Genomic DNA, 72,089 nt, shown 5'->3' on the forward strand with positions numbered 1-72,089 from the left:
GATTCACTTTCTCCCACAGGGATAGGGGTGGCAGGGAGGGGATTCAACTGTAAACAAAGGAATTCCACTGAAAATATGGGATTCATGGTCCTGGTCTTCAGAAAAGCCAAACTGACTGGATTGATGTCTAGCTGCACTCTGTAACTCTCCTGCCCACTGTACTAGAACTCTCCTGCCAGCCTCGCTGGAGCTCTCCTGCTGGTCACTCACACAGCCAAAGCTCCCTCAGCTGTTCTCAGGTTAGTCCCTGGGCCTTACCCTACCATGCCTGCGCTGGCTCTCTACTTTCTGCCCCCAGCTCACCCATGTTCCCCTGAGACAGACCATGCTGGTAGATGTTCTCCTAGGGAGAATTCCTGTATTTTGTGGATGCAAATTCTGTTAAGAGGCTTGATTCATTTTAGTTCTGAGGGAAAGCCAGGAAAGCTTAATACAGTGCCTGGCTCCTCTCCGCCATGGTCAAAGACCATGACTTCTATTTGGGAGAGTAATAGAGGAATGCCAGTATCTGTTTTTTTGTCTTTTTCCCACTATGTAACATCAGGAGCTTCTTCGTATTCCCTTCTAGTTTGATACTGATTTTGATCATTTTTCTTTTTTAAGATGTAGTGAATATATTAATAAATATTCCAGATATGTTTTTAAACTTTGCATTTTTCAAATTTCATGCTAAAAAATCTTTTGCCTCTATTCTTTTTTTTAAGTTTTGAATACCAAATTCTAACCCTCCCTTATCCTTTTACCCCTTTCTGAAATAAGCAATTTGATATAAAAACATCTTCAAATTAGTCACTTTGTGTAAGAAGATTCAAACAAAAAAATGTGAAAAAAAATGTGAAAAAGTAGTATGCTTAATTCTGTATTCAGACAAAATTAGTTCTTTCTCTGGAAAAGGATATCGTGATTTATCATGAGAATTTTAGGATATTGTAGAAAACATCCTGAGAACAATTAAGTAATTCACTGTTCTTTATCATACAATAGTGTTGTTACTATGTACAATTTTCTCCTGATTCTGCTAGCTTCATTCTTAATTAGTTTTGAATTAGTCTTTCCAAGTTTTTCTGAAATCATCTTTCTTGCCATTTCTTTTTTATTTTTTTATTTTTTAAGAAAGATTTTATTTGTTTTGAGTTTTACAGTTTTTCACCTAATTTTGCTTCCCTCCCCTCACCCCCCAAAGAAGGCACTCTGTTAGTCTTTACATTGTTTCCATGGTATACATTTATCTAAGTTGAATGTGATGAGAGAGAATCATATCCTTAAGGAAGAGAAATAGTATGAGTATAAGAGATAGCAAATTACATAATGAGACAATGTGTTTTTTTTAAACTAATGGCAATAGTCTTTGGTCTTTGTTCAAAAAACCACAATTCTATCTCTGGATACGGATGGTATTCTCCGTCACAGATATCCCAAAATTATGAGATGAGCAAGTCCGTTAAGGTTGATCATCACCCCCATGTTGCTGTTAGGGTGTTCAATGTTTTCTGGTTCTGCTCATCTCATTCGGCATCAGTTCAAGCAAATCCTTCCATGCTTCCCTGAATTCCCATCCCTCTTGGTTTCTAATAGAACAATAGTGTTCCATCACATACATATGCCACAGTTTGTTAAACCATTCCCCAACTGAAGGACATTGACTTAATTTCCAAATCTTTGAGACCACAAAAAGGACTGCTATCAATATTTTTTTACAAGTGATGTTTTAAATCCTTTTTCATAATCTCTTCAGGGCATAGACCTAGTAATGGTATTGCTGGACCAAAGGGTATGTGCATTTTTTTGCCCTTTGGGCAAAATTCCAAATTGCTCTCCAGAAAGTTTGGATGAGTTCACAGCTCCACCAACAATGTATTAGTATACCAGATTTCCTACATCCCTTCCAACATTGATCATTATCTTTTCTGGTCATATTGGCCAGTCTTAGAGGTGTGAGGTAGTACCTCAGAGATGTTTTACTTTGCATTTCTGTAATAAGCAATGATTTAGAGCAATTTTTCATATGACTATGGATAGCTTTGATTTCCTCATCACTAAATTGACTTTGTATATACTCTGACCATTTGTCAATTGGGGAATGGCTTGGTTGTTTTTGAAAATTTGACTCAGTTCTCTATATATTTTAGAAATGAGTCCTTTGTCAGAATCATTAGTTGTAAAGATTGTTTCCCAATTTACTACATTTCTTTTGATCTTGGTTACATGGGTTTTGTCTGTTCAAAAGCTTTTTAATTTAATATAATCAAAATTATCTAGTTTGTTTTTAATAATGTTATCCACCTGCTTCCCTTTTCATAGATCTGACAGGTAAACTACTCCTTGATCTTTGAGTTTGCTTTTTATGTCTAAATCCTGTATCTATATTGATCTTATCTTGGGATAGGGTGTGTGAGGTGTTGGTCTAATCTGAGTTTCTTCCATACTAACTTAGAATTTTCCCAATAGTTTTTATCAAAGAGAGAGTTTTTAATTCCAACAGCTGGACTCTTTTGGTTTATCAAACAGCAGATTACTTTAATCATTTCCCACTATTGCAGCTAGTATATTCCATTGATCCACCACTCCATTTTGTTAGCCAGTACCAGACACTTTTGATGACTGTTGCTCTATAGTATATTTTAGATCTGTTAAGGCTCCTTTTTACACTTTTATTCATTGAATCCTTAGAAATTCTTGACTTTTTATTCCTCCATATGAATTTACTTACAATTTTCTTCTAACTCATTAAAGTAATTTTTTGGAATTTTGGTTGTTAGGGCACTAAACAAGTAGTTTGGTTTTGGTAGAATTGTCATTTTTATTATATTAGCTCAACCTATCCGTGAGCAGTTGATGTTTTCCCAGTTATTTAAATCTGATTTTATTTGTGTGAGAAGTGTTTTATAATTGTTTTCATAAAGTTTTTGAGTCTGCCTTTGCAGGTAGACTCCCAGGTATTTTATATTGTCTGAAGTTACTTTGAATGGAATTTCTCACTCTCTCTCTAACTCTTCCTTCTGTATCTTGCTAGTCATATATAGAAATATTGAGGATTTATGAGGGTTTATTTTATATCCTGTGACTTTGCTAAAGTTGCTAATTATTTCTAGTAGTTTTTTAGATGATTTTTTGGTATTCTCTAAGTATACCATCATGTCATCAGCAAAGAGTAAGAATTTTGTCTCTTCCCAATTCTAATTCCTTCAATTTCTTTTTCTTCTCTCAGTGTTGAAGCCAACATTTCTAATAACAATATTAAAAAGTAGTGGTGATAATGGACATCCTTGTTTCACCCCTGATCTTATTGAGAATGCCTCTAGCTTATCCCAATTGCACATAATATTTGTTGATGATTTCAGATAGATACTGCTTATAATTCTAAGAAATAATCCATTTATTCCTATGCTCTCCAGTGTTTTAGTAGGAATGGATGCTGTATTTTGTCAAATGCTTTTTCAGCAACTATTGAGATAATCATATGATTTCTGATAGGTTTGTTATTAATAAAATTAATTATACTAACAGTTTTAATAATATTGAACCAACCCTGCATTCCTGGGATAAATCCTATTTGGTGATAATATATTATCCTGGTGATCACTTCTTGCAATCATTTTCCTAAGATTTTATTTAAGATTTTCGCATCTATATTTATCAGGGAGCAGTCTATAATTTTCTTTCTCTGTTTTAACTCTTCCTGGTTTATGTATCAGCACCATATTGGTGCCATAGAAAGAAATGGGTAGAGTACCATCTTCACCTATTTTTCCAAAGAGTTCATATAGAATTGGAACCAATTGTTCCTTAAATGTTTCATAGAATTCACTACATCTGGCCCTGGAGATTTTTTCTTAGGAAGTTCAATGATGGCCTGTTGCATTTTGTTTTCTGAGATAGGGTTATTTAGGTATTTAATTTCCTCTTCATTTAACCTGGGCAACTTATATTTTTGAAAATATTAATCCATTTCACTTAGATTATCAATTTTATTAACATACAATTGGGCAAAGTAGTTCTGAATTATTACTTTAATTTCCTCCTCATTGGTGGTGAGTTCACCTTTTTCATTTATGATATTAGCAATTTGATTTTCTTTCTTTTTTAATCAAATTGAATCAAATTAATTTTATTGATTTTTTTCATAAAACAAATACTTGGTTTTATTTATTAGATCAATAGTTTTCTTGGCTTTGATTTTATTAATTTCTCCTTTAATTTTTAGAAATTCTAATTTGGTATTTAATTGGGGGGGTTTCATTTGTTCTTTCTCTATTTTTGTTGCATATTTAGTTCATTGATTTCCTCTTTCTCTAATTTATTCATGTAAGCAATTAAAGATATAATATATCCCCTGACAGTGATCTTGAAGGAATTCCATAGGTTATGGTATGTTATTTCATTATTGCCATTATCCAGAATGAAATAATTAATTCTTCCTATAATTTGTTGTTTGATCCACTCATTCTTTAAAATGAGGTTATTTAGTTTCCAATTAGTTTTGGGTCTATATTTCTCTGGCCCAATATTGCATATGATTTTTATTGCATTATGATCTGAGAAAGATGTATTCAATATTTCTGCCTTTCTGCAATTGATCATTAGGTTTTTACACCTTAGTACATGGTCAACTTTTGTGTAAGTTCCATGTACTACAGAAAAAAAAAGTATATTCCTCTCTATCCCATAAAGCTATCATATCTAGGTTTTCTAACAATCTATTTACCTCCTTAACTTCCTTTTTGTTTATTTTATATAAAGTTAGATTTATCTAAATCTAAGAGTGGGAGGTTGAGGTTTCCCACTAGTAGAGTTTTGCTGTCTATGTCTTTCCTGTAGCTCTTCCAACTTCTCTAAGAATTTGAATACTATAACATTGGGTGCATGCATATTTAGTATTGAAATTACTTTATTGTCTATGGTACCTTTTAGGAGTATATAGTTTCCTTCCTTATCTCTTTTATCACTATTTTTGCAGCTGCTTTGTCTGAGATTAGGATTGCTACCCCTTCTTCTTTCACTTCAGCTGAAGCAAAATATTTTCTGCTCCAGCCTTTTACCTTTACTCTGTGTGTATCTCTCTGCTTCAAATGGATTTCTTGTAAGCAGCATATTGTAGGATTCTGGTTTTTAATCCACTCTGCTATTCACTCATGTTTTATGGGAGAGTTCATCCCATTCACATTCAAAATTATATTTATTAACTCTTTATTGCCCTCCATTCTATCTTCCCTCTGTTTGTATTTTTCCCCTTATTTCATTTTACCCATATTCCCTAGTATTTTATTTCTGAATACCGCCACCTTCAGTGGGTTTGCCCTTCTATATCAGCCCCCCTCCCCTTTCTTTCCCCTTTCCCTTTTCACCTTCTTCCTTAGTTCCCCTTTTTCTCCCCCTCCCCTTTTCCACTTTTAATACTTGAAAGGTAAGACAAGTTTCTTAACTTAACTGAGTGTGTGTAAAGTAAGTTTAAGCCAAGTCTGATGATAGGAAGATTCAAGTGCTTCTCACCTCCTCCCTTCTCCTATATTGCAATAGGTCTTTTGTCCTTCTTAAGGTAATGAGATTTAGTCCATTCAATCTCCTCCATCCTTCCATCTCCTTACTGTCCCCCCCTTTTAAGGAGGTATTGCATTTAAATCATTCTATCTGAGTCACAGAAAAGTCATGCGTGTCCATCACTTCTAGCTCAGTATATTCTCTCTAAGGGAGTTACAATTCTCAAGAGTTGAGAAACTTTCTCCCAGGTGAGGATATAGCCAGTTTCATCTTATTGGAGAGTAGTTTTGTTTTCTTACCCTTTTATGGTTTTTTTTTTTACCTTTCCATGTGTCTCTTGAGATTCCTGTTTGGTGTCCAAATTTTCTATTTAGCCCTAGTCTTTCCATCAGGAAATGTTGGAAGCCTTCCACTTTGTAAAATGTCCATCTTTTCCCCTGGAAGAGAATGCTCAGCTGATTTGCTGGATAGTGGATTCATGGCTACATTCCAAGCTCCCTTGCTCTTTGGAATATCTCAATCCAGGTCCTTTGATCCCTTAATGTTGATGCAGCCAGGCCCTTACTGTGGCTCCTTGGTATTTAAATTGTTTCTTTCTAGCTTCTTGCAGGATTTTTTTTTTATCTGATAGTTCTGGAATTTGGCTACTACATTCACTGGTGTTTTCATTTTAAGATATCTTTTTGGGCTCGATATATTCTTTCAATCTGGTTCCATGATGTCAGGGAAGTTTTCTATCACTAAGTCCTGTAATGTTAAGTCCAGGCTTTTTTTCTCTTCAATGTTTTCAGGAAGACCAATAATTCTCAGGTTGTCCCTCCTCGATCTATTCTCAAGGTCGGTAGTTTTCCTGATGAAGTGTTCACATATTGTTTAACAGAATCTTGTTGTCTCATGAAGTCATTAGTTTTCATATTCCATTCTTTTTTTTGGAGAAGAATTTTCTTACCTTTGGAAACTCCTTTTCCAGTAGGTCAATTCTATTTTTGATGGATTTTTTCCATTTGCCCAAGTGTAGTTTTGAGAGAATTCTTTTCTTTTTCTTTTTTGCTATCTCTAATATTTTATTTTCTCCTCAAGAATATGATTTTTCTCTCAACACATTCAATTTTATTTATTTATTTATTTATTTATTTATTTAGCTATTCTTATTTTGTACAAATAATGTTTTTATACATTAATAAAATATTCTTGTTTAAGATAATACCCCCCCAAAAAAAGTATAGACCCGCATGCGCAATAAAGTAAAGGGGAGAGAATTAAAATTAAAACTTAAAAAAATTTTAAAAATAGTAATAATTTTAGGTATGGCCAGGTGGCACAGTGGACAGAGAACTAGCCTTGGAGCCAGGAGCACCTGAGCACAAATCTGGCTCCATACACCCAACAATCACCCAACTGTGTGACACCATGCAAGCCACCCCAACCCCATTGCCCTGCAAAAACCAAAAAAAAAAAAGATCCAAAATAAAATAAAAAAGTAATAATAATAGTAGGGGTGGCCAGGTGGCAGACAGAGCACTGGTCCTTGAGGCAGGAGCACCCAGGTCCAAATCTGGCCTCAGATACCCAACAATCACCCAGCTATGCAACCTCAGGCAAGCCACCCAGTCCCATTTGCCCTGCAACCCCACCCCAAAATGAATAACAATAATAAAAAATGTGCTTCAGTCTGTGTTCCAATACCACCAGCTCTGTTGCAGGTGGATCACATTTTTTATGATAAGTCTATCACAAAAGTTACTTCCATATTTCTCCCACCGTTGCCATTGTTAATCGCAACTACCTCCATTCATACTTCTCCACTACCATATATTATATTTTTTCTCTCTCCTTTCACTCTGTCTCTGCTGTAGGGTAGCTGAGTGGTGCAGCAGAAAGATCCCTGGCCCTGGGGCCAAGAGGTCCTAAGCCCATATACCACCCCTTAGGCCTAGCATCCACCTGGTCCTTTGGTCCTGGACAGGCCATCCAATCCCAGCCCCTTGCAAGAAGTAAAAAAAAAAATAAAATGTGTTATATCTGACCACTCTAGCCCCATGGTCCATCCTCTCCTCCATCACTCACATTCCCCCCTCCCCCATCCTCCTTCTCTCCTTCTTACTCCAGATTTCTATACCCCATTGAGTATATATGCTGTTTCCTCTCCTAGCCACCTCTGATAAAAGTGAAGATTCCCTCATTCCCCCTTGCCTTTCCCCCATCCATATCATTGCAATAGCTCATTGTAATAAAGAAAAATCTTATTATATGAAATATCTTAACCTATTCCTCCTCTCCTTTTTCTTTCTCCCATTACATTTTCCTTTTCTCTATTGACTCCATTTTTACACCACATTATATCTTCAAGCTCAGCTCTCTCCTTTGCTTCATCTATAAAAGCTCCTCCTACCTGCTCTATTAAATGAGAAGGTTCATAGGAGTATTATCAGTATCATTTTTCTACGTACAGGAATACATGTAGTTCATCATCATTAATTCTCTCATATTTTCCCCTTATCCTTCACTCTCTATGCTTCACCTGAGTCCTGTATTTGAAGGTCAAACCTTCTGTTCACCTCTGTCTATTCCAGCAGGAACATTTGAAATTTCCCTGGTTCATTGAAAGTCCATCTTTTTCCCTGGAAGAGGACATTCAGTTTTGTTGGGTAGTTGATTCTCAGCTGCATTCTAAGCTCTTTTGCTTTCTGGAATATTATATTCCAAGTCCTATGAGCTTTTAATGTAGTTGCTGCTAAGTCCTGTGTGATCCTGACTGCAGCTCCATGATATTTGAATTATGTCCTTCTGGCTGTAATATTTTTACTTTGACTTGGGAGTTCTGGAACTTGGCTATAATATTCCTGGGGGTTGTTTATTTTTGGATCTCTTTCTCAGGGAGATCAGTGGATTCTCTCCATTTCTATTTTGCCCTCTGCTTCTAAGATATCAGAGCAATTTTCCTGTAGTAATAATTTGAAAATTATGTCAAGGCTCTTTTCCTGATCATGACTTTAAGGTATTCCAATAATTTTTAAATTATCTTTCCTAAATCTGTTTTCCATATCAGTTGTTTTTTAAATGAGATGTTTCACATTTTCTTCTCATTTTTCATTCTTTTGGGTTTTAAAGTATTGTGTCCTGATTTCTTGTAAAATCAGCAATACCCTGAGTTCTATTCTTTGTCTGATGGATTTGTTTTCCTCAGAGAGCTTTGTTATCTCCTTTTCCATCTGGATAATTCTCCTTTTTTAAAGCATTCTTCTCTTCAATAACTTTTTGAACTGCTTTGTCCATTTGACCTATTCTGGTTTTTAACATGTGATTTTCTTCAGCTTTTTTTTTTTGGATCTTCTTGACTAAGCTGCTCACTTCATTTTCATGTTTTTCCTGCATATCTCTCATTTCTTTTCCCAATTTTTCTTCTATCCCCCTCACTTGATTTTCAAAGTCTTTTTTGAGCTCTGTCATAGCCTGAGCCCAGTTTCTGTTTTTCTTGGAGTCTTTAGATGCAGGAGCTTGTACTTCCTCATCTTCAGATTGAGTACTTTGATCCTTCTTGGGATCACAGGCAAAGTATTTCTCAATGGTTTTCCTCTTTTTTCTCTACTTATTCATTTTCCCAGCCTGAACCTGGTTTTGGGATGCTTCCTGAGCTTCTGAGTGTATGAGGTTCTGTCTTCCCTCCTGGTCTGTGAATGACCACAAGTGCACCCCTCTGCAATGGGGCAGAGGTTGGGGGGCCCTGCTGTTCTATAGGGGGCCTAGACTGTGATCAGGATCTGAATGTGGTCAGAACCCCAGAGTCCTATTCCAGGGACAGAGGACAGAGCTCTGTAGTCTCTCTCCACTCCCCTCCCTAGGCTCAGTGTGCTCATGCCCTAGGGACTCCTGCTTACTGGTTACTGCTTCCTGTTCCTGGATTTGGGTTGCAGTGGCCACCTGCTCACTGTGTGCCCTGAGGGCTGGCCTTCATATGCTCTCTGTGGCAGAGGTCCCCCCACTGTTCCCCAAAATTGTGCCTGATGCTCCCTGGGGTGCAAGTCAGGAAACTCCCCCACTTCTCTGAGCTGCGGCTCCCAGCACCCTGGGGCTGCCTCCGGGAGGCTGAATTTCCTTCACTCTGGCAGGCCACTCCTCTGGTGGGCCACCCCTCCGATCCTGCCAAGCCTTTCTGCTCTTTTCCATGTTACCTTGGGTTGGAGAACTGCCTCACTGAATCCCTCTGTGGGTTTTGTCTCTCAAAAATGTAGTTAGAGTCCTTAGCTTACAAGTTTTAAGAGAGAGCACCTAAGAGACAATCCTCTCTTGTCACTGTCTTGGCTCCACCCTCGAGAGAATTATCTTTCTCTTTGAATTTGCCCAATTGAGGATCTGAAAGAATTATTCTCATTTTGTATTTGTCCAATTGTATTTTCCAAAGATTTGTTTTCTTGTTATAAGGTGTTAATCTTCCTTTGGATTTCTTTTGCCAAACTTTGCAAATTATTTTTAAACTCCTTCCTGATTTCTTCAAGGAAGTCTTTCTCGGGGATACCAATTCATATTCTCCTCAGAAGTGCTATATCTCTCTCTATTAGAATCTACTTCTTCTTAGTATTTCTCTATGGGCCCTTTTCCCACTGGCTTTCTTCATTTTCCTAGGATCTTGTGTTGGGTGAGGAGCTGGCTCTCAGAGGTTTGATTTTGAAAACCCTAGAGGCTTTGTTCACTGGGATTAGTAATTCTAAGTGGGCTGGTCAGTAGTTGATGCTGGTTGTTTTCTCTGGAGTGTTTGCAGCCTTCTCCCTAATCCAGCAGAGAGTGAGGAGGGAGTGAGTAGGGGTAGTGGGGTCTGAGTTGACCTTGAACAATGGGCTGGGCCCAGGAGGAAGGAGTTAATCTCCCTTCCAGCTGAATGAACACTTTTTCCCACACCTGAGCCTGAGTGTGTGTGTGTGGGGGGGTGTTTACCCTTTGTTCTAGGAAGAATGCTCCCCAAAAAGTTAGAGTTCAGTTCCCAAGTGTGCTTTGCAACTATCTGTGCTGGAATTCACCCGCCTGTTAACTGGGATGCACCAGAGCTCCTCTCCTCCCAGCCAAAGATTATGTGGCTAAAGTTCGTCCTTGGACCACCACTCACAAAAGTCTCTGTGACTAAGGACAGTCCTCTGGCTTCCCCCTACCACTGTCCCTGTGCTCACCCTCTGTTCTCTATTCCCGGTTCACCAGAGTCCCCTGAGATAGAACTTGTTGGTAGGTGTTCTCCTAGTTTCTTTTTCTGGGTATTGTTGATCTAATTTCTATAAGAGGTTTCTTTCATGTTATTTTTGAGGGGGACCAGGAGCACTTAGCACAGTGCCTGTATTCTATCTACCATCTTGGTCCAAAGTCCACTTGCCATTTCTTTTTTTTTTAGGTTTTTGCAAGGCAAATGGGGTTATGTGGCTTTCCCAAGACCACACAGCTAGGTAATTATTAAGTGTTTAAGGCCAGATTTGAACCCAGGTACTCCTGACTCCAGGGCTGGCGCTCTATCTACTGCACCACCTAGCCACCCCTTGCCACTTCGTAAGCATAATAGTATTCCAATCCAATCACATAGCAGAATTTGTTTAGTCAGATCCAAGGAAATGGAAGCAGACCCACAGAACCACCCATCAGAGAGTTGCCCAGAAGTCCTTGAGCAATTGGTCCACGGAAGGTAAAGGAGTGGAGGGAGACTGCCAAGATCTGTCCTCTGTCTCTGGGACAGGACTCTGTTGCTTTGACCATATTCAGACCCTCATCACAGCCCAGGCACCCATACTGTCATAGAGCAGCCCCATGGCAGGGGGGTGTGCTGGTAGTCATTCAACAGATCAGGAGAATAGTCAGAGCCTCCCATAAGAACTTGAAGGACCTGAGGTCCTTGTGGGGGTGTCCCAATAATACTCAAAAGCTCAGGAAGCACCCCAAACCAGGCATAGGCTGGAGAAATGAGTAAACAGAAAAAAAACAAAAGGAACTTGACCATAGACAATTATTTTGGTCCCATGAAGGATCAATACACACATTCTGAAGATGAGAAAATCCAAGCTTCTGCATCTAAAGACTCCAAGAAATATAGAAATTGGGCTCAGGCTATGACAGAGCTCAAAAAATCAAGTAAGGGAAGTAGAAGAAAAATTGGGAGAAAAAATGAGAGATGCAGAAAAAAACATGAAAACAAAGTCAGTACTTAGTCAAGAAGATCCAAAAAAATACTGAAGAAAATAGCATATTAAAAACCAATTTGGGTCAAATGGATTAAACAGTTAAAAAATTACTGAGGGGAAGAATGCTCTCTGAGGAAAACAAACCCCTTCAAATGTAAAATAGAGCTAAAGGAAGCTGATGACTTTTTGAGAAATCAAGACATAATAATTCAACATCAAAAGAATGAAAAACTAGAAGTGTGAAATAGCTCATTAAAAAAACAACTGACCTGGACAACAGATCCAGAAGAGACAATTTAAAAATTATTGTGCTTCCTGAAAGTCATGATCAGGAAAAGAGCCATGGACTTCATTTCTAAAGAATTTCTACAGGAAAATTGCCCTGATATCCTAGAAGCAGAGAGTAAAATAGAAATTGAGAGAATCCACCGATCTTCCCTGAAAAGAGATCCCAAAAATCACAACCCTCAAGTTCCAGAACTGACAAGTCAAAGAGAAAAAATTACAAGCAGCCAGAAGGACAAAATTCAAACATCATGAAGCTATACAGGACTTGGCAGTATCTACATTAAGGGCTCCTAGGGCTTGGAATATAATATTCTGGGAGGCAAAAGAGCTTGGAATGCAACCAAGAATCAAATACCCAGCAAAACTGTATATCCTCTTCTAGGGGAAAAGATGGACTTTCAATGAACCAGGGGAATTTCAAATGTTCCTGTTAAAATGGCCAAAGCTGGACAGAAAGTTTGATCTTCAAGTACAGGACTCAGATGAAGCATAGAGAGTGGAGGAGAAGGGTAAAATATGATGTACTTAATGATGATGAACTGCCTGTATGGGAAAGATGATACTGATCATGCTCATATAAATCTTCTCAATTAATAGAGCAGTTAGATGGAGCTTATATAGACAAGGCACAAGACGGAGATGAATTTAAAGTTATATTGTAAAAATGGAGTCAATGGGTAAAAAAAGAGAAATGTACTGGGAAAAAGGAGAGTTAAAATAGACTAAGATATTTCATTTAATAAAGTAAGAAATAGCTTTTGTAATGGTATGGAAGAGGGGAAGGTGAGGGGGGACTAAAAGAGCCTTCATTCTTATCAGAAATGGCCCAGAAAGGAAACAACATAATAGGGTAAAGAAATCTGGAAGAAAAAGGAGAGAAAGGGGACAGGAGGCGAGGGGCATATGGGTGATAGAGGAGAGGGTAGATCATAGGAAAGAATAGTCAGATATAACACATTTTCTTTTTTGCTTTTTACAAGATGCTGGAATTGAGTGGCCTGTCCAGACCATGGGCTGGGTGGTTGCTGGGTCTCTGGGGTGGGACATAGGCTTGGGACCTCTTGGCCCCAGGGCTGGTGTTCTGTCCAATGCACCACTCAGCTGCCCTACAGCATATTTTTGAAGAGGGACAGAGTGAAAGGAGAGAAAATAATAGCTGGCAGTGGGGAGGAATGGATGGAGGGAATTAAAATCAGCAACAGCAACTGGAAAATCATGGAAGTAACTTCTATGATGGACTTATGATAAAGAAGGTGATCCACCTGAGACAGAGCTGATAGTATCAGAACACAGACTGAAGCACATTTTTTCCCCTTTCCTTCACTTTATTTCTCACAAGGTTGTATATTTTTGTGAGGGAAGGTGGTATTATATTTATTCTTACAACAAGAATATTTTAGTAATGTGTAAATAAATTATAGAAAATTAAACAAAAAAGAAAAATAACACCCACATTACTGTCCAGTCATTTCTAAAACTATATAATCTATTTCATTTTTGTGATAAAATTCACTTCTTATCACATTCAGGAAATCTCCATTTCTCAAAAAATGTATGTGTGTTATATCAGTAGGTGTAATATTTTTCTGTATAGTCTACAAATCTTTGCCTTAACTTATTCCTTACCCTTGAACTATTTTTTCCAAATATTTTTCATAATTGTTCTTCATACTTGCTTCTGAATTGAATTCACTGAATATGATTTAAATTAGAATCCAATTTAATTTCTTTAGAATTTCTTTTGCTTTCCAATAGATGTTAACATGTAAACTTTCATCAGTTTCATGCAAATGCTAATCTTGAGCTCCTCAGTATGAGATGACCCAATGTCCCATAAAATGATGTTTCTTTGTTTTGCATCTAGGATAAAACCAAATCATTTGTCTCCTGAAAGACAAACTGTGGACCATCCTTCCATTGATTTAGTTGCAATTTCATTTTTTTATGGTTTCATTAATAGCTTGGATGGTGAGATCATAATTATTCAGTTATTCCATTATATATCTATTCACTCACTGGACAAGAATTGCACATATTATCATAAAAATTTATCTTGTATATCAACTAAAAATGAATTTTTAGTATCCTCTGTTTGCATTTTTTCCATGATGTCTTCATTAGTAAAATGGAAAAGATGGTAAATGTTTAACTACCAACTCTCCAAGAAAAAAATAAAAACAGGACACACTTTTAAGTTTAATCTATATTATTAATATTTTCTCCACTTTTTTTTTAGTTTTTGCAAGGCAATAGGGTTAAGTGGCTTGCCCAAGGCCACACAGCTAGGTAATTATTAAGTGTCTGAGGCTGGATTTGCACTCAGGTACTCCTGACTCCAGGGCCGGTGCTCCATCCACTGCACCACCTAGCCACTCCCTCTCCTTCACTTTTTAAAGTCTAGGCAATCAACAAAATAAAAAATCAAATTCAGATTTGTAGCATTGCCTGATTTCTGAGGTGCAAATGTTCACAATCGAAACCTAATAACAAGCTTTACCAAGTCCAGTACACTTCTGGTGCACAAGACTAAGAAACATTTTATATTTTGGTTTTATAGGCTGCTGTGATCAAAGAAGTCATCAAGTGATCAACCCTTTGGTGATAAACCTCTCTCTGCTATGCTAGAATGGTGCAAAGAAAACAGTCACATCTGTTGCCAAAACTTGTGTTCAAAACTTTCACTTGCAAAGCCTTGGAGACCTCAATCATCTCCATGACATGAGGAGACATCAGAGCAGGAATGGAAAGAAAAAAGCACAGTACTGCTTTAAAAAAAAAAAGAACCATGTTGATTAATAATATTTATAGACAAAAGTTAAACATATCAAACCAAGGTTCCATTTAGGGTGATTTATTTGAGAGAGTAAGCTTTAAATGAGGAAAGCATTTGATTTATAATTTTGATTCTTTTGCAGTGGTGATCAAGGCTAGAAAAGACATTTTTTCATACAAGTTGGACCTTGTCAACATAATTTTCAGGTTTCCCACAGTCATAATTCTTGATGACTTTTTAGAGATTTACTCTATTGAACATGTAATCCAAATTAAAGTAATTTGAAGCTATATATGCCAATGATTTAAAAACATAAATCTATGCTTTAAAAAATTACCTCAAAATATAATGGAAAAATATTGAGTCTGTAGTCATATGATTTTGAGTCAAGGTTTTTTATTCAATACATTAGTAATGTGATTTAGAACAATTTACATAAACATCAACTATTTTCATCTGCAAAATGGAAGTAATCTTAATGCTTAATATAGGGACAGTGTGAAGAACAAATGAGATGTAATATATTGAAAACAGATGGATATGAAAGTATCTTGCATGATGATGATGATGTTTGTCCTTTGTTCTTGAAGAAAACCATGATGTCAAGAAGATGATGTTATGACAAGCACGTGTATTAGATTTGAGTGATGAGTGCTGTGTTAAGTAACTAGTCCTACTTTCTCCTCCACAGCCATCTGGGTTCAGTGATCAGATATGGATCAGGACAACTGAAGATGGTCCTGAATGTGATGCAGTCTGGGTTAAATGACTTGCCCAAGGTCACACAGCTAGTAGTCATCAAGTATCTGAGGTTGGATTCGATTAGCATTACTAACAATAGTATTATGAACATGGAGGCATAGGGATAGAATATGTAATTTTATTGACAGTAAATTTTCTACAATTTACAGTCTTAGTTTACTAGAGCACCAGGAAATTTGACTGACTTGCCCAAGGTCACATGGCATGTCAGTGATGTTTGTGCTTTGTTCTGAAAGAAGACCATGACACCAGAGAGGTGATACTATGACAACCAAGTGAGTTGGATTTAAGTGAAGGGGTGCTATGCAAAGTCACCAGTCTCACTTTCTCCTCTGGAGCCATCTGGGTCCAGTGGCCAGATAGGGAACAGGATGATTGAAGATGGCCCAGAATGTAGTGGGAGACTAGTTTTTTTTTTGCTTGTTTGTTTTAGTTTTTGCAAGGCAATGGGGGTTAAGTGGCTTGCCCAAGGCCACATGGCTAGGTAATTATTAAGTGTCTGAGGCTGGATTTGAACTCAGATACTCCTGACTCCAAGGACAGTGCTCTATCCACTGCACCACCTAGCCACCCCAGAGACTAGTTTTTTAAAGCCAGATCTTGCCCGGGTCACAATTTGATTGGGGCAATGTCCATACAGTCATTAGGGTTAAGTAAAAAAGAGTTGAGGCGAAGAGGCCAAGAATGATCACTTTAAAAAAAGAAGAAAACAAAAAAATTGTTGGAAGGGAAAACCCTCAGGATATCTCAGTGAATAAGGTAGAAAGAAAAAAGCATGGAGCCTTTTAACATTGTTCAAAGAAAAAAGAATTAATCAGAGAGGGGAAGAACCTCAAGGTTTCTGACCAAAAATTACTGTTTGAATTCACTCTGGATCAATCAGGCCCAAATGATGACTAACTGGCCTTAGCCTGAGACCTCTTGTTGGTCAATCAAGAAGAGGCAGAGTGATTTGGGGCCTGTTAATCCCAAGAAATCCTTTTTAGGCCTTTGAAAAAAGTATGAGAAAAAAAGGAGAGGAAAGAAGGGAAAGAAGGGAAGGAAGGGAAAGAGAGGAAAGAAAGAAAGAAAGAAAGAAAGAAAGGAAGGAAGGAAGGAAGGAAGGAAGGAAGGAAGGAAGGAAGGAAGGAAGGAAGGAAGGAAGGAAGGAAGGAAGGAAGAAGGAAGGGAGAAAGCAAAAGAGGAAAAGAGAGAAAGAAACAAGAGAGAAAGAAAGAGGGAAAGAAGAGGGAAATAAAGAAAAAGAACAAAAGAGAGAGAAAGGGAAAGAAGGAAAGGAAGGGGGAGGGAGAGAGAGAGAGAAGAAAGGAAGGAAGAAAAAAAAGGAAAGAAATCTATGTAGACCAACTTTCCAGTGTTCCTCTTACTTACAGAGTTGTGGTTTGTCCTTAATTCTTATTTTTTGTTTGTTTTTTACAAGGCAATGGGGTTAAATGACTTGCCTAAGGTCACACTGCTAAGTAAGCATTGAGTGTCTGAGGTGGATTTGAACTCAGGTCCTCCAGACTCTAGGATTGGTGCTCTATCCACTGTGCCACCTAGCTGCCTCTTGTCCTTCAATTTTGAAGAAGACCATGAGTGAAAATTTCTGCATCATGCTAATACCAATTACTGTTTCTCCTTCTCCTCCTCCTCATCATCATTTTATATGGTCTTATTATTGTTGTTGTTAATCCTTCATTCTCAAAAAAAACCAAAGACATCTTGAGGGTGATATCTTAACTTGAGTGATGGGATTTCAGTGAGGCAGAGCTTAGAAGTCCAGTGGCAAGACAAAGTATTGTAAAGAAATAAGGGCCAGAGGATAGAGCACTGGTACTGGAGTCAGGAGGATCTGAGTTCAAATATGGCCTCAGACACTTAATAATTAATCTAGCCTGTGTGACCTTAGGCAAGTCACTTAACCTCATTGCCTTGCAAAAAAGAAGAAAAAAAAAGAAAAGAAATAAAGACCATTTACCCAGTATAGTAGATGAAACTTGGGGCCTAAAGTCAGGTAGACCTGAGTTCAATATCCAGCCACTAGGCAATCTCCTTAACTGCTGCCTGTCTCAATTTTCTTATCTATAAAATGGCGATATTAACAGTAGTCATCTTCCAGAGATGAGGATCAAATAAGATAATAATTATAAAACATTTAGCATAGTAAATACCATATGAAAGTTAGCTTTTTCATCATCATCATTTATTCTTTTAAAAAATCATACATATTTTAAAGGTACTATTAGTAAAGTCTTGAAGGAGGTAAAAGAGTTGCCATAGTGTGTATCAGAAATTAATGGAGTAATGAAGCAAAGGCTTGTGTCCTTTCAGTGATTATTCTTACCCACTCTTCTTTTTCTACTCCAAGTTTTCAAAAAAATTACCTGGCAAATTTATTACATATAATTGCACAGTCTTTTACTCTGGTCCATTAGTATCACTCCTGATTTGTAGTCTGGCTCTGGTTCAGTATCACCTGACATTAGGTTTATTTCATCTGCAGATCAACCTATCCTCACTTTAGCCAGAAATTCAAATAGTAGCTTTGAATTGCTTTTTGCTATGAAGAAAAGACAGCTAATCACAGACATTGACAAAAAATGCTCCATTTTTACAAATGTATTTTTACTATAAAATTTAGACCATGAACTCCCTTGAATGAGGATCACCTTCCCAATCAGCTTCTTACCATTTCTTTACCAAATGAATGTATCTGATTTAAAGTATATGTTCCTTCTTTAGTTTTACTGAAGAGACCAAGATCCCAGATGGTTTCCCAAACCCCACAGTTGATGCAGTGTCCCCTACTCATACATAGTCCACTTCTTCAAAGAAGGGAATGAAATGCCTTTGCTCATTCTTTCTTTTGAGTATAAGCTTGGTCATTTTGATCACACAGAATTCAGTTTTGTTACAGTTATAATTATTGTGTATTCTATTTTCCTGGTTGGTGTTACTTTATCTTGCATTGGTTCATGTAAGTCTTCCCATGCATGCTTCTCCTCCACCTCCTGATTCTCCCCCTCATTCTTTTTTTTTTTTTTTTGGTAAGGCAATGGGGGTTGTGACTTGCCCAAGGTCACACAGCTCTCCCCCTCATTCTTTACAGCACAGTAATATTTCATTACATTCATGTACCACAATTTCCTCATTTTCCCATCAACCTATTTCATTTCTATTTCTTTGCTATTGCAACAAAAGTACTATGAATATATCATGTTTGTGGGAGTTCTTAAAAACAAGTATCTCTCAGGTATTTACCCTAAGCCATATGCTGTGTGCTAAGCATTGGAAAGACAAATGCAAGCAAAGTTGTCCCCACCCTGCATAGAGCGACATTCTAATGAGAGAAGACAAAACAAAAGAGAATGTTTAAGAAGAAAGGGAGATGATGAAATTACACGGCTCAGGAATATGACAGAGAAGTCTATAGTGAGAAATGTCTAGTGAGAAATGAAGACGTGGCTAACCCAAGCAACTTCTTTAAAAATGGATGTAAACTCTATGACTTGAATTGATCTTCTAGTATTGACAAGATCCCTGATGAAATTTGATTCCTCCTTAGCCCTTTTCTTTTATGGACTTTCTCTTAATGTTCACAAAGTCCATCTATCATAAATTTACCCTTTTTTTTATCTGAATAAGGATATGTAATTCTAAGGTTAGGATTTTGTCATTTTCATTCATACTTCTATCCCTAAATATTTTTTCAAGACCCATGAATGATAATAACTAATTTTTAAAAAGCCACTATGGAGGCTAAAAACTAGTCACAGTATTTTTTATACAAACCTTGGATCAGTATTCATGATGATATATTATTTTAATATATCACATTTTAATATATCATTATCATCATGAATACTGATAAAGCAAATGGAATGACCATTTGCTCAGCAATAAGGCTGAGCAATGTTAATAAGGAATATTTATGTTCAAAGCAAAGCAGTGTAATGCATAAAAGTGCCTAGTTCTGTTCTTGGTCCTACCTCTGAATAACCTTGGGCAAATTACCTCACATTCCAGTTAAAGGAAGCAGGTATAATCCCATGTGTCCAATACTTTATGCATTCTCATTTATCCTCATAGCTCTTCTGGGAATGAAATGTGAGCTATTCAAGGACAGGTGTTATTAACATACAAGGTAATATTATTCCTCTATATCTACTTAGTGACCATAAAGTAATGAGGCTGATTACCTTGAACACCAAAACACTGAATAATCTTCATCTGTCTTTTCTGATGCTTAAGGAAGATCACTTCTCAAACTCAATATTCATTTCACTAGCCACACTGAAAGCATTCCATTTTCCTGGCCCATTCATTTAAAAAGATGTAGCCACCGTTTTCATATTTTTCTTCGACCTGCAGATTCACTTCATTATCTGTTGTAACACTCACTTTAGCAGCTATATGGTTCTTCCCCACTAATTCTTAAGTTACAGAATCACAGACTTTTGAGTTAGAAGTGAACTCTTCATGGGTTCATTATGTGAAAATCATAGATATTGTGTGACAAAAATCACAAGTTAAATTCAGGTCTACTGAATCCAAATTCGGGGCTTTTGCCTGATCCATGGATTTTACCCTCATTTATTCCTTTATTCTATGTTCCTCATTATGGACACTTCTTAAGTACTAGATTTGAGCTTCTTCTATCCTGTTCCATATTATTGACACCCTATCCTCATTTGCTGCACTTCATTTTTTTTTTGTTTTTCCAAGGCAATGGGGTTAAGTGGCTTGCCCAAGGCCACACAGCTAGGTAATTATTAAGTGTCTGAGGCCGGATTTGCACTCAGGTGCTCCTAACTCCAGGGCCAGTGCTCTATCCACTGCACCACCTAGCTGCCCTGCTGCACTTCATTCTTAGAAATAGCAATTCATAAAGAAAGTAACATCAGATGGAAGCAGCATAGTGTGATGGAAACCCCTCTGGATTCCACACAGTCTTCATTCCTAAGGCTATTATCCTGTCTCTGGTTCTGTGATCCCCTTTCACTTTGGGAATTCAGTCTTTCTCCTAGAGTGATAAACTGTCCAAGGAAGTACAACCCCTTCAAGATTCTCTCCAGGCAAGAGGTATTCCCCTGGAGTAACTCAACCACATGTTACTTTTCATCAGATAATATACATTCCATGATAATAAAACAGTCTAAACTTATGGTCAAAACAAGATTGTAAACTCCATCCTACAAACATAACTCCATCCTACAAATAGCTCCAAAAGTAGACTAGTCTTGGGTGCATAAAAATGAGATTAATACCTTGGAGATCTTTAAAATGTGTAACTCAAACTTGTAAATAGATGAATGTTAAAAACTACCTTTGCATGTGATTGGAAAAATAAAATTTCAATGAAAAATTATATATAATTTAGAGAATCTGATAGTCTACCAGATAATTTTGAAGGAAACTAATGACTCCTCAAAGAATTGAAGTTTAAAAATTAAGAGGATGTAAAAAAAAAACATGTGCCTTATATTTGACTTATGATCAATGGGAAAAGAAATTATTTAAATAGGTATAGAAATTGAGACCTTCTTTCCCTCATATATAATCCTCCTTCAGAAACAAATGTTAAAAAGACCTAGATAGGTATTTCAATGTGTTCCCAATGTTAGCAAACTCTCTTTAATAAAGTGGTAGGAACTAAGTCAATTAGGTACCACCCATATCAAAGTATCAATAGTAGTATTTTAGACTTAATCTAACCAATATTTTACTATCATTTAAAATGCATTTAAATTAAACAACAATATTTCTTATAAGCTGTAGGGAGTTATTTTAAAGACAAGTATCTGTTAAAGTACTTTAAAATGATCTGAAAACATGTATCCTATAATAGTCCCAATTTTTTTTAATGGTTTATTGATTTGCTGGTAAATCATCAAAATTCAATGATGCACAATTCTTTTTTTTAACTGTTAATTTTCCCCAATAGTGAAATTTTTATTTTCTATAATGTAACGGGATAATTTGAGGAAAAGTTGTTAGAATACAGTGACTTCCTTCAGTTAGTTGTCTTTGTTTCCTTTTTTTCTCCTTAATCTTTAGGAACACCATAGATAAATTTAAACAGTTCTCTCTCTTTTATGAGTCTCTTGGAAAGCCCTATTCTTTCTAGCATCTATTGTAAGTCCACCTCCCTCATGTTTCTTTCCAGACTAAACAGATACTGAATCAATTCTTTCTTTAACCAGAATTTCCTGATATTGCCTCTATTTTAATCTAAAAAGGCAAGAAACCATATTTATGTAATTTTCTTAGGGGAGTATCCAGCACAGATTAATAAAATTCAAAAGAGGTTATTTCATTATAATAGGTCATTCAGAGTAGTTTGACATAACTGAAGTTCTATTATAGTTCTAATTAACTGGCAAAGTAGTTAAGAGTTCTGGACTTGAAGTCAGGAATGAGGTTCAAATCCTGTCACCAACAGGTCTTATTCTGGGCATATCATGCAATCTTGCTATCCTATCTATAAAATGTGGGACTATACTGGATGAGTTCTTTTTTTTTTTCAAAGGCAAATGGGATTAAGTGGCTTGCCCAAGGCCATACAGCTAGGTAATTATTAAGTGTCTGAGATTGGATTTGAACTCAGGTACTCCTGACTCCAGGGGGTGCTCCATCCACTGCACCACCTAGCTGCCCTTGGATGATTTCTTTAGGCTTCTCAGTTCTAAGTTAAAAAAATGAAGCAAGAAAAAGCTAAATAATTCTCTAAAATTAAGCTAGACGTGGAAATATGTTAAACATTACTATACATATACAACTTTTACCAGACTGTTCACCACCATGGGGAGAGGATGAAAGGGAGGGTGGTAGAAAAATGTGGAACTCAAACTTGTAAATGGATCTTGAAAACTATCTTTGCATGTAATTGGAAAAATAAAATAAAATTTCAATTAAAAATTATATATAATTAAATTAGAGTAATAAACTAAACACAAAATACTGAAAAATTTAATTTATTTAAATATAAGAAAGAGATTTATCATATCCTTAGTAGAAATTTCTTTTTAATGTTCTGAATGGCAAGCACACCATGAAATCTTCAGTCTGAATGAGCACTCATTCACATGGTAAATTTCTACCTTTGACTGCTGGTCTAAACAACTCAAAAGCATCTTCCAGAGCCTAGGAGTCTAATGTAATGAAGGAAAACTTCAGAAAGTGAAGAATTTAGGAGGCTGCTCAAACACCTTCCTTCAGAATTAATCCTCAGAAGAATGATAATCATCTTCATCCCTCACTTCTCTGTATCTGATTGGCATATCACCTTCAGGATTATAGCTCTGCATTTTAATATTCAATCTTTCAGCCAGTTTTTGTGCAGCAAGCTTCGCTTGAATTTCCTTTAAAAGAAAAAAAAAAACAGCAAAATCAAACTTTTGTATTTTTTCCTCAATGTTTTTATTTCTTAAAAATGTTCTACTAAGCATCTTCATAGCCTATTTCACAAAAAACATCCCTATACTTTATCATTTAACTAATTTCGTAAGTCAGGATATATCTCAGAGTGTCCCAACCAAGGCAAAATTCCTTTCCAAGTCAATTCACATTTACTAAGCAATTTCTATATTGTAGGCAGTATACTAGGCATTGCAGAAACAAAAGATAACCATGAAGATAGTTCCAGTTCTACTGGATAGAAAACACTATCAACAGATGGCATCCGGCTCCTGCTATCTGAACAATTCTGAGTGGCCTCACCATCTCCTAAAGTAGCCCTTGGTATCATGAAGCTGTGCTGACTGGATCCACCAAGACAGGCATGCCCTCTCACCTCAAGTGGGCACTTGTAGTTGTCTTTCCACCTACAAGATGAGTAGAAATGATGCCATCGAGAACACTGCAATCTCCAGAGAGCTACAATCATACTACCCTGAATTCTATACATACTATTGATCTCAATTAGTAATCAACAATATATGGAAAAGAAAATCTCGGCAAGGGTCAAATAACTGGATTTGGGACTTAAGAGAGTAATAAATATTGATGGACTTTTAAAGAAATATGCTCGTCAGCAACTTTTGTTATTAAAACACCAATAACACTCTAAGTGCTGTATTGATTCTCCTACAGAGAGAAGTTCCTACATGAAAACTAAGCCCTAAGAGTGCCAAATGCCACAATGAAAACAAATAGACCAGCATAGACAAGACTTTGTATAAAGGTGCCTGTTCAGAAAGTCTCTCTCCAGGGAAGGGGCCAGCCTATCAGTAGAAATGTTGCTTCCTGCAAATGATTACATGACCAACTGTGACATGGTGGCCACATTCATTTCTGCTTTCACATTCATGCTTTCCCCTGTCCCTTGGACCTAACACCAAGCTCCCAAACTGTTAGCTAACAATACTGTAATGAGTAGCTAAAATTTCATAATAAATTCACATTTGAGGGAGTTCATTTAATTTCTTCAAACATTTTTTTATTTATTTAGGGCAATGGGTTGACTTGTCCCAGGCCCCAGGATAGACCCCAGGGTCTATCCACTGTACCACCCAGCTGCCCCTCATTTAATTTCTTTAAAAAATTTCAAAAGCAGGGGAGGCTAGGTGGCGCAGTAGACAGGGCACTGGCCCTGGAGTCAGGAGTACCCGAGTTCAAATCCGGCCTCAGACACTTAATAATTACCTTAGCTGTGTGGCCTTGGGCAAACCACTTAACCTCCACTGCCTTGCAAAAAAAAAAAACAAAACTCAAAAGCAGAACTCTCAACATCACAGATAAAAATTAGTAAACCAAAGCTAGTTACTGAAGAGATCCAATACAAACTAGACAATTTAGAGAATATGTTTTTTGGCTCCATAAGTACAAGAAGGACTTTGACAGAAATACCATTTTAAATATTTGAAGAAAAATGGTTTGTTTGTTTTTTTTAGGTTTTTGCAAGGCAAATGGGATTAAGTGGCTTGCCCAAGGCCACACAGCTAGATAATTATTAAGTGTCTGAGGCCGGATTTGAACTCGGGTACTCCTGAATCCAGGGCCAGTGCTTTATCCACCATGCCACCTAGCCACCCCTGAAAAAGTTGTTTTTCTTTTAAATACACAGATATGAAAATACCATTGCAAAGAGACAAGTAATAATACAAACAACTATTGGACCAGCTGATGTTATTGGTTATTGGTGACATACCTGCTATACATGATATGCTCTAGCACCTAACTGGAAATGTACTGCTACAAGGATGTACTATGCTGGAAGTTAGAAAGGGTTTGTTTGCCTGCCAGCTTAAATTATTTGCGACACTTTGTTGTGACCCATTGTTCTTTGAAACTTCAAACATTTTTGTCATTGTACTTCTTTCCCATTTTTCAAGCTTATACATGAAATACTGTGCTGAAGCATTTTATGTGCTGTTAACAGACTAAATAAAAAATGGCAGATTATAGTCAAAAATCTTCATACAGATTTCAGGATTCTAATTTTAATCCTTAATTATGCATTTAAATTAGTAAATAAAAACATTCCTAATACCTCATAATTCTGTTTTTGTTGCTTCTGAATTGCTAAAGATTCTTCCATAGATAGTAACAGTGTAGGCATGTGGTGAAGTGGTGGCAGCCGAGCTGCTGTGATGTCATCCAAATGCTTCTTATCCCTACGCCTCCTTTCTTCCGCTGAAATGGGAGACTCTCTTCTCTGAGGGGAATGACTAGGTGAGTCATGAGATTCTAAAGGTAGCCTAAGGAGGAAAAAAAATAACAATATTAGAAGTGGACAAGTTTATAAGATCTATTGAGTCTATGTTTTAGAAGAATCTTAGTTTAATCATTAACAATGAACTTAACCAAAAATTAGAATATTCTCCTGAAAGTGGAAAATTGTCTAAAAATGTCTATAGAAAAATGAATGAATTACATATTACAGTAACATGCATAATTTCCCCTCCTTCCATCTGACTTTGCAGAAATTTTGCAAGCATTTTATTCATGTTTGAAAGCCTTATCTAAGTGAAATGGAATTTAGAATTAACATTTTTTGCTTTCTTTATTAATTTCTCCTATTACTAAAGAATAGGGTGGGGGGGTTATTGAGGAATTTGGAGAAAAAGATCTAATTAAACAAGGCAACCAGGTCATATATGAGCTTGTCAGAGAAACAGAGAGGAAGAGAAAGATTCTTCTAGTAAATCAAGTCAAAATTTCCTTTGAAGTTTAAAGCTTTGAGATTTAAGCACTTCTAACCTAAAAAGAAACAAACAAACAAACAAAGAAAAAGGCAGAGGCTACAGCCCCTTCTCAACAGAATGGGATAAATGGGGAAGGCCATGTCTGTTATCTTACTCCCTACTCGGGGATATGAGAGAGAGATCAAGAATAGGCTAACCCTAACCAAATTGATGACGAGGTTTCATTTGAAATTTAGCATTTTCTATTGACATCAAGCAATTCTACTGCTTCCTCAGATTCCTTCAATTTGAATATGCCTCAAGACTCCACTCTAGGCCCTCTGCTCTACTTGCTTGGCTCTCTTCCTCAATGACTTTATTTACTCTCATGGCTTTAATAAAAGCTTTTTTCATTTCATTTTCCATACATCTCCCTTTGCCAATGAAATTCTCTAGTCCTGTGTCTCTTCAAATTTTAATCCTACATCTTCAACTTTCTGATAGCTCCAACTAGCTGTCCTGTCACCTCACCTCAACCTATCAACAACCAAATTCATTGGATTTTCTCCAAAGCTGCTTCTCCTCTTTTGGACTTCCTTGTGACTAGGACAAGCATTCCTTCAGGCATTGAGATGGTCCTATTAACATGAGCAGGAATATAAGATTTTAGATTCAAACAGAAGAAAACTCAGGGTTCACCTAATCCATCCCCTTCATTTATAGTCACATTTAGAAGAAAAAGAAGAGGTTGGGAAGAAAGATAATGAATTTGGTTTTAGACAAATTCTGTTTGTTTTAGTTGGGCCTTCTACTTTCTGAAACTGACTCCTTCCATATCCTTATCTAGATTTGATAGTTCCTTCCATCTTAACCAAAATGGTCATTGTAGTATTCATTGTTTCTGAACATGACACAACATATTCTTACCTCCAAGGTTTACTTAGGCATGACTTTCTTTTGAATGAGCTCCTTTCTTTGCTTTCTACTCATCTAAATTCTTCAAGATGCAGAATTAACCAGTCTTTTTTGAAACCCTCTTTAGCCATCACTAGCCCTTCAGAATAGCTACTTGTGAATTTTATACTTACCATTCCCTTACCTTGCAGTATTTATGTAAAAGTCTTGTCTCTGTCAACTGATCCATAAACTCTTTAGAAGTACTACATCTTAAAAGGGGAGGTAGGTGGCAAAGTGGATAGAGTAGCAGAGCCTGTACTCAGGAAGACTCATCTTCGTGAGAGAAAATTTGACCTCAGAAACTTAGCCATGTGACCCTGGGCAAGACACTTAACCCTATTTGTCTCAGTTTCCTTATTTATAAAATTGAACTTGCAAAGAAAAAGACAAACCATTCTGGTATTTTTGCCAAGAAAATTCCAAATGTGATAACAAAGAGTCAGAAATGAATGAAATGACTGAACATGAGCTATATCTTATTCTTTTTTTCCCTACAGCTTGAGATAGTGCCCCAGAGACAACAAGCACTCTGATTGCAAACAATGATGTTGGACTATGACCTTTCAAGAGTTACATAGGTCCTAATGTCCTTTTTTTTTTGTCTTCAGCTTTTTTCCCACCTCACCTAACTAGTTGTATAATCATGGTCAAGTTTCTGAGTCTCTCTCCCATCCATAATATGAGAATAAAACATGAACTCCCTATTTCACAGGGTATTGTGAAGATCATAAGCATTAATTATATAATTAAACTTTGGATGTTTTTTGTCCTTACTATAATTTGTATACATGTCTTACCTCCTCACTAAACTATAAGAATTGCATTTTTCAAAATGTTAATATTCCAAGTACACAGTATTATATATTTTATTAAGTATTGCATGCTGAATTTTGCAAGCCTAAGTGGTCCCCTCAAACCTAAAAAAAGGTAAATTTAATAAATATTTAATGGAATTAAATTATACCTAGTTCATATGACAAACCAATAAGAGCTAACAAAAATAATTCATAAACACTTTAGTATTATAAATGTAAACTATTATTATTCCACATACAAATCATTTGAATCTCAAAAGAATGATTCTACTGGCAAGAATGCCAATGTGGCAATCTTTGGGGGGAAGATATAGTGGGATGAGTCAATTCTTTATATCCTGCCTAGCAAAAAGCTGTCTATAAAGAAGGTAGGAGAAACAAATATGACCCTCAATTTAATTCCATCTCATCTTGGCAACTACGTTAAAATCAGTACAGCATAGAAAGCAATTTCCCCTTCCAGGAAATTAAATGGCTATTTTATTCACAGCTGACCATTAGATAAAGTGGCTAAGAAGCTATATTAACACACTTTTTCCTAAAAGTTCTCCGAATCTCTAGATTACCTCAGTTTTCCCAACACATTAGATGAAAGTTACTGGGACCAGAAACATACAGACCCAGTTAACATGACTAACATTTATAAAATTCCAAAGCTTTACAAAAGCTTCTACAGTTCCAAAGCTTCCAAGTTTAAGTAATTGTTTACAACACATGCTAAGATTTGGGGGACAATCTTTATATTTTAAAATCTAAGCCACCTTTCTGTGTATGTGTGTGTGTGTGTGTGTGTGTGTGTGTGTATCTTCAAAGATTTTTTTAAAAACTTTTAAAATAAGTACAAAGTTTGAAAACAAAGATCCTAATTCTCAGTTCAGAAAAAAATTAGTATCTTTTTCTTTTATGTTTTTGCAAGGCAAATTGGGTTAAGTGGCTTGCCCAAGGCCACACAGCTAGATAATTATTAAGGTGTCTGAGGCCAGATTTGAACTAAGGTACTCCTGACTCCAGGGCTGGTGCTCTATCCACTGTGACACCTAGCCACCCCAAAAATTAGTATTTCAAAAGGAAGTATTGGAGATATTTCAAGACAACTGTTTATGCTACCTACATAACCAAATGAATTCATTTGTTAATTAACAGGCTATGTATAACCAAAGTAGTATTTTCTAGTATTTCTAACACATACCTTTGAACTACCTTTAAATGGGGCTTTGAATGATTTCCCTTCTCTTCTCTCCAATTCTCCTACTTTTGATGCCTCTGGAAGCTTATGATCTTGCATGTCACTTGCAAGGAGTACTGTTTGTCTTCAGTGTCTTTGGAAATACTATCAACTGAGGTATCCAGTTCCATTAAAGATCGTGTCTTAGGTGCTCTCTCATAAAACTCATAAGCTAAGGACTCTTAACTAAATTTTCGAGAGACAGAACCCACAGAGGGACCCAGTGAGGCAGTTCTCTTACTCAAGGTAACCTGGAAAAGAGCAGAAAGGCTCTGCTCCCAGGGGTTGGAGGGGCGGCCCGACATAGAAAAAGAACTTCAGCCTCCCAGAGACAGCCCCAGGGTGCTGGGAGCCCCAGCTCACAGCAGCAGGGGAGTTCCCTGACCTACTCCCTGGGGAACACTGGGCACAAATTGGGGGAACAGTAGGGGAACGTCTGCCAGGATGAGCACATGAAGCCCAGCCCTCAGGGCACGCAGAGAGCAGCTTGGCCACTGCATTCCAGATCCAGGAACCAGAAGCAGGTGAAGCCCGTAAGCAGGAGCCCCCAGGGCATGAGCCCATTGAGCTGAGGGACGGGAGTGAAGAGAAACTGCAGGCTCAGTCCTCTGCCCCTGGAAGAGGACTGTGGGGCTCTGACCACATTCAGATCCTGATCACAGTCTAGCCCCCCCCAATAGAACAGCAGGGCCCCCCCACCTCAGCCCCGTAGCAGAGGGAGGTGCTTATGGTCATTCACAGAGGAGGGAAGACAGCCTCACACACTGAGACCCTTGTGGGAGTGTCCCAAAAGCTCAGGAAGCACCCCCCCAAAACAGGCTTAGGCTGGGAAAATGAGCAAGCAGAGAAAAAAGAGGAACACCATTGAGAAATATTTTGCATATGAGCCCAAGAAGGATCAAACTACTCAGTCTGAAGATGAGGAAGCACAAGCTCCTGCATCTAAAGACTCCAAGAAAAACAGAAATTAGACTCAGGCTATGATAGAGCTCAAAAAAGACTTTGAAAATCAAGTGAGGAAGTTAGAAGAAAAACTGGAAAAAGAAATGGGAGAGATGCAGGAAAAACATGAAAATGAAGTCAGCAGTCTAGTCAAGGAAATCTGCTTGGGTCAAATGGATAAAACAGTTCAAAAAGTTATTGAGGAGAAGAATGCTTTAAAAAGCAAAATTGGCCAGATGGAAAAAGATAAGAAAACTCTCTGAGAACAAATCCTTCAGACAAAGAATAGAACTCAAAGAGACTGATGAAATTATCAGAAATCAGGAATCAATACTTCAAAACCAAAAAAATGAAAAATTAGAAGACAATGTGAAATATGTCATTGAAAAAACAACTGGCATGGAAAACAGACTTAGGAGAAATGATTTAAAAATTATTGGAATACCTGAAAGTCATGATCAGGAAAAGAGCCTTGACATCATTTTCAAAGAATTACTACAGGAAGATTGCCCTGATATTCTAGAAGCAGAGGGCAAAATACAAATAGAGAGAATCCACCGATCCCCCCAAGAAAGAGATCCCAAAAAACCAACCCCTAGGAATGTTACAGCCAAGTTCCAGAACTCCCAAGTCAAAGACAAAATATTACAAGCAGCCAGAAGGACTCAGTTCAATTATCGTGGAGCTGCAGTCAGGATCACACAGGACTTAGCAGCAACTACATTGGAAGCTTATAGGGCTTGGAATATAATATACCAGAAGGCAAAAGAGCTTAGAATGCAGCCAAGAATCAACTACCCAGCAAGGCTGAATGTCCTCTTCCAGTGAAAAAGATGGACTTTCAATGAACTAGGGGAATTTCAAATGTTCCTGCTGGAATGGCCAGAGCTGAACAGAAGGTTTGATCTTCAGATACAGGATTCAGGTGAAGCATGGAGATTGGAGGAGAGGGGGAAAATATGAGGGACTTAATGAGGATGAACTGCATGTATTCCTGCATAGGAAAATGATACTTGATAATACTCATATGAACCTTCTCATTTAATAGAGCAGGTAGAAGGAGCTTTTATAGATGAAGCACAGGAGAAAACTGAATTTGAAGATATATTGTGGTATAAAAATGGATTCAATAGATAAAAGGAAAATGTAATGGTAGAAAGAAAAAGGAGAGGGGGAATAGGCTAAAATATTTTATATAATAAGATTTTTCTTTATTACAATGAGCTGTTGCAATGATATGGAAGGAGGGAAGGTGAGGGGGAATGAGGGAATTTTTGCCTTCATCAGAGGTGGCTAGGAGAGGAAACAGCATATATACTCATATGTAGTAAGGAGGAGAGAAGGGGGATGGGGGAAGGGGGGGGAATGTGAGTGATGGAGGAGAGGATGGACCATGGGGGGACAGTGGTCAGATATAACACATTTTCTTTTTTAACTTCTTGCAAGGGGTTGAGATTGGATGGCCTGTCCAGGACCATAGGGTCAGGTGAATCCTGGGTAAGGGGTGGTATGTGGGTTCGGGGCCTCTTGGCCCCAGGGCTGGGGATCTGTCTGCTGCACCACTCAACTACCCTACAGCAGAGACAGAATGAAAGGAGAGATAAAATGGTAGTAGAGAAGTATGGAGGGAGTTGCGATCAGCAATGGTAACAGTGGAAAAATATGGAAGTAACTTTTGTGATGGACTTATCATAAAGAATGTGAGCCACTTGCAACAGAGATGGTGGTATTGGAACACAGACTGAAGCACATTTATTATTATTATCATTATTATTATTATTATTATTATTATTATTATTATTATTATTTTCTGGGGGGTGTTGCAGGGCAAATGGGACTAGATGACCTGCCTGGGGCCACACAGCTGGGTGATTGTTGGGTGTCTGAGGCCAGATTTGGATCTGGGTGCTCCTGGCTCAAGGGCCAGTGATCTGTCTGCAACCCAGCCACCCCTACTATTATTATTACTATTTTATTTTATTCTGGGTCTTTTTTGGGAGGGGGGATTGCAGGGCATGGGGTTGGGATGGCTTGCATGGGGCCACACAGCTGGGTGATTGTTGGGTGTCTGAGGCTGGATTTCGGCTTGGGTGCTCCGTCCACTGTGCCACCTGGCCATACCTACTATTCTTATTCTTCTTATTATTATTATTAATTTTAATTTTTTCTCTCCCCTTTACTTTATCGCTTATACAGGTCTATATTTGTAGTGCATAAAAAATATTATTTGTACAAAATCAGAATAAATATAAATAGATAAAAAGGAAAAAAGGAATAAAATAAGATTCTCTGTCTTTCAAATGTGCATTAAGATGGAGAAGGTCAGGAAATAGGCTTTTTTTAATGATCTTGTAAGAATCTAGGATCAAAGAGTTAAAGGTGAGATGGAACATAGAAATCTTCTAGAGCAGGGGCTATTAAATTTATTATGTCAGGACATTTTCGGCAGTTTACTAATGCTTATGGATCCTATTTCCAAATAATATTTTTTAAAATTAAAAAATGAATACTAAATTTCAACTCACATTAATAAAATTACATATGATTTCCCCCATGAAAAATTATGGACCCTCTCAAACCTATGCATAGATACCTTGGGTGATCTGTGTATCCAGGTTTAAGAATTCCTTGATCTAGTCCAACACCTTCAACTTTTTTTTTTTTTAATTTGGAGATAAATGTTGCTGAGGAAGAGTGAGCAACAAAGGAGCTTGAGTGTCTTGACACAAAGGTAGCAATCTTGGAATCTGAACTCATGTCCTTTGAAACCAAATCCAGTGCTCTTTCCATTGCACTGTACCATCTCCCTGACATTTGTTATAAAACATCACAATGACTGCAATATTACTTTTTCATGTAAAGAAGTCTGATCTAGCCAATAAGTTTCTAAAGGAAAAGGGCTCCCCCCTTGACTTCTATGTATCCCTTCCTAAATCACCTAAAACAGCATTTTGTACACTTGAAGGTATTCAAAATTCATTGGTTAATAATGCAAAAAGTTGGGGGAAATGACTGTCTATATGCCAAAAAACAAGTCTGGAAAAGTGCTCAGACTAGTAAAATTCTTTTTTTATAAAAATTACACATGTCAAAATATAAATATGTAGGAAGTATTTTATTTCCCACTAGGGGGATACAGAGATGAATAAACAAAAATCTATCTTCAAGGAGTTTCCACTCTAGTAAGGGAGCCACGACAAGGGCACAAATCACAAAAATAAATGAAAATATAAGTACACAGGAGTTTAATAAAATGTTATGAAATAATTTTTCTGGACTATAAAGAGTGGGAGATGCAGGGGATAACTTTGTGGAAAAGCTGAAATATTTAGATAGGAAGCATTCAACAGAAAGAGAAGGAAGGAATGCATCCTAGGATAAGGAATTTAAAGAACAAAGGCTTTATAAAGCAAGGAAATAATAAATTTGAGGAATAGGGAATACCAGAGTTTAGCAGGAACAGAGCATACATTAAAATAATTAGCATGAGTAAAGACTGGAAAAGGAAGCTTGGGAGATGGAGCCAAGGTGGTGGAGAAAGACCAGTAAGCTGTCTGAGCTCTTCCCAGTTTCAAGCCTCTAAACAGATTCTGGAGCAACAGAACCTACAAAAAGGTGAATGAAACAATTTTCCAGCTTAAGATAACTTACAAAGACTTCAGGAAAGATCTGTCTCACTGAGATAAACGGAGAGTGCAGGCGAAAGTAGATGGTGTCCAGACAACAAGCAAGAGGCTCTTAGCCACAGCACAGATGAACATCCAAGACCCCTCAGTCCTGGCTCAGTGGACCAAAAGCACAGCAGGTCAGCTGTGAGGCTTCCAGTGCCAGCATAGAAGACAAACTTCTAGCCTAGAACACCCAGCACAATACAAAGAGGTCAGGTCACCCCAGCAAAGTAGGGGCAAGCCACCAGCACACAATGCCCCAGCATCATGACCCCCAGTGGAAGCAACTTGGGACAGTGCTCCTACACCCTAGACACAGAGATCAACTTTAAAAGTCATAAAATAGGCTAAAAATAAGTAAAAAAAAATTAAAGATCCCTGATCATAGCAAGCTATTATGGTAAAAACAAAGATCAAAACAAACTCAGGAAAGGACAACAAAGTCAAAATACCTACAGGCAAAACCTCAAAAGGGAAGATGAACTGGTCTCAATAATAAAAAAAACCTTCTTGGAAGAACTCAAAAAAATCAAATAAGAAGTAGAAGAAAAACTGGGAAAAGAAATGAGAATTATGTAAGACAGAGTCAACAATGGAAACAGAAGGACAAAAATTGACTGAAAAAAACAATTCCTTAAAGATACAATTGATTGAAAAGGAGGTTCAAAAATTAACTGAAGAAAATAATTCCTTAAAATTTAGAATTGGGCAAATGGAAGTTAATGACTGAGTCAGCAAGAATCAAACAAAATCAAAAGAATGAAAAATAAAACATAAAATACTCATTGGGAAAAACTTCACCTGAAAACAGATCCACAAAAGATAATTTAAGAATTACTGGACTATCTGAAAACCATGATCAAACAAAGAGCCTGAAAAGTATCTTTCAAGAAATTATCAAGGAAAACTATCCCGAAATATCCTAGAACAAAAGGGTATAAAATAGTCATCACCAGACTCCATTGCTCATCTCCTTAAAGAGATCCCAAAATTAAAAGGAATATTGAAGTCAAATTCCAAAATGATCAGGTCAAGAAGAAAAACCTACAAGTAGTCAGGAGACAATTCAAATACCCAGAAAGCAGTTGGAATTACAGAGGACTTAGCAACTTCAACACTAAAGAATTAGAGGTCTTGGTATATGATATTCTGAAAGGCAAAGAAGCTTGGATTACAACCAAGAATCTACTACCTAATGGGATCAGGGGGAAAGATGAATATTCAATGAAATAGGGAAGTTTTAAACTTGCCTAATGAAAAGAACAGAGTTGAACAAAAAAATCTGATCTTCAAATACATGATGCAAAAGAAGAAATAAAAAGAAATTTTAAAAAAGCCATTAGTGAATAAGATTGGACAGTTTACATCTCTACACAGGAAGATGTTATTTGTCCAACTACATCTCTATCTGTGCAGTTTGCAGGAGCAGACAGAGAAAGTGGGTGTAGGAATAAGTTAATTTTGATGTGATATAAAAAAAATTAAGGATGGAAAAAAGGACTATATTGGAAAAAGAAAAAATAAGGTAAATTACATCATACAAAGATGCAAAAGACCTATTACAATGGGGGAAGGGGGGAGCAATGTTTAAATCTTACTCTTATTGGATTTGGCTCAAAGATGGAATAACAAACACTAAATTGGGAATAAAAATTTATCTTGTTCTAAGAAGAGGCAAAAGGAAAGGAGAAAGGAGAATGATAGAAGGTAAGGCAGATTGAGAGAGGTAGTGATCACAAGCAAAACACTGGTGAGAAGGAACTGGGTGAAAGGAAAGAGAAAAGTATAAAATGGAAGGAAAATAAGATGAAGGTAAATATAGTTAGTAGTAATAACTATGAACACTCCCCCAAAATGGAGGTAGACAGTGAATTAAAAATCAGAATTCTACATTATGTTGTTTAAAAGAAACACATCTGAAACAGTTACACAGAATAAAGGTAGGGGTAATAGTCCTGATCTCAAGACAAAGCAAAAACAAGAATAGATCTAATTAAAAGACATAAATAAACTGCATCTACTAAACAGTACCATAACCAATGACATGATATTAGTACTAAACATATATACACCAGATTCCTAGAAAAGAAGTTAAGTAACAGGAAGACATAGACAACAGGGACCTCAAATCCCCCATCTCAGAATTAGATAAATCTAAACACAAAATAAAGAAGAAAGAAATTAAAGAAGTGATTAAAATTTTAGAAAATTAAGATATGATAGACCTCTGGAGAAAACAGAATGAGCATAGAAAGGAATATATCATTTTCTCAGAGGTACATGGCGTATTATATATACAAAAGCTGATTATGTGTTAGGGCATTAAAAACCTCACAATCAAATGTTAAAAGACAGTCACTGAATTCTTTTCAAATTGTGATACAATAAAAATTATATGAAATAAGGTGCCACAGAAGGATTAAAAATTAGAAAAGAAATAAACTAATCTTAAAGAATAAGTGTGTCAAACAACAAAACAACAAATTCCAACAAAACGAACAAAAAAAAGACAACATACCAAAACCTGTGAGACATAACCAAATGAGTTTTTAAGTGAAATTTTATATCTCTAAATGCTTACACGAATAAGATATAGAAAGAGCAGATCAATAAATTGGAATGCAACTAAAAAAGCTAGAAAAAGAAAAAATTAAAAATCCTCAAATATCAAATTAGAAATTCTGAAAATCAAAGGAGATTAATAAAATTGAAAGAAAATTAGTGAACTAATAAAACTAAAAATTGGTTTTATGAAAAAAATTAACAGAAAACATTTAGCTAATTGATTTTAATAAAGAAACTCAAATTACCAGTATCAAAAATGAAAAGGGTGAATTCACCACCCATGAAGAGAAAAGTAATTAAAAGCTATTTTGTCCAACTGTGTTGAAATGGATATTTTAAAAAATATGTTTTGGGGCAGCTAGGTGGCGCAGTGGATAAAGCACCAGCCCTGGAGTCAGGAGTACCTGGGTTCAAATCCGGTCTCAGACACTTAATAATTACCTAGCTGTGTGGCCTTGGGCAAGCCACTTAGCCCCATTGCCTAGCAAAAACCTTAAAACATATATATATATATATATATATATATATATATATATATATATATATGTGTGTATATATATATATATATATATATATATATATATATATATATTGCCCAGATTAATAGAAGAGGAAATACAATATTTAAATAACTCCATTTTAGATAAAGAAACTGAACAATCAATTAACTCCCAAAGGAACACAAGAGCCAGATGAAGAAATGAATTCTACCATACATTTAAATAGCAATTAATTCCAATACTATAAAAAGTTTATATTATAGATTAGTTGCAAAAAAAAAGACTAAGGAATGCCATCAAATTTCTTTTATGACATAAATATGATACTAAAACTGAAATCAATTAGACTCAAAACAGGAAAATAAAATTATAGATCCAATTTTCCTAAGGAATATTGATACAAAAATTTTAAATAAAATATTAACAAAGCGATTTCAATAATTTATCATGAGGAAAATATATATACTTTTACCAGATAGGATTTATACCAGGAATGTAGGGCTGGTCCACTATTAGGAAAACTATCAGCATAATTGACCATATCAATTAATCAAAAAGATATGGTTATCTCAATAGAAGCAGAAAAAGGTTTTGACAAGATATAGCACCCATTCACATTAAACAAAGGACTAAATATGTTTTCCTAAAACAACAAATAGTATCTATATAAAACCATCAACAAGAACTATATGTAACGGGGATAAGCTAGAAACTTTCCCAATAATATTAGGAGTGAAAAAAGAATGACCCATATGATCACTATTATTTAATATTGTACTAGAAATATTAGCTTTCACAGTAAGAGAAGGGAAAAAATGAAGGAATTAGAATAGACAATGAGGAAACAAAACTCTCAACTCTTTGCAGATGATGTGACAGTATACATAAATCAGCATTTTTTATATATTATCAACAAAGTCCAGCAGCAAGAGACAGAAGAGAAATTTAAAATAATCATAGAAAATGTAAAATACTTGAGAGTCTATGTGCCAGGATAGACCCAAGAACTATATGAATACAATTACCAAATACTTTTTGACAAGTCAGATCTAAATAATTGGAAAAACATCGATTGGTTATAGGATAGACCAAGCTAATATAAAATGAAAATTCTACCTAAATAAATTTACTTATTCAGTGTCATATCAACATACCAAAAACTATTTTAGAGCTAGAAAAAAAATAACAAAATCATCTGAAAGAACAAAAAGTCAAGAATATAAAGGGAAGTCATTAAAAAAAAAAACTCATTGGCCAAGCCAGATCTAAAACTATTATAAAGCAGCAATCATCAAAACTATTTGAACTGGCTAAGAAATGTGGTGGATCGGTGAAATAGGTTAGGTACAAAAAAAAAACCATACTAAATTACTATAGTAATCGACTGTTTGATAAAACCAAAGACTTTAACTTCTGGGAAAAGAACTCACTATTTTTTAGACATAAAAGGATGATACCATAAAACAATTAGGAGAGCAAGAAAGAGTTTATCTGTAGATCTATGGAGAAAGGAAGAATTTATGACCAAACAAGACAAATATTATGAAATGCAAAAAGGATAATTTTCATTACATAAATTAAAATGGGGCTGCACAAACAAAACCAAAATTAGAAGGAAAACAGAAAACTGGGAAACAATTTTTATTGCCAGTGTTTCAGATAAAGACTGTTCAAATATATAGCGAACTGGGTTAAATTTGTAAGAATACAAATCATTCCCCAATTGATAAATGGTCAAAGGATATGAATAAGCAGTTTTCAGATGAAGAAATTAAAAACTATCTATAGTCATATGAAAAACTGATCAGAGAAATGCAAATCAAAGCAACTATAAGGTACCATTCACACTTAATAAGATTGAATATGACAACAAAAGGAAAATAATAAATATGGGAGGGAATGTGGGAAAATTTGAACACTAATGTATTGTTGGTCGAGTTGTGAACTGATCCAACCATTCTGGAGAGCAATTTGGAATTAGGTCCTAAGGGCTATAAAACTGCATATAATCTCTGATCCAGAAATACCAATACTAGGTCTATATCCCAAAGAGATCATGAAGAAGGGAAAAAGATTCACATGTGCAAAAATATTGATAGCAGCTCTTTCTGTGGTGGCAAGGAATTGAAAATTGATGGGATGCCCATTAATTGGGGAATGGCTGAACATGTGGTATATGAAATGTATTCCAGAACAACTTAACACAAAGTGATGCTGAGTAAAATGAGTAGAACTAGAACACTGCACTTAGTAACAGCAACACTGCGCTAAGATCAGCTACAATAGACTTCTCAACAATTCAATGATCAAAGATAATTCCAAAAGACTTATGACAGAAAATGCTATTCACATCCAGATAGAGAACCACTGAAGTCTGAATGCAGAATAAAGCATACTATTTTTTCACTATTCTTTATTTTCTTTCTCATAGTTTTTTTTTTTTTTTTTTTTTTTGGTTTGGATTCTTCTTTCATAGCAAGACTAATGTGGGAATGTGTTCAACATGATTTGTACCTGTGTGAACTACATCAGATTGATTGCTTTCTTAGGAAAGGGGTGAAAAGAGAAAAATTTCAAATTCAAAATCTTATAAAAATGAATGTTGAAAACTATCTCTATCAGCAAATGAAATAAAATACCACTACGTGGGTGGGGGGGGTATTAAAAAAGAAAAAAGAATGGAAAGCTTGAAACTAGACTGTTTTGAATGCTGGGTTAGAAGTTTAGACTTTTTCCCCCCATAAAGAATGTGCAATAGGTGCAGCTAGGTGACGCATTGGATAGAATACCGGTCCTGAAGTCAGGAGGACCCGGGTTCAAATATGACCTCAGACATATGTGACCTTGTGCAAGCTGTGTGACCTTGGGCAAGGCTCACTGTCTTGAAAAAAAAATAATGTGCAAATAATAAGCAGTATATTGAGATTACTGTCAGTGATATGAAGGTAGAATTAGAGTAGAGGCATAAATCAAATGCTATAGCCCAGAGACAGGTATCAAGGGTGCTTGCACTATAGCATAGTAACAAAATCTGATCATGGGAACTGACTGACTGTCGGAGAGAACAAAGCATCAAAAGTAACTACAGAAGATGGTGACAAGAAAGGATCGTTGTCTTAGGCTCTCTCTCATAAAACTCAAAAGCTAAGGACTCTAACTAAATTTTCAAGAAACAGAACCCACAGAGGGACCCAATGAGGCAGTTCTCCTACTCAAGGTAACCTGGAAAAGAGCAGAAAGGCTCTGCTCCCCGGGATCGGAGGGGCAGCCCACCAGAGGGGTGGTCCGCCAGAGTGAAAGAACTCCAGCCTCCCAGAGGCAGCCCCAGGGCTCAGGGGAGTTTCCTGAACTACACCCCGGGGAAGCAACAGGCACAAATTGGGGGAACAGCGAGGGACCTCTGCCAGAGCAAGCACATGGAGCCCAGCCCCATGGGCACACAGAGAGCACAATGGCCAAGGCAGCCCAGATACAGAACAGAAGCAGGCAGAGCCCGTAAGCAGGAGCCCCCAGGGCATGACCCCAATGAACCTAGGGAGGGGAGTGAAGAGAGAGAGACTGCAGAGCTCTGTCCTCTGCCCCTGGAACATGACTCAGGGGCTCTGACCACATTCAGATCCTGATTGCAGTCTAGGCCCCCCCATAGAACAGCAGGGCCCCCCCACCTCAGCCCCATAGCAGAGGGGGGCACTTATGGTCATTCACAGACCAGGAGGGAGGGCAGAGTCTCAAATACTGAGACCCTTGTGCGAGTGTCCCAAAAGCTTGGGAAGCACCCCGCAAACAGGCTAAGGCTGGGAAAATGAGCAAGCAGAGAAATAAGAGGAACACTATTGAAAAATATTTTGCAAATGAGCCCAAGAAGGATCAAAATACTTAGTCTGAAGATAAGGAAGCACAAGCTCCTGCATCTAAAGACTCCAAGAAAAACAGAAATTCGGCTCAGGCTATGACAGAGCTCTAAAAAGACTTTGAAAATCAAATGAGGAAGTTAGAAGAAAAACTGGAAAAAGAAATGGGAGAGATGCAGGAAAAACATGAAAATGAAGTCAGCAGCCTAGTCAAGGAAATCCAAAAAAATGTTGAAGAAAATAGCATGCTAAAAACTAGCTTAGGTCAAATGGATAAAACAGTTAAAAAAAAGTTATGGAGGAGAAGAATGCTTTAAAAAGCAAAATTGGCCAGATGGAAAAAGAGATCAAGAAAATCTCTGAGGAAAACAAATCCTTCAGACAAAGAATAGAATTCAGGGAGATTGATGAATTTACCAGAAATCAGGAATCAATACTTCAAAACCAAAAAAATGAAAAATTAGAAGAAAATGTGAAATATCTCAATGAAAAAACAACTGATATGGAAAACAGACTTAGGAAAGATAATTTGAAAATTATTGGAATACCTGAAAGTCATGATCAGGAAAAGAGCCTTGACATCATTTTCAAAGAATTACTACAGGAAAATTGCCCTGATATTCTAGAAGCAGAGGGCAAAATAGAAATGGAGAGAATCCACTGATCCCCCCGAGAAAGAGATTCCAAAAAACCAACCCCCAGGAATATTATAGCCACGTTCCAGAACTCCCAAGTCAAAGAGAAAATTTACAAGCAGCCAGAAGGACACAGTTCAAATATCGTGGAGCTGCAGTCAGGATCACACAGGACTTAGCAGCAGCTACACTGGAAGCTCGTAGGGCTTGGAATACAATATACTGGAAGGCAAAAGAGCTTAGAATGCAGCCAAGAATCAACTACCCAGCAAGGCTGAATGTCCTCTTCCAGGGAAAAAGATGGACTTTCAATGAACCAGGGGAATTTCAAAGGTTCCTTTTGGAATGGCCAGAGCTGAACAGAAGGTTTGATCTTCAGATACAGGACTCAGGTGAAGCACAGAGATTGGAGGAGAGGGGGGAAATATGAGGGACTTAATGAGGATGAACTGCATGTATAGAAAAATGATACTGATAATATTCATATGAACCATCTCAGTTAATAGAGCAGGTAGAGGGAGCTTTTATAGTTGAAGCACAGGAGAAAGCTGAATTCGAAGATAAAATATGGTGTAAAAATGGAGTCAATAGGGAAAAAAAGGGAAATGGAATGGGAGAAAGAAAAAGGAGAGGGGGAATAGTCCAAGATATTTCACATAAGATTTTTTTTTTTATTACAATGAGCTATTGCAATGATTTGGAAGGGGGGAGGCAAGGGGGAATGAGGGAACTTTTGCTCTCATCAGAGATGGCTAGGAGAGGAAACAGCAAATATACTCAATGGGGTATAGACAACTGGAGTAAGAAGGAGGGGGGAGCAGGGGGAAGGGGTGGGGATGTGAATAAAGGATGAGAAGATGGACCATGGGGGGACAGTGGTCAGATATAACACATTTTCTTTTTTTACTTCTTGCAAGGGGCTGGGATTGGATGGCCTGCTCAGGACCATGGGGCCAGGTGGATTCTGGGCCTAAGGGGTGGTATGGGGGCTCAGGGCCTCTTGGCCCCAGGACCAGGGATCTGTCTGCTGCACCACTCAGCGACCCTACAGCAGAGTCAGAGTGAAAGGAGAGAGAAAATATAGTACATGGTAGTGGAGATATACGAAAGAAGGGAGTTGCGATCAGCAATGGCAACGGTGGAAAAATATGGAAGTAACTTTTGCCATGGAGTTAACATAAAGAATGTGATCCACCCGCGACAGAGGTGCTGGAACAAAGACTCAAGCAGATTTTTTATTATTATTATTTTGGGGGGAGGTGCAGGGCAAATGATGCTGGGTGGCCTGCCTGGGGCCGCATAGCAGAGTGATCATTGGGTGTCTGAGGCCGGATTTGGACCCGGGTACTCCTGGCTCAAGGGCCAATGCTCTGTCCGCCACCCAGCCACCCCTACTATTATTACTATTTTATTTTATTTTGGGTCTTTTTTTCTTTTTTTTTTGGTTTTTGCAGGGCAGTGGGGTTCGGGTGGCTTGCATGTCACACAGCTGGGTGCTTGTTGGGTGTACGGGGCCGGATGTGGGCTCAGGTGCTCGTGGCTCCAGGGCTGGTGCTCTGTCCATTGAGCCACCTGGCCATACCTACAATTATTACTATTATTTTTTTTAATTTTAATTTTTTTTCTCTCCCCTTTACTTTATCGCTCAAGCAAGTCTATATTTATGGGGGAGGGGTATTTCGTTTACTCTTAAACAAGAATATTTTCTTAATGTAAAAAAACATCATTTGTACAAAATGAGAATAAACATTAAATTTAAAAAAGAGTAACTACAGCTAGACTACTAGGCTCCATTGGAAAAAAAGTGAGATAATAGAAAGTTAAGATTTGAAGAGTGAAATGAATTTAGTTTGAAATGTTTAACACAGGCCTGGAGTCAAGAAAGACTTATCTCACTAAGTTTAAATCTGACCTCAGACATTTACTAGCTGTATGACCCTGTGCAAGTCTCAGTTTGCTCATCTGTAAAATGAGCTGGAGAAGGAAATGGCTAACCACTCAAGTATCTGTGCCAACAAAACTCCAAGTCACAAAGAATCAAACACAACTAAAATGAATGAACAAGCTTGAGATACTGGTAGGAAATACTGTCTAATAGGTCAATGGGAATATAGGCTTAGAAATTGGGAGAGAGGTAAGCCTAGAAATATAGAATTGGGAGTCATGCAAATAAAGACTGAAGTCATAAAATGAATGAATAGCCTAAGAAGAAAGAACTGGAGAGATGAGGGGAAAACCTTAGGGAAAACAGCTATTTTAAAAAGAAAGAAGTCAAGCAAGGAAAATGGATAAACTGCCAGATATAGGAGGATCATCAATGCAAAGAGGGGGAGGTCAACAGTGTCAAATGCTGCAATACTGACAAAGATAATAAACAAAGGTCCTTTGATCCAGAAATCAGTAGTCAGTGATCCCAGAGGGCCGCTTTAATACAATGATATGGAAGGTGGATTGGATTGCAAGAGACAGAGAGTTTATAGGTAATAAAGAATAAGGTATATCAAATGTAGATTATTCTCTTTTAAAGATTTGCAATAAGTGGGGAGGAAAAAACAAATCTTCCTAAGGTAACTGAAGAAAACATTTTCAAAATTACCTGTACCTTTTTCCAACATATTCAAATAGTTCCAAACTACTTCCTAATATAAACCTCTTGCTCAAGCCAGCAGATCTCACTCTCTCCTGAACAAATCCTGTTCATTCCGGGCTTCAAGATTTTATTCATTCACTTTCACACTTCTCAAATCATCTCTCTGCATCTTGATTGTGGTCAAGTCAGAGCACTGATAGAAACCTTTCCCTGGCTACTTGAATAGCAACTACTTTCTTTCCCAACTGAACTTCTAAGTATGCACTATTCATGCAATTATTGTGTCCCTTAAAACCTGCACTGTTAATGACCTACTCTGTTTTTGCTAGTAGATTATAAGCTCCTATACATCTCATACTATTTTGTATATCAGTTCTGCCTCCAGTGGCTGACAATGATTTAATTGCAGTAGATATTAAATAAATACTTGTTGCATAAACTGGCTCTGGAATAGGCCTGCTGCATTTTACTCATTAACAGAATGTAAAATTAGGCCAAGAGAAAAAAAATATATTTTAAAAGGTATCAAACTAAACTGGACTACTTTCAAGTCAAATTATTGGATTTTACAATGGTTTTCCTGGACATTATACTCAGGATGAGCAAAGGGTGTCAACATCTTCCTTGAAGCCACATTTTCCCCCTTATGCTGTTTCCTACTTCCATGAGAATGTGAATTCTAAAATCTTTTTTTCAACCAATAGTTCAATCCCTTCCAATATTAAAACCTTTTTTGCCAAATCTGTTAAATAATTCCAGTAACTAAATGATTTGATCTCTTACTATCTTACAAATTGATAGACATGCTATAGGTTTCACTAGCTAAAAAACCAAGGGATAGAAAAATAAGGTACCTTAGGAGTCAGAATAATTCACAAATTCCACAATAGATCTTTAAATAATCACTAGTTATAATAATTTACAACAGAAAGTACATTGTATATAGAGTCAGATGACTGATAGTTAAATTTCAGCTCTATTACTCAACAACTATTTTGAAACCCTGGGCAAGTAGGGCTTCTTCCCTGATCCTGCTGTGTCATTTGTTTATAAGGGGGGAAAAAAAAAAGAGGGTGGAGGATAAAGCCTAGTTTTAAACTGAGTAATACTAAAACAACTTTAGAAAATTTTTTCTCAAAAATACACACTAAAGGAAAGAGTAAGTCAAATTCTGAAACAAGTTAAAAGCTGCATGATTTAAGAACTGGCTGAAAGCACATTATTACCCACTGTCAATAAATATTGCTGGTGGTTATAAAATAAAAGTAAGACTAGCAGAAAATATGCTAGCAGTGAATATCCTTGAGTGACTGGAAGTTCAAATAGTTTTCATTTATATTTTTAAAATGTCAATTCATGTCCCTTATAAACAATGTATTAGTGCTAAATAGGATAATTAACTAAAGCAATTTTTTAAAATATAGATTTTCTTCTTAAAAAAAAAATCGATTTGGGGGCAGCTAGGTGGCATAGTGGATAAAGCACCGGCTTTGGAGTCAGGAATACCTGGGTTCAAATCCGGTCTCAGACAATAATTCCATAGCTGTGTGGCCTTGGGCAAGCCACTTAACCCCATTTGCCTTGCAAAAAAACCTAAAAAAAAAAATCGAACTGAACTTAAAGTACATTCACCAAGTCTTTGAGATTTTTAAGATTGAGCATTTACTGAGAGATTTGTTTCCCTACCATACTTACATGTTAGTTCTAAATTTATTGTGGGGAGGGATTGGATTCTTTGCTCTCATTTCCAGCACTTCCATGTAATGAGGTTTTTTGGGTATGTCACTGTGAAAACTACAAAAATGATCCATTTTTATGTCGTTTTCTGCCTGGTTTTCGTCATCATTAATTGTGATCCTTTGTAAACTTTCAAGAAGCATGTCATCAGTATTCCCTGAAACATCTCTTGCATGATTTAGAAAATCAAGTTGGAGGGACTGCTCATTTGTTTCTGATGGCAAAGCCACAAGACCTTTAGTGCTATTGTACATCCATTTGCACAGTGTGTCACCTTCTGAATCTCTAGCTTCATTATATCTTATGGGAACAGGTCCTTCCATAGTGGATTCAATTCCCTGGTTTCTTGAAGGAATTTTATATGATTTGCTTATATCTGCAAGAGAAGAGTCAAGAACTGATGAAATTTCCCTCCTCTGGTCAGGAGGCCATGGCTTATTCACACCTAAATTAATTTCACGTGCTAGAATCTGTTTTGAATCAAAGTCCAATCTGGTAGTTCTTCTAAGCTGTTCCTGTTCTGTGATGACTAATCTCACTCTCTCAACAAAGTCAGAGATCTTCTTTCCTCCATCTGGCAAACTGCGAATGAATTTTCTAGAAAATAGAAAGATAAAAATGTATTATTAAAAGATGTATTTTTTTAAAAAATCATGAGACAAAAAAGTGATATCATATCAAAGCACAGAGGGGTTAATAAGATGAAAGTTTAGATAAAAAAGAATTTTTAGCTGGCCATAAACTAAGAGGTAGGGTAAGAAAGGCTTTCAATAAAATATTAGGAAAGGGAGATACAAAGCAAAGGAGGAGGCCACAGTCAAACAGTATTTTAAGTTTATCACTCTTGTATCAATTAGATTAGGGGTCAAATCTCATAGTTTACAACACCAGTTTCTGTCTTTTATGTCCTTTCAGTGAACATTCCCAAAACACAACTGAACTTTGAAAAGTTCATAATGGTCAGACATCAAGAAGTCCTAGAGACAGAATCCACATCAGAATTTATGGTTAATCAAGCTCAATTCACCAAGCCAGATTAGTGCTGGGCCCTAAAAGGGAGCAACTCTAATCAGTTATGCCAAATGTGAAGGTGAATGTAGAGGGGCAAATGAGAAATCGCATTTAAGTGTGAGCCCACTCTTCCCAGGGTACCAAGGTGATAGATAAAATATGCTTCTAGGATCTGAGGAAAAAACATTTGTAACTTTTATTCTTGTTTCATCTTCTTAAGTAAACATTCTTTTACAAAAGCACATCTGAATTTTCACATATCTGAGTTAAAGGTCTAAGAGAATATGAAATATGAGATCCTGCTTAAGGTGAATCACTGTTGGCTATCCAATAAAGTGTCTACCATGTATGTCAAAATCATTAAGATTCCTTGGATAATCCCTTTGGTTCAATGGACCTCGAAGTTTTCAATTTAAGCAAGGCATAAAACAAAATAGGTTCATAAGGATGACAGTAACAAGTCCAAATCAAAGAAGCAATCCCTAGCGATGGAATCCTACAGATCTCTACAATTTGTATATGACATGGTGCAAACTGCATCAAATCCTGGAACACTGCACAGAGATGAAGTCCAGGGTGACAGAGCTGGTAAAAATCTTAAATGGATCAAGGTCTTCCTTACTCTTGATCTAATTAGAGTTTAAACATAAAAGGAACATCCTCTTTCCTTCCATTCTGCTTATCTATCTACATCCCCCTTTAAAGATCATGCTTATACCCCGTCTCCTTCATGAAGCCATTTCTAAACATTCCAGTTAATCATTAGCAACGTTGTTGTTGCTCCTTCATTCTTGAAGACCACCATGACCTCAGGAAGGTGATGCCACAACATGATTGTGAATTGATCTGAGTCAATGCTATGCCAAGTCACCAGCCTCACATTCTCCTCCAGTCATTTGGCTCCAATGGACAGATATGGATCAGAATGACCTGAGAATAGCCCTGGATGCAAGGTAATCAGGGTTAAATAACCTGCCCAGGGTCACACAGTAAGTATCTGAGACCAGATTTGAACTCAGGTACTCCTGACTCCAGGAGTCTGTCTGTGGGTCTGTCTGTCTCTCTCTCAAAGTTGTTTTAAGAATCAAATGAGAAAATATTTCTTCATTTTAATTTAATTATTATCATTATTAAGCATTATATGCTTAATGGTTTTGTGCTTTATGGTTTAAAAGGACCTCAGAGGCCCATTGAATACAATTCTTTTATTTTACAATAAGAACAAACTGAACCAAAACCTGGCACGATTAGAATTCAGGTCCTCTATTTACATGGACAAAAGTGAACAGAAAGTGAACGTCTTCAAAGAACTCTTATTCTACATGCACCCATATAAGTATATGTGAAAAAATAAGTAGAATAAAGGTTTCTTCCTCTCTCTTACCTCCCTCTCTACCATGATACTTATCCTTTATTCTTGAAGAAGACCATGAACATCAAGGAGGTGATAACATGACAAGCACATGAATTGAATCTGAGGTGTGCTGGGTACTAAGTCACCAGTCTCAGTTTCTCCTCCAGAGTCATCTGGGTTCAATGGTCAGTATGGATCAGGATGACAGGAGATGATCCTGGATGCAAGGCAATCAGAGTTAAGTGACTTGCCCAAGGTCACATAACTAGTAAGTGTCAACTGTCAAACTCAGGTCTTCCTAACTCCAAGGTCAGTGCTCCTACCACTGCAAGCAATAAGTAGTTAGTAACCATTTCTTTATGGTGCTGAAACTATGTCACTCCACTATACTCAATAAACTACATGGTTTTTCCAATTACTTCTAGGAATGAATACAAACATCCTGTGCATTTTAAGCTGTTCAAAACCTGGTGCTATTTTCCCAGCTTTATTAGCTATCACTTTCCTGCTTCATGTGTTTCTTATAGATGTATGCCAAACTAGTCTTGTACATTTTTTTTCCTGTCTCCCATTTCCAAATCTTTGAACCCCATGGTCTGAAATATATATTACTTCCTTATCAACCTCTAGGAATACCAAGCATCCTTCACAGCTCAGTTAAAACACCAAATTTTCCAGAAATTCTTTTCTAATTCCTCTAGCTATTGCCCCTCTCACTCATTGGACAGTTAAGAGTACAGTAGATAGGGGCAGCTAGGTGGTGTAGTGGCTAGAGCACCAGCCCTGGAGTCAGAAGTACTTGAGTTCAAATCCGACCTCAGACAATAATTACCTAGCTGTGTGGCTTTGGGCAAGTCACTTAACCCCATTGCCTTGCAAAAACCTTAAAAAAAAAAAAGAGTGCAGTTGATAGAGCACTGGCATTGGGAGTCAAGAGAACCTGTGTTTGAATCCAGCCTCAGACAACTGACACTTAATGGCTATGTGACCTTGGGCAGGTCACTTAACCCTGATGGCCTTTCATTCACAGCATCTGCCAGGCATATCCTGATTCATAACTAGCCATTGGATGCAGATGGCTCTGGAGAAGAAAGTGAAGCAGATGACTTTGGCACAGCTGCCCTCACTCAAATCCAATTCATTTGCTTGTCATGGTATCACTTCCCTCATGTCAAGCTCTTCTTCAAGAATAAAGGAGATGGGGCAGCTAGGTGGTACAATGGAGAGAGCACCGGCCCTGGTGTCAGGAGTACCTGTGTTCAAATCCGGCCTCAGACACAATAATTACCTAGCTGTGTGGCCTTGGGCAAGCCACTTAACCCCATTGCCTTGCAAAAAAAAAAAACAAAAAACAAACCCTAAAATAATAAAGAATAAAAGACAAACAGCATGGGGACGAGAGTGGAAGAAATCTTCGCTTTACTCATTTCTTTCATATGTGCATATGTAGAATAAGAGCTCTTTGAAGTCTTTTGCTTTTGACTTTGTAAATAACAGTTCAAATCTTGGCGGGTTTTGGTCTAGTTTGTTTTTACTGTAAAAGAGAATTGGATTCAAAGGGCCTCTCCTCCTGAGGTCCTTTCAAACCATCAACACAAAACCATCCACCTGTGATAAGTGCTTGGGAATCTCTTATTTGATCCTTGCAATGGCCTCGAGAGAGTGTGTCATTTGTTATTCGGCATTTACTTAGGGTCTGGAGGTGGGTTGGTCTCTGTCTCTCTCTGTCTCTGTCTCTCTGTCTGTCTGTCTCTCTCTCTGTCTCTGTCTCTGTCTCTCTCTCTCCCCCTCCCCCACGCCCTGCCCGCTCCCAGGGGCCCAGGTGTCCTTTCAGAGGTCGCCCCCCCCCAACAGGGTCTTGGGGCAACAAGAGCAGCACCGAGGCTTGCCAAGTGCCCCCCGGTCCTCACGGCCGACTCCGGGAAGGAGGGGGCTGCCAGCCGGGGGGCACTGAGGCGGGCGGGTGAGGGGCTCCCGGCTGTCTGCAGCGCAACTCGGGCCGCTCTCCAAGTGCCGCTTTGTCGACGTTGCCACCTTCCCTTAGTGCCTTGGCACAGACTCGCATTGGCCGGGGGCGCCAGCCTGTGCCCTCTCGGGCCCGCGCCCCTGCGCTGTCTGCCAGGGTGGGCCGAGCCCGGCGTCGGTGTGGGCGGGAGGAGGCCGCGCCCGGCCCGGCCCCGCGCCCCGCGGCTCCCGCGCCCGCGCCCCCCCGCGCCCCGCGCCCCGCGCCCCGCGCCCCGCGCCCCGCCCCCCGGCCCCCCGGCCCCGCGCCCCGCGCTCACTGGTTCCGCAGCAGCTTCTCCTGGCGCCCCAGCATCTCTCGCAGCTCCGGCAGGCTCCGCTTCCGGAGATCCTCGGCGCTCCCGGGCGGCGCCGACGACATCCTGCCGGAGAGAAGGTCCGGGCCTCAGCCGTCCCGCCCGTCGCGGCTACCGGCCCCGGGGCGACCGCTCGGGCCGCTCACTGGGGGCCGCCATTTTACCGGAAGCGGTCACCGGCGGCGACGCCCGGACAACTTTATCGATAACGAGCGCCGGGGCGCGGACAGAGCCGAGCCGCCGCCTCGGAGACAGCGGGCGCGAGTGCGCAGGCGCCGTCGGGCCCGCGCAAGTCCGGAGAAGCGCGAGCCCGCGGCTTGTGAATTACAGAGAACCGGCTTTAAGCTGGCCAGGTTGTATTAAAAGGAATAAAAAACGTGGCGCGGTGGGTAGAAATCCGGCCTTCCGCACTTAATAATGACCCAGCTGTGTGGCCTGGCATTGCCTGGCAAAAACTAAAAAAATGGGGGGGGGAATGAGCCCCAGAGAGGGGGCGTGACCCCGCCTAGCCCAAAGTCAGGGTCAGAGCAGGACTGGGCTCGGCTGCCCCGCTGCCCCCAATACGCGGCATCACATCCCTCAGGAGGGCCCCAGATTTACCTGTAAGAGCCGGCCTGCCGCTACCCTGGGGTGGGCATGTGGTGGCAATGCTGGCCTGGCCGCTTGGCATCGAGTATAGCCCCGGCTCACCCCCTCCCCCCATTGTGACAGGCCGGCGGGAGGGGGGCGCCTGGGCCCGGGCTAAAATGGCCGCTTTGGCTGGCCCCGCCCCCACCTGCCCACGTCCCCCCCATGCAGGAACCCACCTTGCAGAGACCATCCCCTGCCAGGGCTGGTAAAGGCATCTGCCCAAGCAAAAACCGCCTGTCCCGGAGCCACACGAGCCCAGCCCCACCTCAAAGTGCGCCCTCCGGCCCTGGCGAAAGGCCCCTGCCCCCGGGAAAATTATTGTTTTAGTTTAGATAGGAAACCCACTAGAAGCAGGGAAATCAGTTGAGCTGGACCATTATCCATCAAGAGTTTTTTCAATGGATTGATGGTTGAAGAAAGAGAAAGGAAGGAATTTGAGAGGTATTTTGGAGAGAAATGCAACTGGCTAAAAATGAGGGGATAGTTAAAGGGAAGCATCAAGGATGATTCTCAGTTTACGAGCTTGATAACAGAAAGTACTGAAGTGCTCCATACATAAATGAAAAATATCCAGGGGCTGAGGTCTAAGAAGAAGTTGGTGATATGATACTGGAGTTCCACTGGGAGACAAGGGCTAAATATTAGGTTTGAGCATCATATAAATAAATATGATGTATAAATCCACAGGGGCTGGTAAGATCACTAAGGGAGAGAATGTAGACCAAGAAGAGAAGAGCACCCAGGACAGAAAACTTTGGATATTTTTGGTTTTCTCTAGATGTAATAAGACAAAAGTAAAACCATTATGTGTAGAGACAACAGATCCATCACAAAATAACATCAAAGATCTGGAGCTGAGATAGAGGTTGCAAAGGGATAGACTGTCCAGTAGATTGAGCTAAAGACTTGACAAACGCTTCCCACAATAGAACTAGGGCAACAGAGCCAAATCACCTAGGTTCATGCTCTGGATTTTGCCTATGAAATCACAAATGACCTCATGTGCTTCAATTTCCTCTCCTTAAAATCTGAAGAAAATCTGGTAATGAAAGTATTTTAATGGTTACCCTGGATATTAAAGCTTTTTGGGGGGGGGGGGGAGTCACTGTGGAATGTTGAGAACCAATATATGATGGATTGTGCTCCTTCATAATGATAAATAGGGTTGGGTATGCCCCCCAAGGAGACATGTTTTAAGATAAGAAATGGTCCCTAATGCAGAGAAGGATTAAGTGATGATTCCTGAAGAAAAAAGTTGCTTGTTGGTGTCCCCTAATTATATGATTTATGACTAATCCTACCTGTCTTTGGGCTAGACACTTTAAAAGGTAGAAGAGGTCCTAGAGGGTCCAAATTTAAGAGGATTTGCATACATCAGAGCTGAATAATTTTACCAAAGATCCCAAGACTCAGGATACCAGGTTTTGAAGAACTCAGAGATCAAAAGTAAGTCTTTGCTTCATATGTAAGGTAAGTTGTGGATATGCATTTATATCTAGTCATCTTAGGTTGAGAGGCTAAACAGCTAGTACTAAATGTATGAGTTCAGTTCAGGCACCAAAATTAGTAGAAAGCAATCCAAAAAATATAGGAAGAACAATAATTTGAATATCCCAAGAACAATATTATAAATATACATCTTAACTATTATGCTCCTAGATATCATTAATTTAGGTAGACAATAAAATAATTTATTAAAAATATTTTGTAAAAAATAATTGAAAAACAGTTCCAAATAACTGAACTTTTCAGCAGTTACATCTCAATACAATTGTCTTAAATTCTTATAGTCATTTTAAAAAGTAAAAAGATATTCTATCATAATAGATAATCATAACCAGTTTGAAAAAAACTACTAGAGCAGTTGAAACTGGTACAAACAATAGTAGTAAAGATAGTAAAAATATAGAAACACCAACTCAAAATCCAGAAAATATGATATATTTTATTATTATTAGAATTCACTAGAACTGTTATTAATGGAGAAGAAAAATGACTTTGCATGAAAGCTTTAGCAGCTGATAGCATTAAACCTAATAAACTAAAGTGTAATCTCCAAAGTACATAGGAGAAATTCAATGGCAATAAAAGAGAATTGCACAGAGAAGATTAAATGCTTATAATAAATAACAAAACCAAAAAAATTCTCAAAAATCATATCTGGGGAGCAGCTAGGTGGTGCAATGGATAGAGCACTGGCCCTGGAGTCAGGAGTACCTGAGTTCAAATCCAACCTCAGACACTTAATAATTACTTAGCTGTGTGGCCTTGGGCAAGCTACTTAACCCCATTTGCCTTGCAAAAATCCTTTAAAAAATCATATCTGTAACATCAAAAGGATTACGAAGTTGCTAAAGTATAAAAAAAAGCCTCTTACAAAAGGAAAAACAGTATTGCTACTTAACATCTATTTATATTCAAAGTAATGTTTGTTAAATCATATGTAAACCCACAAATAATTTGGCAAAAAGGTGAATTGATTATATGTCTGAAGATCTTTATGTTCATTTAACTGAGAAACTAAAATATTCTTATTTTCATTTTAAATGAAAAATGCAACAGGTATAATCTATTCAATTACATGTTTATGCTATTCTGTTAAAACTAATTTGGAGATTTCTGACTTTTAACAAAATCTATTGATAATCTTACTTCAAGAGATATTTTCATTTTAATGGATTAAATTTTTTTTTACCAAAATATGACAAAATATGAGAGAATTATATAGGACTTTGCATGAAAAGATTACAATCAATGTCCAGATGATTAAAATGGGAGTCTGAACACATTTTATGCTTCACAAATAATCACTTGTATCAAGGATTAAAGTTGTTACAAGTGTAACAGGGCATGCACAAAGCTGACCTTCTTGCTTATGGCCAATCCCTTGGGTATGACAACACTGAGAGTGGGCTTTGAACTTGGAAGATGATAAACTCCCTGACTGCTCCCTGCTGCCATATATGATTCAGTACTCTTGTTGAAATGATAAAACATTTATTGGCTCCTATACAAACAGAGCTAAAAAACCTTAACTTTTGATACACTTCCCTTCTAGTCACTTATCCCAGAAATCTCTACAAAGCAGTCCTAGAAACCTTCACATAACCCTTCCCAAGTATCCCATTTTCTAAATATCTATAGCTGGTAGATCCTGCAGCTCCATTGCAGCAGAGCTAAATAAAAGATGAAAAAGATCTACAATGAATTTTATAATAAACACTTTTCACCATTTAGGAAAATGGAGTTATCACTTAAACTCTAAAACCACAATGTCAGATATTCTTAGAAAGGTATAAATGTCACCAAGAGAACAAAGCAAATAGTATCTATTAAAACATATTTATATTAAGGCAATCTGTGCTGGAGATAACACAATGCTGAAGACTTTGAAGAATTTATTTACAAGGAGCAGAATACACAAAAGACATGAGGAAAAAATTGTATCTTATAAATTGTGCCAAAAGTTGTACAAAAAATTGTGCCTTATAAAAAGCATTTCCACCCCACCCCCCAAAAAAACAGCAAAATAGAGAACAAGTACCAATTTTCCCCCATTTTCCTACCTGTATAAATTTTTATGACAAAAATCTACACATACATCAAGACCATCCTCAATGAATGATATCAGTAGGAAATAGGCTTATATAAACAATATTTCACAGTGGACCATATCTTAATCAACACACAATTAACTTCAAGATCTAGAAAATACAAGATTTTACTAAATTAGTGTGTTATGTATTGTATATATGTGTATAGCTATTTATTAAATTGAGCCACCTTACTGGTTCTCTTTTGACAAGATATCTCCTATGCACATTTCAAAAATCATGATTCTCCAAATGTTAATAGCAAGGAAGAGGTACATGATGATATAATCAGGTTATAGTGGACAACAAGGAGCAATGAAGAACTGCAGTAAAAGATGCCATTAGTGTAATAAATGTATGATCAAAAAATATGAGTTGGTGATACAGTGAGAGTGAGTGGTGACCATTGCACAGCTTGCATGTTCTATTAACATGTATGTACTTATGATATCAAGAAAAATCAAAAAAGATTTCAGCACTTGATTGGAAGTCCTATGTTAAACTTATGGTTGAATTCATAGGATATGGACAAGAATCACATAGGATGGGTAGGCATGAATGGATTGTGATCTAAATTGATGAATGGAACATTTCCATCAATGATGTCAAAGATTTATTTGAGTATTTTCATATTATCAAACTATCTGTATAATATTATGAAACTGATCACTTGTATCTCTGTTAACACATATCCAACCAGTTGGCAGTTTTCAATATGTCATCTCGGAAGCAGACAGTAGGACAACCATCCATTGTATCCATCAAATATATGGGGTCTCTCTAAGGTTTACAAAACATTTTCTATATATTACATACTAGCTTTTGAAGCTAAAATCTCCTTAGATGAGTTTGGCAACTTTTAAACTACAACTATACTGAGATTTACATTCTAATTACATCAAAAACTTTTCTCAATATTCTTTCCAGAGCAGATAGTTATTGCTTCATTCATCATCCCTTTCAAGAGAAACGGTTTCAGAGGGATTTAATAACATTAACAAGTGAAAATCATCATCAGCTTGTTCTCCCTTTGTCTTAGCTCCAAGAGACACTGGAGTCACTTCCAACTCTATAATTCTATGATTCTATTAGAATTATTCCTATTAAAAAGTCAAAATAAACAAAACAAGGTTAGAAGTGTGGAATCAAAGAGCCATCCCTGGTCAGATTCTAAAATCTCAATTCACTAAGCAGGTATGCTGAACCAAAAAACTCTGTGGCCCTATATGGCCATCAAAGCCCATACATTTTATTATTATTATTATGCTCATTGGTAATATTGGTTACATAATAGTCAAAAATATTAAATTCTACATACTGGCCTTGACAACTTTTTGTTGAATGATACAGCCCAGAAGAACTAAAATATTTCACACCCATGCTCTAGAGCTTATTTGCTGCAGGGAGAATTCAGTTCATAATGTAAATTTTCTTAGAAGGTTGAAGTCTCTTTCCCCATCCAGATTCCTTTATTTTTTCCAAATTAGTCTCTTCAAGTTTCCACAACCGATTTACATAGGCAAAAAATAAGTTCCCATACTGATCAGGTCAAAAAATGGAGGTTGAACTCTGTTTTCATCACTTTTTTAATTTTCATCTTTTCCATCACTTCTCTTACTGGAGGTCCTCTAGTACTATGGTTTGTCATTGCATTAATAAGAATACTGAAGCCTTTCAAAGTTGTTTTTTTTTTTACAAGGTATCTGACAACATCTTTTGTTGTCAGAGACTACATTTGTAGATTCATTAGTTATTCTCATTAGCTGTCAGTTTCTTCTCTCTCTTCCCTTTGGCCTACTCTGACCAAGATGGAGAAACGCTTTAAAGGTCCTTTTGTGTAAAAAGGCTAAATAAATTATAGTATGCTAGTATAATAAAATATTTTATGCCAGAAAATTATAAATATGAAGAAAAATAGAAATATGCAAATTTCCATACAAATTGATAGAAAGAAAGGTTACCAAAACCTAATTGATATACTGTCTTGACTACAACTATAAAAAGGTAAAATAAAACTAAGCTAAAAAACAGTAGAACTTCAAGATACTCTTGATGCAGAGCAAACATTTTTGGCTCCTTTTTTGATAAGCAGAACAAAAGTAAATGAATTCAGTAGCCAAGTGTTTGTTAGTCAATTCATTAATTACACTTCATTGAACACATGCTTTATGTAAGATTTCCCTCCTCCTTTTGTATGTATACTTAATTGTTGATATAAAGTTGATAATTTATAATTTGATATTTACAATTTGATAAGTTTATGATAAAATAATTTTAAGTTTATTAACTAAGTATAATTTATTAAGTTTATAGATTTTAAAGTTTAAAAATTTTAAAGGTATAGATCAAAAAGCATTTAAAGGTATGGATCAAGAAGCAATGTGCAAGGCATTGTACTAAAGCACTGGGGATGTAAATGCAAGCAAAAAGAAAGACAATCCCTGCCTTCAACAAGCTTATATTCTAATGGGAAAAGATGATATAAAAATGATATTTAAAAAGATATGAAAAGGGCAGTGAGAAGGAGGGAAGTCCAGGGTTATGTTAGAGAAGATTGTAGCAAAGATAGAAAAGAAGTGAAAAATGAGTAGGGTTGGGTACTTCCTCAAGATGGAGATTCCAAGTGGAAATCAATGGGAGTAGAAAGCCCTTGGTGCAAAGGGTTCTTTCAAGGTCAGATGCAAGAGAGATTTTCCACAGTGAGAAGGCAGCTGAAATATGAATGAGAAGTCCCAAGAGTTAGAAACACTGAGAGAAGCATGAAAGAGATAAAATAAATAAATAGAAAACCCTAATAAATAAAATAAAAGGAAAAACAGTAACTAGGATTTGGGGGCAATCATTTAACCTCTATGGGCTTCAATTTTCTCAGTTGTAATTTAAGGAATTGGACTGGAAGACTCCTAAAGGTCCCATCCAACTCTGTCTATTATTTTATGACTAGATCATAGTTCAAATGAAAACAGTATGTGAATTGTAATACACTACCAGCTCAATACAAGCTAATATTATGCTATGAACATTTTTTAAAAATGAAGAGAGAAAAAAAGAGAAGACAAGAGAGAAAATAAGAGAAGAAAAAGAGAAAAGAAAAGCTAATGTGAACATGTGCACCTAGGTGTGAAGTGGATAGAGTGCTGGGCCTGGAGTTAGGAAGATTCCTCTTCTTTAGTTCAATATGACCTCAGACACTTCCTAGCTAATCCCTATTTGTCTCAGTTTCCTCATCTGTAAAATAAGCTGAAGAAGGAAATAGAAAATCACTCCAGTATTTTTGCCAAGAAAACTCCAAATGGGATCACAAAGAGTAGAACATAACTGAAAAATGACTGAACAACATCTTAGTTTATATTTAGACATGGAGTTAGGAAGACCTAAATTCAAATCCTGGCTCAATCACTAAAAAGCTGTGGGACTGGGCAAGTCCCATAATTTATCTCAGCATCAGTTTCTTCATCTGTAATATAGTATATATTATATATGTATATATATATATATATGTATATTAGTATATAACAGTACCTGCTTACCAGAATTGTTAGGTAAGATAAGTAAAGTACCTTGCAAAACTTAACACACATATGTTAATTAGATTAAGGGGAGAACAGGGCACAGAATGAGGGATATAATTCTATCTGTCCTAGGCAGACCACATCTGAAGAATCACATTTATGTCTGAGGTTTGCAAATATCTCATCCACATACCCTGAAGTCTAGTTTTCTGATTCCTAATTGGTGGAGACAACATGACCCTTGAAACCTACTGCCTGCTCTCAGAGACATAAATGTACACTTCTCTGGTGATAACATGCTCTTCTTGGTTGAGCTAAGATTTTTCCTTTACTCCTGAATAAAAGAATCCATACTGTTACTCTAGTATGTTCTCTTTTTTATCATAATCTGTATAACTTCTCAAATTCTGTTTCACTGTTTGCTTAAATAGATTGATCACTATCAATGATCATTTTTTTGTATAATTATTTGGTGGAGAGAGCTAAGCTGACTAAAACTTTACTTAACTATTGCTTTCCCCTTTAGAAAGAGCAGAGTGACTTTATCCTGGACCCCCTAAAAGAGAATCACATCCCTAGACTGCAAGTATCTGATATGTAGTAGATAGATGTTATTCTAGCCACAATGCTCCGCTTGAAGATAGGAGACAAACAAGCTGAATCATTTAGTCAATCATTTTCCTACTACTGTTTACAAAGGTAAAAATTGTGGCCTGTCTTGAAGACTTGGAATGGATTTTTCAAATTTTACCTGCTATTTGGACCTTGTAACCATGGTTGAAACCATTATCTTTATTTTAGGACACTACATTAATAACGTAGAGAGCATTCATTGGGAAAGGCCTCAAAACTTTGCCCCATAACTGTCTAAAAAACAGGGGATGTTTTCATTGGGAAAAAGACTTGAAGAACTTAATAGCTATCTTCAAAAATTGGATGAGGGACTAGATATTTTTTTCAGCCTTTGGTCCCTAAGGGCAGAACTAGGGGGTGCAAATTCCAAAGAGGTAAAATTAGGTTTAATAAAAGAAAAAGCTATGTAATAATCAGGACTGTCACAATGTAGGATTAACTGCCCTGTCAGGTAAAGGATTCCCTCCACACTTGAACTATCCAAGTATAGGATAATGTTCACATGTTTGGGATGTAATCAAGGAGAATTTTAGTCAAGTATAGGAGGTTATACCAAAAGCAGGTGATTTAACCTTTTTTGTGTGTAGTCTGGTGATTCCAGTGAACCCCATCTCAGAAAATGTTCTTAGAAAAAATAAAATAGGGGGCAGCTAGGTTGCACAGTGGATAAAGCATCAGCCCTGGAGTCAGGAGTACCTGGGTTCAAATCTGGTCTCAGACACTTAATAATTACCTAGCTGTGTGGCCTTGGGCAAGCCACTTAACCCCATTTGCCTTGCAAAAAAAAAACTAAGAAAATACATAGTATTATAAAAGAAACCAATGTTATTGAAATATTAATATTTTAAGATTATGAACCCCAAGGTTAAAAACATGCCATAAGATGATCTCTGAAGGTCCTGTCGAACTCTGAGATTCTGTCATTCTAGAAAGCTCTTTTGATGCCAATTCAGCTCCCTGTTGTTCTCTCTATCCCAGAAAACCTCACTGCTCCCCTTATCCTGGAGTCCTGCCTTTGCTTCTACTTCCGGCCTTTTTTCCTGCTTTGTAACTTAAAGGTCATCTGGTCTCTATTTAAACTTTGTCAACACCTGATTGATAGTGAGCATTTTTCCAAGGGTAGGCTAAGGGAAAGGTTTTTATTCATCCATTCCCAAAATATTCTATAATGATGAAAAGCCAGACAAAGTTTTTCTCTATCTCTAATTTTGAAGCCTATATAGAGTTCAGGGCCACAGTGTTCCAGATTAATAGTGTTCATTTTCTTTCCCCAGATGTAGTCTATATCTTGAAGACAAAAAGTATGACCAGCCTATGGAACAGAGATCCTAGATTAATCCAGGTCTTTCTTACTGAAATCAGCCTAGTATTCACTAAGCCATGCCACCTTACTTCAGTACATATATATGTATATGTGTGTGTGTGTGTGTGTGTGTGTATGTGTCTGTGTATGTATGTATATATAAATTTATGTATATTTATACATATAGGTATAGGATATACATATATATATGTTTGTATATAACATATATGAGAGATGAGAGGGAGAAAAAATGGAGAGAAGGGAAAAGAGAGGTGAAGGAGGGAGAGAGAGGAAAGAAGAGAAAAAGGAAAGAGAGGATAGAAAAGAGAAAAGGAAGGAAAGAGAGGAGAGAGAGAAAGGGAGGGAGGGAGAGGTGACAAGGAAGGAAAAAAGGAGGAAGGGAGAGAGACAGACAAAGGCAGAGGAAAAGTGAAAGAGGAAAAGTCAACAGAATCTCTATGATGTTATAGGTTCTCTGACATTTAACATAGCTTAAGACATCAAAATATACAAAATTACCCTGAGTTCCCGACAGGATTCCTGCACAAATGTCTTCCAACTTTCTCATCACTCTTCAGAGTACTTCCAAATTGAGAAACTTAGCTCTACTTGTCATTAGGTCAGGTTAAACCTAAACAAGAAACAAATACAGTTTCAAATGAAAATAGGAGAATTAATTTTTAAAAGTCCATTTGAACATAAAAATCCTAGAGGATTGGAGCACAGATTTTTAACAGCAGGAGAAATATCTGGGGAAGGAGAATAAATTGGAGGAACTGAACAACAGGGGGAATAAAAAGCAGAGTGGGAATCTTGTACGTGGCTAGTTTCACCTGTTTCCAGCTGAGCTGTGCAGATGTTGGAGAAGATATGGGGCTCACAAACCACAGGCTGCTGACCTTGGCTAAATAAATCAAATTCCATATCAAAATAATTGAGCTAAAAATTCTCATCTGTCATTATGAATTTCAGAACTGGATGGAACTTTAGCTGGATGGTTTTATTTAGTGTTCATTTTCAAGAAAAATAGAAGCCACTTAAATGGTGCTACCTTGATTAAGAATCCTCTGAGAACAGAGCTCCTTGAAGATGAAGTAATCCTTTAAAAAAATACATAAATCAAGGGAAGTTGTGCTGGCCTGCTTTGTTTCACTATACCACAGTGTTCCCACGACAGTATATGTTCAAGTGACTGGGGGACAAAGCTTCTGGGAATAACGTCCATTTATCCAAACACAATTGAAGGTAAGCAGGATCACCCAATATTGGTGTTTCCAGGCTAACAATAACAAAAATAATAATAATGGTATTACCTTATAACAGGCAATATTGCTCAATGGATAAAGACTTAAATGCAGAATCTGCAACACCTGGTTTCAAGTCTTGCATTTGACTCATACTTATTGTACAATCCAGGGCAGAACAGACAATTCTTTGAGATGTTAAGCTGCCAAATAGGTGCTAATCCACATTTAGTAGATGAGTTTTCTCACTTGGTGCGCCCACCTGGATGCTATCAGAAGTCCAGATCATAGTAAATAACTCACATTTGGATAATGCTTTAAGGGCTACAAAACACATTTATCACATGATCCTGTGAAGTAATTTGTAGTGTTGGTCTGTCCTTTCTACTCTCCTTTCCCTCCTTTCAATTGCTAGTGTCAAAACTTAGCACTGGCAGGTATGGATATGTAAATACAAAATAGAGGGATGGGAGAGCAGTAGTTGTGGGGAAGAAGAACTGGGCAATCACTACAGGAGAACCAGTATTAAGAAATGATCCAGTATTTTCTGAGTCAGGGCCTCCAAACTCCCTAACTACCCTAACCAGTGTCAGAATTTGGGTCAAACTAAAAGAAAGATGAAAAATCTATTTGAGAAAGAGTCTTTGAGACTCTTCCCTCAGCTTTATGATCACTAGATGCCAATCTAGTCTTCAAGCACTCAGTTCCTTCATAAAAAAAAGAAAGAAAAAAAACATTTTAAATCAACATCAGTTATTTATATTCATTTTCTATCATTTTCACCAGTCTCTCCTTTTGCCCTGCTTTCTTAGGGAAGTTGAACTAGGGCCTAGCTCAACTCAGGCTACTGTAGATCTATTCTTAGGAAATTCTGGGAGTGAAATATGAGTCCCATACTGAAAGAAATCTTACACCCAATTCAGATGAGCTGAGTTTACATCATGGGCCCTGCCAGTTAGTAATTATATGACCTTAGATAACTAACTTAATTTCCCTGAGCTTCAGTTTCTTGATATGAAGTGAGACTTCATTTTACTTTTGCAAACTACAGGGTGTCCAAAAGGTTTTAGGACAGTTGTAAGCCAATAAAGCTTTAGAAGCACTAAGACTTTTGAGATACTTTGTATTTAAAAATTTTTTTATTGCTACCTTTTTCCCTTAAGATCAACTTCCTTTGAAAAAATATCCCTCTGCCCTCTTTTACCCAATAAGCAATCCCTTGTTGCATAGAAGGGAAAAAAACAATTCAACAGAACTAACCAACTCACCAAAGAAAAGCAGGGAACTGGAATTGGGAAAACTAATTAGAGTGTCTAGCCTATCACAGTAATCTAGACAAGTGACTAAACCAGAGTGATGGCCATGTGATGGGAGAGAAGGGGCTAGATGTATTGAGAAGGCTGAATTATCAAAACTTAGCAAATGATAAGATATGAGGGTGAGGGAGAATGAAAGGTCAAAAATGAACCCAAGGTTACAAACCTGTTTGTCTAGAAAGTCCGTGGTTGCCCTTGACATAAATAGGGAAGTTAGAAAGAGAAGTCTTTGGGCCTTGGGAAGAAAATTAATAAATTCTGTTTGGGATATGACATCCCTATAGGAAATCACTTCATAATTATTTCATATGCCTTTGGTAATGGAGTTCAAGACAAAGACTGGGGCTGAATATAGAGATCACAGTTATCTGCATAGTGATGATAATTAAACCGATACCAGATGATGAAATTACCAAGAAGGTTTGGAGAGAGAAAAAAGAGGGTCCAGTATATAGTACTGGGGTCCACCACAAAAATAGTGGGCAGGACATAGGAGACTGAGGAAGAGAAGAATGGGACCTGTAAAAAGCAATGTAACAAAAATCCTCTGAGGAAAATAATCTGAGGAAGAGGAAGAGGTGGAAAATAGAGTCAAATACTACTGAAGTATAAGGACTTGAGAAGAGGTCACTAGATTCAGCAATTGAAAGAACTTAGGCAATCTTGGGGAAATCAACTTCTTAGAGATGGGGGGGGGATCTAGATTACCGTGGTTTAAGAAGTGAAAGAGATCAAAGGAAGTTAAAGCAACCAATTACTATGAAAGAGAGAGGAGAAATAGGATAGTATCTTGAAAGATCAAGTGAAGCTTTTTTTTTTTCTTAAGGAGAAGATTGGGGCATGTTTGTAGGCAATAGGGTAAATTCAAGTAAACAAGGAGAGATTAGAAAAGAGATGATTAAGTTTAAATAAGATTAATATCAAGTAAGAAAGGGAAAGGGAAGGGAACAAACTTTTATTCCCTAATACTAACCAAATCTATGTAAATAAGTTCAAAGCAAGTGGCCACCAGAAAGATCATTAACAATTTCAGTGGATGGAGGAGGGCTTCATCAAGGAGATGGCATTGTAGTTGATCTTTGAGTATTGAGAAGGTTTCTGAGAGGAAGAACTGACAACTGAATGAGGAATGGAAGTGCAGGATAATATCTCAAATTTGAAAAGTTTCTAATATTCCAGTTTGGCAAGAAAAGAGTTTATTGAGGGGCACCATATGAAATCAGGTTATGCCAGGTGATAATGATAGCTGATAATTATATAATACTTTGGTTTTGTACTTAATCTCATTTGAACCTCACACTATAGCCCTATGAAGTAGGTATTTATACTGCCTATTATTTATAATGCCAATTAATTTTTTAACAGATAAGGCCCATAGAGGTTAAATAACTTTTCCAGCCTCTAATCAGAGAGATTATAAGTGTCTATGGTTGAATTTGAACACAAATTTTCCTTGGTCCTTGTCAATTATAACCTCTAGGTTATACCGCCTTCATTGTAAAGACCATCCAGGTTCATCTCTAATCATACTGATATATATCTTGCCACTGAACCCAAATGGTTCTAGAGAAGAATGTGCTGCTGGTGACTTTTCACAGCCCTCCCTTATTTAAAGCCAATTCACTTATAAGTTCTTCCTGATATTATGGTCCTCTTCTAGAACAGCTCTGTGTCTGGAACTATGTTAAGCACTTTACAAATATCTCATTTGAGATAATAATAATAATGTTTGTCCTTCATTCTCAAAGAAGACCATGACATCAGGGAGGTGATGCCATGCTGAGTGAGAGGGGACTATGCTAAATCACCAGTCTCACTTTCTCCGCCAGAACCATCTGGGTCCAGTGGCCAGATATGAATCAGGATGACTGGAGACAACTCTGGGTGTGAGACAGGGTTAAGTGATTTGCCCAAAGTCACACAGCTAGTTAGTGTCAGAGGTTGGATTTGAACTCCCATCCTCCTCCTGATTCCAAGGCCAGTGCTCTATCCACTGTGCCAAGTAGCTGCCCTAATTAAGACAGGGAAGGCTGAGATCAAGGGCACAAGTATGGAAAGCAGCCTTGATGAAGAGGAGCAAAGGAAGAAGGAACAAAGGAATAAAGAATGAGAGTATCGGTAGGTGTTAAGATGTATAATAAATAGCAGGGGCAGCTAAGTGGTACAAGAGATACAGGCCCTGGAGTCAGGAGGACCTGAATTCAAATCCAGCCTCAGATACTTAATACTAATTTATCTGTGTGACCTTGGGCAAGTCACTTAACCCCATTGCTTTGCAATAAAACAAAAGAAAAAAAAAGATGTATAATAGTAAAGAAAATTCAATGAATGACCTCTATTTTCTCTATAGAATATGAGATCAGTTCCTATGCTAAGGAGATCCAAGGGGTCATTTAGGAGGCTAAAGGAGAGAAGAAAAAGCTTGGTTGAATTCAATAAACATTTATTAAACACCATTATGTCCCAGTTGTGTTCCTACTATGTGCTAAATGTGCTAAATCTCACAGGAAGTAAGGTAGTCAATGCATGAATATATGTAAAGTTGAAATGAGATAACATATGTTAAATATTTTGCAAATCTTTAAAGTGCTCTATAAACGCTAGTTGTTTTGTTACTGTTGCTGCTGCTATTGTTGATATTGTTGTTGGAGAGATTTAAGAAGATTGCCTTGCTCATTGAGGGTCTAATTGAAATTACTTAATATTAAAGTGTTGCGCTCCGAGTCAGCTGACTGTGTGATTCTTCAAGCACTATTCATCAACAATGTGAAGAAAGGTCTCAAAAGCAGAAAAGGGGATAATTTGAAACTGGAATTTGGCAAGGCAAAAGTAATGATAGGACAGTGAAAAAAGAGATTCATCTTAGCTAAATATCAGAATTCACTCTTAGTGGGTTGACACTGCTGGCTATTACTTCAAACGACCTCACTGTGAACATAATTTCCAAGATAATTATCTAGGTTATCAATTTTCATCAATATTATCATTCAAATGAGTCATATTGTTGACTTTTCATAATGTGAATTAATATCTTTTTTATGTTCCACATTTAGGTAATGCCAATATAAATAGGTTATATAAATGCTTAGGAAGCACTTGTCAGTTATAAAGTATTACATGCATATTTAACAGTAATGGATTCTATTATGTTTTAAGCTTAAAGAATTGAACTATATACACTTTTAAGATTAGGATATAGCTAAATCTGAAAGGGACACCATTGCAATTCTATTTAGGTTAGAATTTAAATTATCTTTGTCTATCATCCAGTAATTTATTCCCAATAAATTTTCCTTTTTGAATTTTTATTGCTTTGTGGTGTTTTATCCTAGAACAACTAACTCAAGGCAGTTGATTTTGTCTTAGGGCACAAATATGGAGGGGAGGACAGATAACAATTCTTCCTTATGGTTTTCCATCTACCCTACACTGACAAGCAGGACCTCCCTTGTGATCTGTCCATCAAAGAATGCTGCTCCACCATTTCCACAAGGGTCAAATCCTTATTACACTCTTTTCCCTGGGTCCACCTTCCTCCACCACTGCACCAGCATAACTTTATGTACCCATGCAGGAAGGGACTAGCCATGTTATAATCACTAGGTCTAGGGACATGCAATATGAGAGAGAGTCAGAATCGGCAGTGATTACCTTTCCAGAATCATTCTTAGAATCTCCTATTTCCTTGTTACTTCCCCAGCTGTACTTGCCTTATATATATACTGAATTTCTAAGTAGTTTTACCTTGATATCTTTAAAAAAAAAAAGCTTCTTTTAAAATCTTCAAATAATTTCCAGACTTGTTAAGGGAACATTTTTTCCTACTTGTTAGTCAAAATAAAAGAAGTGATCATAAAAATGAGATAACATGCTGGGGATATGAACATTGAGATAAAAACTCTGAGGATATGTAGATTAAAAAGCATGCAGTCACTAAATCTAAAGAATCTGTATTCAAATGGGTAAGGGAGGGTCAGACACATAATCAGATAAGTGTGACAATAAATGATAAGCCAAAGGGAAGAATCAGAAAATATACTATAAGAGAACTTAAAGAAGAGATCATCTTCAATTGGATGAATTAATAATGTTTGTCCTTCATTTTCGAAGAAGACCATGACATAAGGGAGGTGATGCCATGGCAATCACATGAATTGGATTTGAGCAAGGAAGTGTTGTGCTAAATCACCAGTTTCACTTTCTCCTCCAGAGTCATCTGATTCCAATGACCAGATATGAATCAGGATGACTGGAAATAGTCCTGGATGCAAGGCAGTGAGAGTTAAGTGACTTGGCCAAGGTCACACAACTAGTAAGAGCCAAGTCTCTGAGGCAAGAGTCAAACTCCTGTCCTCCTGACTCTAAGGCCAGTACACTGTCCACTGAGCCACCTAGCTGCCCTTATTGGATGAATTGGAGGATTCATGGAGGAAGAAACACCCTTCAAGTGGAGCCTTGAAGGAAAAGAAAAATTTCAAGAATGGAGATATAAAAAGGATCACATTCCAAGCATGGAAAATGAGAAGTGCATATTAAAAGTAGAGAGAAGAAATAGTTCATAGAGTAGCAAATAACCCAATTTGGCTAAAATATTGAGCTTTTGTTAGGGACCAACGCAAAATAATGTTGTATGACAAGTTATTAAAATCCTTAAATACCAGCAAAAGTAATTTGTATTTTATCATATAGATAATGTAAATACCTATGGTAACAGGTAAAGACTTTTGAGCAAAAGAGTGAAATCACCATGAAGGATTAAATTGGAGAGGGGAGACTCTGGGGCAGAAAAATGACCTGGAGGCTAGGATGGTGATTTGATTAATAGAGAGGAGAGGAAGTATAAAGAATCCTACAGGATTGGCAACTGATCTGGTAGAGTGGGAGAGTGATAAGAGTTTAAAACAGCTCAGAGGTTTGAAGCCCAATGAACAGGAAGGTAAGGATGAAGTTGGCAGAAATTGAAAAGAAAAAAGAGCAGATTTATAGGGAAGGATAGTAAGTTCCTGACCCATTGAGTTTGATATATTAATGAACATCTATATAGAAATTATAGAATCATAAACTTATGGCTTAAATTAATCTTATATAACATACAATAAAGAAACTGATATTTAAATAATTGGCCCAGAGTCACAAAGATAGTAAGTAGCAAAGCCAAGAGTCAGATTCCCATATTCTGACTCTCAATTCACCACCCTTTCTTTATCCTGCACCAAATGTTCAATATGTAGTTAGAAATATGGAACTAGAACTTGGGGCTTAAAGCAGCAAATAGAGATTTAAGAGTCATCTTCATAAAGATGATAATTGAAGTCAAAGGAGTTGGTGAGATTGGGAACGAAAAGAGTATAAAAAGAGAAAACTAAGGACAGACAATTTGAAATTTATTCCATATGGAGGTGGGGTAGGAGAAAAAAAAAAGCAGTAAAAGAAACCAAAAAGTGATCATATAAGTAGAAAGATGTCTAGGATAATGCAATAGGATGGAAGACAATCATCCTAGGGGTTAGTAGTTAGAAGTAACAAGAAAAACAATTTTAACAATTAGAAGAAAAGGCTTCTGCTGAAACTTCAATTTTTATGCCTTCTAAATTTTAGTGCCCTGGTCCAAAATTTCATTTGTTCCACCCTAGTTATGGCTCTTCTTCCCTCTACCCCCACTTCTGTCAAGTCTTCTTCCCATGCTTTAGGTCCCACTGTCTTACTTTTATAAAACTACTCATATTACATGTAAAAATATCTTTTAAAAATGTTTGAACAACTTTAAAAAATACCTTTTAAAGCAGAAATAATATTTTCTATCAATAACTACCATCACAAAAGAAAGACAGAAAATAAAAAGCAATCTTTATTTGTAGTAGTTAAAAATGGATTATATTTTAATTTGGGGGAAATTCATAACATTAATATATAAATATAAATTTTAAATAAGAAAAATAAATAACACTTTTCAGTAAAAAATTATATAATATATAGATTTAAAATTTTTCAAAGTATATTATCTAATTGATCTTCATAACAGTCATTTAAAATATTAAGGGCCCCCATTATCACTTTATTGTAGATATTAGAAAACAGAGGCTCTTAAAGAGATTAAATGACTTGCATAAGTATATCTGCTAGAAAGTGGCAGTGGTGGAACAAACTAAACCTATTTGACGTTGCTTCTGCTGCAACAGAAACAGCAATTTCTTCTATAAGTACAAAATTTATTTTAAAATTATATTATGACTCGCTGAGAGAGAGAATGAATAATAGAGAAAAAGAGAAGAAAGAATGAAGGAAAGAAAATGAGGGAAAAAGGATAGAAAAGAATACAGACAAAAAGTTAGGAAAGAGGAGCAGACATAAAGTCTCTATGGAATCACAGGATCTTAGAATTGGGAGCCTTAATGATCATGAAACCCACATTCTGTTTGATAAAAATTCTGCAACATCCCTAAGAAGTTATCATCCATCTTTCACTAGAAGATTTCTGATGACAGGAAACTCACTGCCAATGGAGGAAACCATTCCATTGTTGCTTGTTAAGAAGTCCCTCAGGGGGCGGCTAGGTGGCGCAGTGCATAAAGCACCAGGCCTGGAGTCAGGAGTACCTGGGTTCAAATCCGGTCTCAGACACTTAATAATTACCTAGCTGTGTGGCCTTGGGCAAGCCACTTAACCCCATTTGCCTAACCAAAAAAAAAGTGCCTCTAAAATCTAGAATTTCCTAGAACTTCTAAGAGTTCAGTCTGTGTATCTGAACTATATTCAGGAAATTCTGGATTGTATCTATCTTTAGACTGGTTGCAAATAGCCTAGATCTGGAAGAAGTTGTGAATACATAGTCCATGTAGTACTTGTTTAATATGTTTTGATTGTAATTCTTTTACTTTATGATCAAGAATAATGACTATACAATTAAGCTACACATGTGGCCAAATCAATTATTCTAAATTTACCTTATTAGGGTTCATTGAAAAACAATAGAACAGAAAATGACACAGAGTTTCCCTAATAGGTGGAAACTTGAGCCAAAATTTATCTAATTCTCTATTGCCTCCACTTTCTTAAATTAATAATGTTTTACCTCATTCCCAATTCTACTCATTTTTTGGAATTCTCCTCCCCCCCCCTCAACACTTAACTTACCCCCTAAAGAAATATCAATCTTGAGGCCCTGCTCCTCAGATCAGTGACTTCCATAATGAACTGCTATTTCAGAAATCACAAATCAGCTCATCTTTCCATCTCTCCCTCCTTCTCACTTGTCTCTATAAGGGTAACCCTTCCATTCTCCTCTCCAGATTCCATTAAAATATAAGCTCTGGGGGGGCAGGAACTTGTCTTGTATCCCCCAGAGCTCAATACTCTGCCTAATATACAGCAATTAATAAATGCTCTCCATCCATCTGTCTATCATCTATCTATCTTTCTATCTATTCATCTATCTATCTCTATCTAATCACTAAAGGGCAAAGACTAGGGAATAGAAGTAGCAATATTCTGAAAACCAGAAAGATTGACTTTCTCTGCAACCACCTTCCAAGTGTTGAATGAAGTTCCAAACCACCTTGGTGTGCTAATGGGCTCCCTTCACTGAAAATGAGCAGGTCAACTGACCAGAGCACCTCCTAGTGGTCCACTTTCCAATAACAAATCTTTTACTACATAGCTCAAGGCCTTTAGGTAATAAAAGGTATTCATTTTAAAGGAAAAGTAAACTCTTATATTCCTTATATAAATAGTTTGGTATGAGAGACTCCAGTTTTTAGCTCCTGTCCCCCTCCTCATCAGCAAGTAGTAATAGAAAAGCCATTTAACAGAGCTACAGCTCTCAGATGACATATTGTGGCCTCTTAAAATTAATCCTAACAGAGTCTTCTTACTGCAAGTAATAGCATAAAGACTACTTTTTCAGAGAGTGTTAAAACAGTTGTTTTATGAACAGTGTGAACGGAGAACCTATCCCTGAGGGTTTGAGAAAGGAAGCATGTGAAAATGGCTGCCTGCCTCTTTGTTTGCTCAGCTGGTTGGAAAAACTAGGACTAAGGGAAATGGGATTAATCAAGGGGGCAGTTGCCCATGGAAAAAAAATACAGCGACTACGGTGAGAAAATTCCAGCCAAATAAATTAAAGTTAGTGGAGGAGAATTTTTTTCCTTTTTTCTTTGCAGAGTTTTAGATTGATTAGCTTTATTTAGTCACCAGTCTTCCATCTATCCCAGGATATGTTAGGAGATCATTTGGCAGTTCAGAGAGTGGGAATATTTTGAGAAGACTATTGTTAATTTTTTTCCTGTCAGAAATGTGACAGATTGTGGTAAGATTTTTGTCTCACCAAAATTTTCATGTGATGAAAGGTTAAAGATAGAACCATAAATTTGGAGCTTTTATTATTGTTGCTCAATTGTATCTAACTCTTTGTGATCCCATTTAGGGTTTTCTTGGCAAAGATATGAAGGGGTTGCCATTTCCTTCTCCAGTTCATTTTATAGATGATGAAGGTGAGGCATATAAGATTAAGTGACTTGCCCAGGATCACAAAGCTAGTAAATAATAGATAGATGGGGAAGACTCAATCTGAATCTATGAAAATGAGTCTCCCTGAATCTAAGACCTAGTTCTTTATCCAGTATACTACCTAAATTTAGATCTAGAAGAGGCTTTAAAAGTCAACTAGTTTATGGGATGGCTAGGTGGTGTAGTAGATAAAGCACCAGCCTTGGAGTCAGGAGTACCTGGGTTCAAATCCAGGCTCAGACACTTAATAATTACCTAGCTGTGTGGCCTTGGGCAAGCCACTTAACCCCATTTGCCTTCCAAAAATCTGAAAAAAAAAAATCAACTAGTTCGAACTTTTATTTTACAGATAAGGAAAATGAGGCTCAGAAATATGGCTACTTTCCCAAGATTGCACAGGTACTAAATAGCAGAGCCATAATTGTAATCCAAGTCCCCTACTCCCAGATCCAGTGTTTATTTCCATATACTACATTCCATTACCACAGAAACAGATACATAGCTAGAAGAAACAACTACATCATTAAAGATCATAGCCATTTGCCTAAAGAGTATCATATATAAGGAGTCCTTGAATCCCTGGGTTATAAACAATTCATAAAATAAACTTCCTTCTCCATCCTTATAGCCAGCCAGAAGTCTCCTGCCATGGCAGCCATTGTGTAGAAAAGAAAAAAAAAATCATACCACTTTTAGGATATCCTTGAGATCATAAAGAAAAAGGGGGTGGCTAGGTGGCGCAGTGGATAGAGCACTGGCCCTGGAGTCAGGAGTACCTGAGTTCAAATCCAGCCTCAGACACTTAATAATTATCTAGCCGTGTGGCCTTGGGCAAGCCACTTAACCCCATTGCCTTGCAAAAACTAAAGAGAGAGAGAGAGAGAGAGAGAGAGAGAGAGAGAGAGAGAGAGAGAGAGAGAGAGAGAGACATCATAAAGAAAATAATGAAAGGCATTGTGAAATGCAGGATCAATTTGGGGGGGAAAATCTCAGGCAAAACTAACCTGATTATTATCATGATCTCTTTGGTCAAAAAAATCTTCTCTTCCAATAGTTGCAGTTTTATGCACTTCATTGGGATGCATTGTCTAAAATTTCACCAAACAGATTTATTTGAAATCATAAGCACTTTCTTTTAAGGAAATTATTTCTCCAATATGCATGAACAATTGATGGGGGGGAGCAGTTAGTCATTAGAATATTAGTGTAAATCACTAGAATTGTTTTCATTGTGATTGAGTGGGGGATTGAGTATTTCGATTGGGAGAAGAATTCTGAGATAATATTGGGGTGGGAGCAATTTAGGGTAGCTAGGTCAAAGCTGACTTGATACAAGTTTGTAAAATTGAAATAGATACCTAAGTAGATAGTTTTTGTCAAATAGAGAAACTACTCAGAAGGGAAAATGGGAAGATCAAAGACAAATTAGTTCCTCTTAAATTTTTCTTAGTATTGATCTCATACCTAAGAAAGGAATAAGGACTTTAGCACCAAATATGAAAGAAATGGAATTCTCAGTGTAGGAATTTCTTCCACTGAAGATATTCTATCTATGACTTATTAGATTATAAGATCATAGATTTAGACCTGAAAGGAACTTTGAGCATCTAATCAAATTCTTTA

The 72,089-nt window shown here is 37.2% G+C and overlaps 1 protein-coding gene and 1 long non-coding RNA gene across 2 annotated transcripts; one reads left to right on the top strand and one right to left on the bottom strand.

The window, feature by feature from the left end:
- Nucleotides 1-22,396: 22,396 nt before the first annotated feature.
- Nucleotides 22,397-50,439, bottom strand: POLR2M (RNA polymerase II subunit M). Its single transcript, XM_074234583.1, has 5 exons — nt 50,331-50,439; nt 49,695-49,796; nt 45,006-45,644; nt 24,929-25,136; nt 22,397-22,799 (listed from the first exon to the last, which is right to left on the bottom strand). Exons 2-5 carry the CDS (start codon nt 49,793-49,795, stop codon nt 22,659-22,661), a joined length of 1,089 nt encoding a protein of 362 aa, XP_074090684.1. The 5' UTR covers nt 49,796; nt 50,331-50,439; the 3' UTR covers nt 22,397-22,658.
- A 71-nt stretch (nt 50,440-50,510) lies between these two features.
- LOC141521735 (uncharacterized) lies at nt 50,511-57,809 on the top strand. The gene is made up of 3 exons (XR_012478047.1): nt 50,511-51,402; nt 51,677-51,830; nt 57,598-57,809. It is a non-coding gene; the product is annotated as an uncharacterized LOC141521735 (long non-coding RNA).
- The last annotated feature ends 14,280 nt before the right edge of the window (nt 57,810-72,089 follow it).

This window comes from Macrotis lagotis, chromosome 4, assembly GCF_037893015.1.
Source record: "Macrotis lagotis isolate mMagLag1 chromosome 4, bilby.v1.9.chrom.fasta, whole genome shotgun sequence".
NCBI classification, from domain to species: Eukaryota; Metazoa; Chordata; class Mammalia; order Peramelemorphia; family Peramelidae; genus Macrotis; species Macrotis lagotis.

Excerpts from the sequence above, each read along its gene's own strand:
- POLR2M (XM_074234583.1), bottom strand. The coding sequence starts at position 49,795 with ATGTCGTCGGCGCCGCCCGGGAGCGCCGAGGATCTCCGGAAGCGGAGC. Across the intron at positions 45,645-49,694 it reads GAGAAGCTGCTGCGGAACCA|AAAATTCATTCGCAGTTTGC; the intron begins GTGAGCGCGGGG and ends TCTATTTTCTAG. Across the intron at positions 25,137-45,005 it reads AATAAATTTAGAACTAACAT|GCTACCTTTAGAATCTCATG; the intron begins GTAAGTATGGTA and ends TTTCCTCCTTAG.